The 72,089-nt window shown below is 35.3% G+C and overlaps 3 protein-coding genes, 3 long non-coding RNA genes and 1 other non-coding gene across 7 annotated transcripts; 2 read left to right on the top strand and 5 right to left on the bottom strand.

Moving 5' to 3' along the window:
• Positions 1-7,946: 7,946 nt before the first annotated feature.
• On the bottom strand, positions 7,947-9,082 carry LOC138901964 (uncharacterized). The gene is made up of 2 exons (XM_070189765.1): positions 8,924-9,082; positions 7,947-8,420 (listed from the first exon to the last, which is right to left on the bottom strand). The coding sequence occupies exons 1-2, from the start codon at positions 9,080-9,082 to the stop codon at positions 7,947-7,949; spliced, it is 633 nt and encodes a 210-aa protein (XP_070045866.1).
• A 12,217-nt stretch (positions 9,083-21,299) lies between these two features.
• LOC104098965 (uncharacterized) lies at positions 21,300-24,627 on the bottom strand. Its single transcript, XR_011411902.1, has 2 exons — positions 24,378-24,627; positions 21,300-21,901 (listed from the first exon to the last, which is right to left on the bottom strand). It is a non-coding gene; the product is annotated as an uncharacterized lncRNA (long non-coding RNA).
• A 4,475-nt stretch (positions 24,628-29,102) lies between these two features.
• Positions 29,103-29,231, bottom strand: LOC117277405 (small nucleolar RNA snoR86). Its single transcript, XR_004507702.1, has one exon. It is a non-coding gene; the product is annotated as a small nucleolar RNA snoR86 (small nucleolar RNA).
• A 67-nt stretch (positions 29,232-29,298) lies between these two features.
• Positions 29,299-31,700, bottom strand: LOC104098964 (large ribosomal subunit protein uL1z). Its single transcript, XM_009605820.4, has 6 exons — positions 31,590-31,700; positions 31,384-31,422; positions 31,027-31,246; positions 29,971-30,136; positions 29,665-29,870; positions 29,299-29,552 (listed from the first exon to the last, which is right to left on the bottom strand). The coding sequence occupies exons 2-6, from the start codon at positions 31,386-31,388 to the stop codon at positions 29,499-29,501; spliced, it is 651 nt and encodes a 216-aa protein (XP_009604115.1). The 5' UTR covers positions 31,389-31,422; positions 31,590-31,700; the 3' UTR covers positions 29,299-29,498.
• A 7,271-nt stretch (positions 31,701-38,971) lies between these two features.
• On the top strand, positions 38,972-48,124 carry LOC104098963 (cytochrome b-c1 complex subunit 9-like). The gene is made up of 3 exons (XM_009605819.4): positions 38,972-39,256; positions 39,413-39,460; positions 47,807-48,124. Exons 1-3 carry the CDS (start codon positions 39,134-39,136, stop codon positions 47,852-47,854), a joined length of 219 nt encoding a protein of 72 aa, XP_009604114.1. The 5' UTR covers positions 38,972-39,133; the 3' UTR covers positions 47,855-48,124.
• Positions 48,125-56,558: 8,434 nt separating this feature from the next.
• On the top strand, positions 56,559-59,009 carry LOC117277403 (uncharacterized). Its single transcript, XR_011412162.1, has 2 exons — positions 56,559-57,011; positions 58,106-59,009. It is a non-coding gene; the product is annotated as an uncharacterized lncRNA (long non-coding RNA).
• Positions 59,010-59,202: 193 nt separating this feature from the next.
• Positions 59,203-61,390, bottom strand: LOC108945624 (uncharacterized). Its single transcript, XR_001969813.3, has 2 exons — positions 60,573-61,390; positions 59,203-59,584 (listed from the first exon to the last, which is right to left on the bottom strand). It is a non-coding gene; the product is annotated as an uncharacterized lncRNA (long non-coding RNA).
• Positions 61,391-72,089: the final 10,699 nt, after the last annotated feature.

Here is a 72,089-nt window from a genome sequence, read left to right as displayed (position 1 = left end):
AAACTTCTCCGAAAATGTGACTAAATAATTAAGGAAAACGTTTCATATTTTGAGGTAGAAACAAGGATATTACTTCTAAATAGTACTTATGATAGTGGATAATGATGTACTTTTACCTCTTAGATAATGAAAAAGTAATTCTCCTAGTTTAGACCTAGTTTAGTCAACGGTCAATGGAATTTCAACAAAGTATCAGTTCTTTAGTAATTTCTTCAGATTTTGGGGTACAATGTGACATAAAATGTTAGGATTTGCTAACTAATGTTACACAACGCTGTTTTTTCTCTCTCTTAATTATCAGTAGGTGAGGGCAATTTTGGCAAATTTCAAGAAAAATTTAGGTCTTATGTATTTTCTTTTCTATAACATACATATGTACAATTATCGTATCGTATAAAATGAGATAACAGAGACTATAGTTTCTTTCGATACTCATTAATATAAACTTTAAAAGAGAATTCTTTTAGTTGGCCGTTATTTTGTTTTCTAATGGTAAATTTTTACTTTGTAAATTGGAAATTATAAAAAGATCGAGCAACTGGGAACAATGATACAATCATAAAAATAATCTTTAAAATTGAACGTGACTTTCGTATTGCTGCCTATAGCACTCTACTTAATCTAAGCGCGCATTTCTTTTTCTTTTGGAAATAAATGTATATATTTCAAGATTTGAAAACTAGAATAATGAACTTTTTAGGTAACCTTGTTATAATGTATAATTCAACTTCATCCCCTTCTATTTATTTTTTCTTACAAATAAAAAAGTGTTAACAGTGATATTGTGATAATGATTCTCTTCTCAAAATGAACCTACATTGCCATACTTTGACACTAATAATGATTCTCTTCCCAAATTTAATAATAATCCAAATTAAGAAGTTTAACATGTAATGGGATCACTTGTTACTTATACGCTACTCTTTCTCCCTAATAATTATAAAACTATTACTTTCATGCATGCCAATGATATATATATATCTTGAGGATTGAGGAAGATAATGTATGAACTTTTTAACTTTTAACCGCTAACGCAAAGGTTTAAATGCTGTAGTGAAAAACAAAACGTTGAAAACTGAAAAAATAAACCTGCTTGTTGAATCACAAACAAAATTAAGATTTTGCGGTTGTAACTTGTAAGTTTAGATTTAGAATTCATATCTTTATTGGGTCTTGGAATTGTAGTTATTCTATTATAATTTTTTTTAATCTCCCGCATACTGAGTTACTTGCAGATTTATAACTTAACTAAAAAATTAAAAAACATGATAATTTTGTAATTTTTATATGAAGTTCATGTTTTTAGGTATTTGATAAAAACTTTTTAGGTTGAATAGAACCTTGAATAGTCTTATGTAGGCAATGTATTGACTATTGAGATTATCCTACTTCTTCAATTAATCTGGAAATGCTTTTTACTTAATAATCACAAATAAATTGAAAATAATCTGAAATACTGAAAATAATCTCAAATATGTTATAAGAAAAATTAAATTATGGTGGATGTCTACTCTTCCTCCATGATTTTCTCAAATGCTTAATGACATATTCAATGACATATTTCTATGCTTAATGACATATTCAATGACATATTTTTCTTCACTTTTCATGCCTATATAAAGGTCTTGTAATAGATAGGAAAATACACACAATTAAAGAAGAAATAAGAATCTCTCATCTCTTTCTCTCTGTATCTCTTAGCTTGTTTTTTTTTGTTCTATATTGTTACTTTGAGCTATATTTTATAACACATTATCAGCACGAGTCTCTAACCTCAAGGTTGAATTCCACTTCTGGTAAGGTATATCTCGATGATCTATTATCAAAATTATTCAGATTTTATTCAGAAAGGTATGTAGTGTTACAAACACGTCTTTCTGCTACAGCAACAAGTCCAAGCTTTAAACGAGATAAGTTTGTATCACTATTTAGAATAAGCAATTGTCTGGTTATTAGAAAATTAGTATTTATGTGGCTGCTAAGGATGTCACCTTGTTAAATTTTCATGAACTAAATAATAGGTGGCATTCGGTATACTAAATAATCTACAAAATTAAAATTATACTTTATTATGTATGCTTATGGTTAATTTTACCTTATAATACGATTTTAGTATGCCTAGTATAATGATTATATATTAGTTTACTGTCAAATATAATAATAATATTATTAATAATAATATTATTATTATTAATAATAATAGTAATAATAATAATAATAATAATAATTATAACTATTTTATTTTGATAAGATAAAATATTAGTACAAGAAGTATGTACTACACCAAATTTTTCATTGATGATAGTTCTTATCAAATTAACATGTTGAATCATTTCTATATGGAAAGCATATAGTAGTAGATAGTAGACAGAGATTTGTCCACTATTTTTTTGATTCCCTGATTGACTTAAAGATTCTGTTATATCCTTTTATTTTTCTAGAGAGCATAATACTTAGTTTCCATAAAAGTGCATGGTAACTAGTAGTACTATTATTCTGTTTGATACATAATTTTTTCTTAATGTTCTGGTCATATCACTTTCATCTTGAAGTAAGCTTATTGCAGCAAAGACCGCATGTGAATTTTTAATATTATTTTGTATTTTCATATATCTGTTGGACACTAATTACTTAGCTGATTTGAGTAAACGAAAGTCTATTGTTGAGAAGTATATCCAAATGACATTATGAAGAGTTTAACTCAAGAGATAAGCATTTCCTTCGTATTTGAAATTATTTTTGTCCTTTACTATTAATGATATCAAGTTCAATGAGTTCAAGTCGCAATGCACCATGAGGGTAAGACATCAGGATCAAGTAATGATGCTCCATGATGTTAAGAGTTGGGTTTGAGTCCCAATTCATTATGGTCTAACATGCCTTTATATTGGTAAGACATTGGGTTTGAGTCCCACTATACCATATTGATGATATAATGATAACTAAAGAAAAATAATATATTTTTCATGAAAAAGCATGAATATTGTCCCACTTGATTTGCTCCATTCTTGAAGTGAATGTGGTAGCGGCGCATAATAAGTCTAAATGAAGACAAGTGGTTGAACAATGAACGTGGGCGTTCCAAAGATCAAAATAATAATATTCATCACTATGATTATAAAAGGAGAACAATAAGGGTTCTCAAAATAGTCCTTAAAAATGTGAAGGCAATGTTTACCATCAAATTGGTATGAAAAATAATAAAGCACGCCGCTGATTATGATCCATTCCTTGAAAAGAATGTGACTTGTGATAAGCATTGAGAATGCAGACCCGTTCCTCAAGGTGAATATGATAATATGTGATAAAAGTAATGAATAAAAACATGCAATGCATGATTAGATGAATACCACACAACTCACCTCTAAAGGAGGTTTGAGTGAAATAAAGAGAATAAATATTATTGTGTGGTTACATAAATATGTCATTGGTCGCGTACATGTGATACGCCAAAAAAATTTAGTGTACCTTATAAAAGGTTATTAAAGGCAAAATTAAAGTAAGGAATGATTTTGCTTATGATGATTTTGACTTTGACAATTTATTATGATATAATTTTCTTTGTGAAGGAGACATTTACCATATGAATGGTGTGACAAAAGTTCTTGTAGTACAAAAGTTATTAAGAGCTCCGAAAAAATTAATTTGTTACTATCCGGATGAATAAAATTATTCACGACATTGATATTGTAAAGTCTCAAAAAAAACTTTTTGAGTTTTCAATATATAAGTCAAAGTGGTTGGCATATTGAGACTATAAATGAAAGGAATATTGAATATCTTCATATTTCTTTAATCATAACGGGTAAATATGAAAGGTTACCCGATTTTCTTTCTATTTGTACTACACAAATATAAGCATGATGATGGAATCATAATGTCACAAGTAAACTAGAGGTTTACTGAAACAAATATTAGTTGGCATGACCGGTTGACCATCCCGGTTCAATTATGATGCGAAAAATTAATTGAGAATTATATTGGCATATATTGAAGAAATAAAAGATTCTTCAAGAATTCTCTTGTGCTGCTTAGTGCTTAGTCTCATGATATACCAGTTAAGGTTGAGATTAAATCCATTGATTTCTCAAACAAATAAAAGGTGATAAATATATGGACCCAGTCACCTGCCATGTGGATCGTTTATTATTATATGATTTTAATAGATGCATCTATTCTATGGTCATATGTACATTTGTTATCAACTTGCAGTTTGACTTTTGCAAGATTGATTGCTCAAATTATTAGAGCACAGTTCCAGAATATAAATTATGATGATTTATCTTGATAATACTGGTTTAAATCAATGTCGGTTTAGCAGAAATTATATGCCTCCAATTATATCTAAACCATTGGTTATGAGAATAAAACTACCAAAATAAAATTTGGTATGTGATGTATTATTTAATATACAACAGTACTTGTACACATCTAGCCAAGTTATGATAAGTTCTCCCTATCACAATTGGTTCAGGGTTAGGAACCAAATAATTTTCATCTAAAAATATGAATGTGCTATATGATTTAATTATTCCACCACAATGCACAAAGATGGATCCCCAAATAAGGCTAGGGATATGTATTGGTGATCTCAACAATAGGGGGAGAAAATGGGCAGCTGAAAAAGTAATGCATGTAATGAATTATTATGAGTGCATCTATATCCTCGTACGAGAAAAAGTGAACTTGAAATTCAAGTGATAATTCATTTGCAAAATATTGCCAGGCTTATTTATTAACCCAAAGCTAAATGTCATATTCGGCTGCTAATGCTCCAAATAAAATAAAGTTCATAATGAATAGAGTCTATGGCATGCATGAAGCGTAATAGACTAATCGGTTCCAAAGATAAAACTCCTTGAAGAAAGAGAAAAGCAAATGTTCAAGATGGTCATAATAAGGAGGCAAGTGCTCTAGAAGAGCACCACGACATAACACTTTATAAGACCTCATGGGAGAGGCTGAGGTACTTGAAAATAATAAGATAAAGAGATCTCAATAAGTTATGTCTTTATTGGGTAATAGTAGAACCGATTTAAATGATCGTCGACAATATTGTTTATATAATGTAGCGCTCAATATTATTAATATTGACGAGGATCTTGATCTCAAATCTGTCATGAAATTTGGACAGATAAATGATTGGCCAAATGAAAAATACGCAATGAAAATTGATTTCAACTGAAAAATATGAAGTTGGACGTATAGTCCCAACACCTGAAAGTATAAATCCAGTGGAGGTATAAATATGTTCTTGTATGGAAAAAAAAGGTCAAATCGATAGACATAAAGACGACTTGTGTCACAAGAAGATTTGTAAATATCCTGGCATTGATTATATAGAGACATGTTCTCCAGTGGTGATTGTCGTCATTTCAGGTTTTAATCTGCCAATACAAAAAAAAATGTGATATGCGTATAATGAAAATCATTGAAGGATTTAAATTGTTCTGAAGCATATTAAGGTTTCCAAAAAATATTATTAAATAAAGCTTCAAAAATTCTTATACGGATTGAAACAATCAGGACGCATGTGGTATAATCACCTGAGTGAGTACCTGTTAAAAGAATGGTACAAGAATGATTCAATTTGTCCTTGTATCGTTATAAAAAGATCTGGATCTAAATTTGTTATAATCGTTGATGATTTAAATATCATTGGAACTCCTAGGGAGCTTCCTAAAGTAGTAAACTATTTAAAGAAAGAATTTGAAATAAAAAATCTTGGAAAGACAAAATTTTGTCTTGGTCTACAAATTGAGTATATGAAAGATGAAATTTTCGTCCATCAATCAGCATACACTAAAAAGATTTTAAAGCGATTCTATATGGATAAAGCACATCCATTTACTATTCCGATAGTTGTTAGATCACTCGATATAAATAAAGATCCATTCCGACCTCATGAAAATAATGAAGAGCTTCTTGGTCCCGAAGTACCATATCTTAGTAAAATTAGTGCACTAATATATCTTTCTAACATTACAAGGTCTGACATAACTTTTTCAGTTAATGTCTTAACAAGATATAGCTTTGCTCCTATAAGGAGGATTTGGAATGGAATCAAACACATATTGCGGTATCTAAAAGGGACTATCGATATGAGATTATTTTATGGCAATAATTGCAGTCCCGATCTTGTTGGTTATATCGATGCTGGGTATTTATATGACCCACATAAGGCTCGATCTCAAACATGCTATGTGTTTACATATGGAGGCACTGTCATATCTTGGCGATCGACTAAACAATCAATTGTGGCTACTTCATCTAATCATGTTGAGATAATTTCTATTCATGAAGCAAGTCAAGAATCTGTATAGTTGAGGTCTATAATACACCTTATTCGAGACAAATGTGGTTTGAAGTGTGACAAACTACCCACAATTTTGTATGAAGACAATGCAGCATGCCCAATTGAAGGGAGGATTCATAAAAGGGGATAGGACAAAGCACATTTCACCAAAGTTATTTTTCACACATGATATTCAAAAGAATGGTGATATCAATGTGTAACAGATCCGTCCAAAAAATGGTGATATCATTGTTCACCAAATCTCTACCGACGTCAACCTTCAAGAAACTAGTGTACAAGATTGGGAGGCGAAGGCTTAAGGATGTGAATTGATGCTCTCATCAGGGGGAGTTAATACGCGTTGTACTCTTTTTTCCTTACAAGGTTTTGTCCCACTAGATTTTCCTTGCAAGCTTTTTAACGAGGCAACCAAAAGACGTATTTCTAAATATGTGTACTCTTTTTCCTTCACTAGGATTTTTTTCCCAAAGGATTTTTTCCTAATAAAGTTTTAACCAGGCATATTATCTATGGACATCCAAGGGGGAGTGTTATAAGAAAAATTAAATTATGGTGGATGTCTACTCTTCCTCCATGATCTTCTCAAATACTTAATGACATATTTCTATGCTTAATGATATATTCAATGACATATTTTTCTTCACTTTTCATGCCTATATAAAGGCCTTGTAATAGATAGGAAAATATACATAATTGAAGAAGAAATAAGAATCTCTCCTCTCTTTCTCTCTATATCTCTTAGCTTGTTTTTCCTTCTTCTATATTGTTACTTTGAGCTATATTTTATAACAAAATAATATTTATATTGTCTTGTTTTTTTCTTCTTTTAGCAAAACAATGAGTGTACAAGTAACACAGTAATACAGACATTCTTTTTTAGAAATACCATGTTCCAAATTCAGAATCTCTGTACAACAACAACAACAAACCCAGTGCAATTTCACATAGTGGGGTCTGGGGAGGGTAGTGTGCTGACCTTACCCCTACCTTATGAAGGAGGAGAGGTTGTTTCTGATACACTCTCGGCTCAAGAACAATGAAAAGGACGCAATAAACAAACATCAATAGCAAGTAAATAAGATAACAAAAACAAATAGCACAGCATGTAATAGCAAAGAAATTAGGAATAAGAAGCTACAAGAGAAGTGCGAAAACTACCGGCAATAGTGTCATATCGTCTAATAACAAGGAACTCGGAGTAAGAGAATACAGGATTAGTACCACTACTACTAGTACGAAGAGACTCTCGACTAACTTTCAACCCATAACCCTAATCCTCAACCTCCACACCTCTCTATCGAGGGTCATGTCCTCGGTAAGCTAAAGTAGTGCCATGTCCTGCCTAATCACCTCTCCCTAGTACTTTCTAGGCCTCCCTCTACCTCTCATCTTCCCCGCTATGGTCAACCTCTCGCATCTCCTCATTGGAGCATCGAAGTCTCTCCTTTTCACATGCCCCGAACTATCTCAGCGTCGATTCCCGTAACTTGTCTTCCACAGGGGCCACACCCACATTGTCCCTAATAACTTTATTCCTAATCCGGTATTTTCTGGTATGCCCACACATCCATCTAAATATCCTCATCTCTGTTACTTTCATCTTCTGGACATGAGATTTCTTGACTGGCTATCACTCGGCTCCGTACAACATAGTCGACCTCACTACCACTTTGTAGAACTTGCCCTTAAGTCTTCGTGGCACATTCCTATCATACAAAACACCAGACGCAAGCCTCCATTTCATCCACCCCGCTCCAACACGATGCGTAACATCCTCGTCAATCTCCTCGTTTCCCTGAATAACAGATCCAAGATATTTGAAACTATCTCTCTTGGGGATGACTTGTGTATCAAGTTTCACCTCCACTTCTGCTTCATGCGTCCCCACACTGAACTTGCACCCTAAGTAATCAGTTTTTGTCCTACTCAACTTAAAACCTTTAGACTCCAGGGTCTGCTTCCACAGCTCCAACCGATCGTTAACCCCGCAGCGCGTCTCATCGATAAACACTATGTCATCTGTAAATAATATACACCAGGACACCTCCCCTGAATGTGGCACGTCCATCGCCAGGGCAAATAAAAATGGGCTAAGAGATGAACCCTAATATAAGCCCATCATCACAGGAAAATAGTCCGAGTATCCTCTCACAGTCCTCACCCGAGTCTTTGCCCCATCGTAATCCTTAATCACCCTAATGTGCGTCTATCGGAACACCACTAACCTCCAGACATCTTCATAGAACCTCCCTTGGGACTTTATCATAATCCTTTTCTAAATCGATGAACACCATATGCAGGTCCCTCTTCCTCTCCGGGGACTGCTCCACCAACCTCCTCACAAATGGCTTATGTGGTCGAACTCCCCGGCATGAAACCAAATTGATTCTCCGAAATAGACACACTCTTCCTCACCCTCCTCTCTACTACCCTCTCCACATTTTCATAGTGTGACTCAGTAGCTTAATACACAAGTAGTTGTTACAATTTTGGATAATCAACCTTGTTCTTATACAACGGGACCATCAAACTCCACCTTCATTCTTCGGGCATCTTCTTAGTCCTAAAAATGACATTAAACAGTCCAGTAATCCATTCCAAACCTACCTGTCCCACAGCCTTCCATAATTCTACTAGTATCTCGTCTGGCCCAGTCGCACTGCCTCTACTCATCTTTCGCAATACCTCTTCAACCTCTGCAACCTTAATACGCTTATAAAACCTAAAATCACGTTGGTTCTCTAAGTTCTCCAACTCGCCAAGCATAATGTTCCTGTCCCCATCCTCGTTCAAGAGTTTGTGGAAGTATTACTGCCACATGTGCCTAATGCACGCCTTTTCCACCAATACCTTGTCATCCTCGTCTTTGATGCACCTCACTTGGTCCAGGTCCCGAGCCTTCCTTTCTCGAACCTTGGCTAATTTGAACAGTCTCTTGTCACTGCCTCTGCCCCCAAGTTCTGCCTACATGCATTCAAATATTGCGGTCTTAGTCGCTGGGACCGCCAACTTCGCCTCTTTTTTAGCCTTCTTGTAACACTCCCTAAGCGTCCTCCTCGTCGGCGTTCTCCACTAGCTTCATATACGCCGCTTTCTTGGCTTGTACTTTACCTTGGACCTCTCCATTCCACCACCAGTCACCGTTGAGGCCCTTGCCTTATGAAATCTCTGTGTGAGTTATTTATTAAAATCTCAAAATTAGTAGAAGTAATTAAGGAGGGTTTGCAAATTGTGAAAAGAGAATAGAAAAGAAAATTAAGGAATTTTTAAAATAAGAATCACGTGGAAAATCTCAACTTCTTGGGATCTCCTTTCATATTTGGTGCATTAGGTAACATTAACGGCGTTTTATTGCACGATGCAATAGCTTAATTTTGACTATTGAGATACGAAACTAACTAATTATAACAGATCACCTAGATTTTGACCTAATCCCGTCAAAGAATATTGGCTTAGCTTGTAATTAGTTAGCTAACCACAAGAGGAAAATGAAAGCCTAATCCACAATATTATAACCAATTAAAGTATACAATATTGACATGCAATACACGAGTAACGTCCTATCAATTTAGATAGAGATACCTTTTAGAAGGAAAACGAAACCAAAAATAAATAAATAAATAAATAAATAAATAAATAAGTTTCAGTTCAGATTATTGGCGCTTTACGTGAGCAAATATAATACTATGAATATGAACATTATTACGTTCTCCAACAAAACTCGATTTAAGGAGTTAGACAATAGTACAAGTCAATGTCAATTTAATAGTGCTAAGCACTATAGCTTGAAATGAACTAACTGAAAGCATATTTCTTTCTAAAATGATTAAGGTTTGAAACCCTTAATAGTTTAATAAATCAAAGAATAGTGTATAACTGTATACCGCTAAGGTTTATAGTGAGATGTGAATAATCATATTGTCATCCTTTTTTTCCGGAGGTGCCTTGATCAGAGTTTATGATTAGAGTCTTGAAAATGAAAAAAATCGTAATAAATAATACGTTCTCCTTTAACGTTTCTTATGCAGCACAAATTAGCTCGAAACTAGTCATGGCCCAATATAAAGACCGATCTCTAAATAGGAATATATATATATATATATATATATATATATATATATATATATATATATATATATATATGTATGTGTATATATAGAGAGAGAGAGAGAAAATGTGGACGAAGATTTCAAGTTTACATAATTAAAAAAGGAAAGTGGTTTTCCATCATTCAATATTCGGCAAATGCCCAAATATACTCCTCTACTTTCGAAAATGGTATAAGAATACCTCTCGTTATACTATTAGGTTATCTATACCCCTGCAGTCATACTTTGGGTTCAAATATACCCCTCATTTAAACGGAGGGACACGTGTCATCCTCTTGTTGGTCAATTCTAAATATCTCCTAATTAATTAAAAAGACTCATTACCCATACCCGAAAAGTAATGTTTAAAGCAATTATATTTTGTAAAAACTAGAAAAAACTGAAACTATTTTCACTAAAAACTGAAAAAAAACAAAAATATTTTTTTTTCAGTTTTTACAAAAAAACTGCTTTAGAAAAAACTGAAAAATATTTTCTAAAACAATGTTTTTGTAAAAACTGGAAAAAAAGTTGAAAATCAATTTTGTAAAGCAATATTTTTTGTAAAAACTGGAAAAAAAATTAATTTTGTTTTTACTAAAAATTGAAAAAAATGAATTTTTTTTTTCAGTTTTTACAAACAAAAAAAAACTGCTTTCAAAAAAGCTGAAAAATATTTTCTAAAATAATATTTTTGTAAAAACTGGAAAAAAAAAAAACTAAAAAGCAATTTTCTTAAGCAATATTTTTGTAAAAATTGAAAAAAAAATATTATTTTTTTTCAGTTTTTAGTTAAAAATATTTCAGTTTTTTTCCAGTTTTTAATATCTTTAGAAAATTGCTTTTCAGTTTTTTTTTCCAGTTTTTTCAAAAATATTATTTTAGAAAATATTTTTCAGTTTTTTTAAAGCTATTTTTTTGTAAAAACTGGAAAAAAAAAATTATTTTTTCAGTTTTTAGTAAAAATAATTTCAGTTTTTTCCAGTTTTTACAAAAAAAAATTATTTTTCGGGTATGGGTAATGTGTCTTTTTAATTAATTAGGAGATATTTAGAATTTACCAACAGGACGATGACACGTGTCCCTCCGTTTAAATGTGGGGTATATTTGAACCCAAAGTATGACTGCAGGGGTATAGATAACTCAGTAGTATAACGAGGGGTATTCTTAGACCATTTTCAAAAGTAGAGGGGTATATTTGACCCTTTGCCATTCAATCTTTATCATCTTATCTAAATATTATTTATGTACATGGGAATGCAAATATAATACTATCAAGAAAAACTTTACTCTCCAATAAAACTCGTTTTAAAGAGTTAGACAATAGTACAAGTCAATGTCAATGTCAATGTCAAGTCAATGAGTGGCTTCCTTATGTCCCTTGTTGTTGAAAGAATTTCGACCAATAGCCTGTTGCACTACATTATACAAGCTCATTGCTAAGATCCTTACAGCAAAATTAAAAGCAGTGGTGGATTTTATAGTTGGACCAGCACAATCAGCATTCATAGAAGGGAGAAGCAACTTAGACAATGTGAGTATTATCCATGAACTGGTGAAGGGTTACACTCAAAAAGGAGTATCTCCTAGGTGCATCATAAAAGTGGACATAAGAAAGGCATATGATTCAGTTGACTGGCCATTCTTACGTATGGTCTTACTGGAATATGGGATACCTAGCAAAATGGTTCAGTGGATAATGGAATGTGTGACTACTGTGAACTACTCTTTGATGATCAATGGTGGCCTCACTAGTAGATTCCAAGCAAGGAAGGGACTGGGACAAGGGGATCCAATGTCCTTTTACCTGTTTGTTCTAGTAATGGAGTATCTTAATAGAACCCTTAAGACTCTAAGGACATCCCTCACCTTACTTCTATCCAAGATGTGTAAAGCTGAATCTCACACATATCTGCTTTGCAGATGATTTGATAATGTGTTGTTGGGCTGACAAGACTTCCATCCAACTATTGCTTGATAAGTTTAATCATTTCTCGAAGGTATCTGGGCTCATGGCAAATCTGGACAAGAGATTTATTTATGTAGCTGGAGTGTAAGTGTTTAAAGATATGATCATCTCTGACAATCATTTCAAGCTCGAAGGACTGCCATTCAAATACTTGAGGGTACCCCTCTCATAAAAAAAGGTTGACAGTGCAGCAATGTATGTCATTAGTTGAGAAGATAATTAATAGAATCAAGTGCTGGACAACTAAATTTCTCTCATACAGTGGAAGGTTACAGTTGATAAAAAGTGTCCTATTTGAAATGCAAACATACTCAGGACAGATATTTCTGCTGCCAAAAAAGATCATTCAGTTAGTGACTACTGCATACAGGATCTTCTTATGGACAGGCAGTCATAACCCCTCAAAAAGGGCACTGATTGCATGAGACAAAATATGTATGCCTACTTCAGCTGGTGGCTTAAATGTCATCAACTTCTTATGGTGGAACAAAGCAACTCTTTACAAATTAATGTGGGTTGTACATCCAAATAAAGATGCACTTTGGATAAGGTGGATACACAACTTTTATATAAAGAAACATGATTTCGCTATAATTAATACTCCCAGGCAAGCATGTTGGCTCGTAAGGAAAGTGTTTGATACAAGACAATGGTACCTAAGTATCGATTCTTTTGCCAACATCAACAAATATTGCAGGCAGGGCAATTCAATATCAAGAAGACATATACATTAGCTACTCCTCAGTACCCAAAGGTCCATTGAAAAACTTTACTGATGGGTTCAAATGCCATACCTAGGCATACTTTTATTTTTTGGCTGGCACTTCACTAAAGGATTACCATTGTTGATAGGTTGGCATCTTGGTGTATACTTGTAGCAAGTGAATGTGTGCTTTGCAACAATAGAAAAGTAGAAACAATGTTCATCTCTACTTTGAATGTCAATACTCAAGAACCATCTGGACTACGCTACTTAAATGGATGGGAGAGAGACATCTCATTGGAAATTGGATAGAGGAAGTTGTATGGTCGACAAAAAGAAACAACAATGGCAAGCCTCAAGCTAGCATATTGGCATTCCTATTTACATCTATGGTTTATCATACATGGATAAAGAGAAATATGTGAAGATTTCAGGGGCAAAAAAATGATACTAACAAGAGAATTCGAGATATTGTCCTCCAGCTTCATATGAAAGGACAACAGAAAGCTAAGTGGAAGAAGTTCTTAGAAGGATTGAATAGCTTTCCTCTATGACTAGTTGTCAATAGATAGTAGAAGTAGTAGAGGGACTATTGAAATATACATAGTAGTTTTATTTTCTTGAGTCTAGCTCTATAGTCCACAAAAGCTAGAGGAGTTGTAATTAACTATACTGGTTGAATAAAATCTTTTGATATTTGACCCAAAGAAAAAGTTTGATAAATCAAAGAATAGTGTATAATTGTATAATACCACCAAGGTTTGTAGTGAGATATAAATGATCATATCCTTCTTTTTCGAAGGTTCTTTAATAAGAGTTCCGGGTTCGAGCTTTTAAAAATTAAAAAAAATCCTAATAAATAATACCGATCTCTAAATAGGAAATATATATATATATATATATATATATATATATATATATATATATATATATATATATATATATATATATATATAAGATAACCACAAGAGAAAAAATGTGGATAAAGATTTCAAGTTTTACATAATTTTAAAAAAAGAAAGTGATTTCCCATCATCCAATCTTTATCATTTTATCTACTCCATTATTTATGTACATGGGAATGCAAGGCAGCTTACAAAAAAGATCAAATCTTCATCCACATTTTTCCAGTTTCTCTTATTGGTTTTTTTATTTTATTTTTTCAACCCATTTTCTCTTATGTTATTAGTATTAATAATTATAGCAAAGATGAAAGAATAAAATAGTGGAGTATAAAATTTGAGGGGAAAAAGTTCATTTCCAAATAAAGAAAGAGAAAATAGGATGTGACGCGATTGGTAGGAGGGGGCACGTGTTATTCACCGTCCGCGATGGGATCCTCATCGAATTTCACGCCCCTTATCAAGGTCGGTGGAATTTCTTGATGTCCTCATCATTTTCCTTAATTTACACTTTTCCCCTTTTATAATTTTTCTTTTACATTCTTGTCCCCTTCTTTTTTGGTACTTGAGTTTTGTTTTTCTAGACACGGTTTGGGTAATTGAGTAAGGTAAATCTGCACCCTAGGCGAAGGTGCTTTTAACTGGTTATGTAACGTGGTCTCGTGTAAATATCATAGGTAAGTTTTTATTAGGATAAAAAATTATTCACATCAATATTTACATCTTCTTAATAAGAATAGCAACGTGTTTTCTGTATATATTTAATTAGAGTTAATTAATGTTCATTTTCACTTCAATTTAATACTTAATCATTGATTATAGAGTGTAGTTTGGTGTAAATTTAGGGTGTGGCTAAGTATTCTTTTATTTCTTTAATCACCGGAGGATGAAAATTATTGCCTTAACTAGTTTGAATTCAAATTATATAAAGTCCACTATAGAGTTTTTAGCATTCCGTATCAAAGAAGGTTCCATTCTCATCACTCGAATAGAATTTTCTATTTAAAGGTTAAATTTTTTTACCATTACATCGTACCATTAGTGATTGATTGGTCGTGACTAGGTTTGTTACTGTCCATTGTTTTAACATTTCCTATTCCACTTGAAAATTTGGTCAGCTTGACACTTTATGAACTGATCAAGACATACATTTTGATACAAATAAAATAAATGCCCATGCTGGATTTGTGTGGTGACATTTAACAAGGCATGAATCTACAAATGATAGGATTTTTAAATTATAAATTTGATGTGATGGCGAAAGTACCTTTAATACTAAGTAGTACTACTATTTTTGTATTCAGTAAGTCATTTCCATTACGAAAAGAACGTAAGAGTAAATAGTTTTAAAATAGATACGAATTATTTCACACAAATAGAAGTGTGTCAAAATTAGAACTAAATGTATGTGTGTGTAAGAAAGTTACACTTTAACCTTTTTTGAGAGGATCATTCTGAGCTCAACAAAAGTTGCCAATTGATGTTCGCAAATCAATTATCTTTGACAAAATAGACATTACGTTAACAAAATATTCCCTTAATCTCCTGCCCTCAACACTTGAATTACATGTTTTTAAGTTAATGGAGCTTTTAAACATAAACATTAATAATGAAATATCCCCCCCAAGGTTGGATCAACAAATAGTATTAAAAGAATCAATGAATCATATTCCTTAATAATTATACTACTAAAAAGGTCAAACTTTAGGTTTTAGTTATTCGGTGATATCACCTTTTTATGAAGAAAATGCATGTGTAGTTAGTCGTTGTATATATACTATGGCAATTCTTATTTTCAAAAAAGAAAAGAAAATGGCATTCATTTATTAAAACAACGTGTTGCACCTTAAAATTGTTTTTGTCATTTTAAAGTATTTTTATCCAAATATCATTAATACGTATCCTTATTTTATATTTTACCTTGCATAAAATAAAAATATTTATGCATAATTAAGCAAGTGTTAGTTATGACGAAAACAAAAATTGTAAGCAAATACTCTCTCCGTTCACTTTTACTTGGCATGTATACTAAAAATAGATTTTTATTTTTACTTGTCACTTTACGCATATCAGGAGAAGATAAATTTTTTTCCTGTTATACCCACAGTATTTATTACTCATTTTAAATTATTTTCTCAAATCTAATAAAATATGCATCAATTAATGTGGGTATCATGGTAAATTATGCACTTCATTTATTATTTCTTAAGGGGCGTGAAAAGTTAAAACGTGCCAAATAAAAGTGAACGGATGGAGTATTTAATAGTAATATAGAGTTTTATATTAAATATCAAACATTGTATTCATAATGCGAAATGAAATACAAAATTTTAGTGTCATTTAAGTCTTGATATAGTCAATAAAGGTTAGCGCAAAAAATGATGGTAACAAATTAATATCCAAATTCCTTGATGTATTTGACATATAAAGTTCTTGGAAAAATTGTCACATAGAAATTAACAAGCAGCCACTTGTGATTCACTGTAACTAGCTTTTGATCTTTGTATGATTCCCTTTTAACCTTACCCGTTGAAATTGAATAACAGATCCATTATTATTCTCCATAAATGTCAATTATGAGATGATGTTTTTGGCTTTGCCATTTGGTTTCAAACATAAGCTAAGTGACATACTAATAATTCTTTGTATTCATTTGACTTTCTAATTAATTCTTATCTCCAAAGCAACCAAGTGAGCACTAAATAGTCCTTCTCATTCTTGTGAATGTTTATACCTAATTAATGTTTATCCGCATTGAATGTTTATACCTAATTAATTAAATAATTAACCTTAAGAACTAATAAGCTAAAGTGAACAAAAGTATATCATTTAATTATGGTTAAGTGTTCAAGGGTGCGTATATAAATATATATCTTACATTCATTCATTTGGTATAAATATTCAATGAGTTATTTCTTACATAGTAATATATTTTAATCATCAAAATCTGTTTCATGAAAACCAAATGGCCTTATTAGATGCTCTCTTCAAGCATCACATGAATAAAAACCTTTGAAAAATGTGTTGTGTACTTAGTTTCAAATAATATTAAATATTCTTTCCATTATCTTTGAAGCCTGTACAACAAGAATCCTCTCCTTTCCAGTCACTAACTTCCACTTTTTATCAAACTTTTATAAGGTCTGGTCTTCTTAAGTGGCCCCATGAAGATGCCACAACTCAGAATTTAATATTACAACATAGTCCTAAATTATTCGAAAACAATCTTTTTACACAATTAACTAAGTAGATTTCTCCCAAACAAAAGGTCCTTTCTCAAAGTATTCTCTTCCTCTAGTCATTATGGAAATCTTTGTCTCCCTATTGCCTCTCTTTCTATCTGAAACTTTAGGATCAGATTGAACTTTATTCTTATTCTAGTTAGCTCCAATTTCTCCTTTATTTCTTAATTTCTTTCAAGACAATACAATCTTAAAGTCTTTGGGAGCCTCTAGCATGTGTGCTTCTTGTTTTCCATGCTTAAAAATATACCCTTTAGCTTTTATGAAAAGGCAAGGAGTTGAAGATATAATCACCATTTTATGTACCACAATTTTGAGTTCTGCTCTCGCGCAGACATATATATATTCCATCTCACTTAGGGCAACCCGATACACAAAATATTCTGCGTTCACGTAGGTTCCGTGGAAGGGTCGCAACTCAAGGGCTATGATGTAGACAGCCTTCCTGATCAATGTTGATTCTACGGCTTCAGCCCGCGATCTATAGGTCATACAAAGACAACTTTACAGTTGTTCCAAAGCCCCCCTTCTCCAAGTCACTTACTTCCTCTTATTTGTTGGGAAGAAAACTTTTGCTAGCTCTAAGGTACTCTAATAGACTACAAGTTTAAGTTATACTATCTAGGTTAGCTTTAAATGTTGTAGCACATAATTTTGTCTTAATTTTAAGATTACAAATTTCACTCTTTATGAAAGGTTACCCGTAAATATCTTTTGAATAGGCTAATAATGTAAAATTTTCTTCACAAAGTTAAACTTAGTGGCAGAGCCATATTGAAGCAAGGGTTCATATGATACCCTTGCTCAAAAAAATTACTTATTGAACATGTATATTGCAAGCAAAAAAATAATAATAATGCATGATAAATTCAAGGGTTGAATTCCTTTGACTTTGAAACAGAAGCTTGATATAACCTATTTTTATAAGAGTTACGTAAATAAAATCTCTGGCTCGTCACTAGTTAAACTCATAAACTATATATTTTTGCATAGGGATTTACGTTGTTGTCAAAATTAAGAAGTAATTTACATTAGGCAAAAGTAAGCAAGCCAAGTGAGGAAGCAAGTCTAATTTCTATTGGTCTGTTGGGGTAGTCAAGATTGGACCCTGAAAAGTTGGGGGTTTTGCGTCTATACCCGGTTTTTGGGTCACAATTGAATATATACCCACTTTGCAAAAAAAAAATTGCAAGCGTACCCACTTTACGATCAACTTCAGACTTATTGGGTCTGAAGTTAAAAAAAATTACTTTGAAGTAAAAAAATTACACTTCAAATACACTTAAGGCCAAATAAGTCTAAAATGCAACCAATTGTTTAATGCACTTAAGGCTAATAAGCCTAAAGTGAAAAAATTGCACTTCAGATACACTTAAGGCCAATAAGTCTGAATTAAAAAATTGCACTTCATATGCACTTAAGGCCAAAAAGTCTCAAGTGCAACAAACGTTTTCATTCACTTAAGGCTAATAAGTCTGAAGTGAAAATTTACACTTCAGATGCACTTAAGGCCAAATTGGTTTGAAGTGCAACAAACGTTTTGCTACACTTAAGGCCAATAAGTCTGAAGTGAAAAATCCCACTTTAGATGCACTTAAGGCCAAAAGGTCTGAAGTGCAACAAACGTGTTGCTACACTTAAGGCCAATAAGTCTGAAGTGAAAAATTGCACTTCAGATGCACTTAAGGCTAAAAGGTCTGAAGTGCAATAAACGTTTTGCTACACTTAAGACCAATAAGTCTGAAATGAAAAATTGCACTTCAGATGCACTTAAGGCCAAAAGGTTAGAAGTACAACCAACGTTTTTATGCACTTAAGGCCAAATAGGCCTGAAATGCAAATTACCTAGGAACATAAATTTATTCTTCGAATTATAATAATCAAATATACGATTTAATACCTAAAGCTACTCCAATTGAGCTCAAATTTGAAACATAACCTCCAAATATCATCAGGAACAAACCTCAATCATCAATTTGTCAAAATAACAATAAATCTAATGAATCCATTTTGCAATTAAGAAAAAGAAGAAGAAGAAACCTTAAGCAATAGTAAAAAATAAAGAGTCATAACAGCTCCCCATTGTAAAACATCATAAACTACATTAAAATATGTTCACAATCACCATATAAAATCATTGTCACCCGAAGAAGAAGAAGGAGGAGAAGAAGAAAACGAAGGAGGAGGAGAAAGATGTTTGAAGTTGTTTAAAAAATGGGTACAAATTAAAATATTTTTAAAAAGTGAGTATAGGTTAAATGGGGCGACCAAATAGGACGCCCTGTGCACTTTTTACTGAAAAGTTCAAAATTGATTTTAAGATATGGGCCAGTCTCAAAAAAACCAAGTAAACATCATCAGGCCCTAACTTAATCAAGTAGTGGCCCATAATCAAGATCCAAACCACCTGGGAAAAGTACTAGACCCAACTGTCATACAGAGTGGACCTATAGGACATTATAGGCCCATAAGAATGAGAAAAGTACGTAGATAAATACAAAAATGTTTATGGGATGAATGTTTAAAGAGCAAAATTCATTTATAGCCCATCGGCCCAAATATATATCATTCGATAGCCCAAAATTACAATATACATTTGATAGCCCAAAAGTAATTCTAGTGGCTAGACACAAGATCTGTTTCGTCGGCAGCAGAATAGTCCAAATTGAATCTGAGTTTTCTTTCATTTCTCAAACTCTAATCTCTTCTCTCTCCTCCTCTCCCTCTCTCGCCGCCCTCTCTCCCCACGGCAGCATCGCCTTAGCTCCATCACCCGCTTCCATCGACCACCGCCAAACCCCACAAAATTTATGTCACCGTTCTCATTTCCTCCTCCTCTTTCCATATCTACGATTCAAATCTTTCAAATCCTCACCAATCTCTCAAAATCCCAAATCCGAAACCTTAGGCCTTTTTATTTCTTTTGAACTTCACGGAGTTTCAGCCATCACCACCATTCAATATCCACATGAATCGATAGATCTTGACGATAGCCTCGACCCTATACGCCGATGGCCGGAATCCGACAGAGTCGCCAGTGACCACAGAAGAAGCAACTCCGCCAACCACGACTCTCATGACCTTGTCTTCTTTCTCTGATTTTCTCTTATAGTTTCTGTGAATATGAAGTTAATATTTTGAAGATCTTTGGCTGAAAATTTAAAACTCCTCCGATCTTGTTACTATTTTCCGCGACTGTGAGGCCATAGACCCCGGTGGCTGGTCTCTCAATGAGAGGAAGATAAGAGGAGATAACTATGCATAAAGTTAAAATATATACAAAATAGACCGTAACTATACAAAAATTATACAAAATAGAGTGTCACTATACAATTTATATACAATAAAGTGTCATTATACAAAATACATACAAAAATAGAATGTCATTATACAAAAAATATACTACATAGACTGTCAGTATACGAAATATATACAAAATAGATTGTCACTATACAAAAATATACTACTAAATAGACTGTCACTATACAATTTATATACAATAGACTGTTACTATACAAAATAGATTGTCACTATACAAAATAGATTGTTACTATACAAAAAAAAATATACAAAAAAAATATCACTATACAAAAAATATACAAAATAGACTGTCACTATACAAAAAATATACAAAATAGACATTTCGGGCTACTAGATGCAATATGTTTGGGCTGAAGGGCCATTTCGTATCAATGATAAAAAATATAGGCTATTAAAATTTTGAGGGACTATAGAGGGTAGTTTTCTCGTGTTTAAACTGGGTTAAGGTTTCCTTTGTCATGTACTAAATACAATTTTATGTTGGATGATTTCGACCGGGAATTTAAATAGCTATACCCTAGTCTTTTATTATCTTTACGTTGACGAAGTAACATATGTATCTGACTGCATATACAAATTGCACCACAACAAAATATTTCAAGAATAACATATGGATCTGATTGCATCCAGAAATTGCAGCACAATAAAATATTTCAAAACGGGAAGAGTTACGCTTATTAAGCATAAACTTTACTGGTGAACAAACAATCTATTACTAGCAAGGTGTAAGGGGATGATTGGGATAAACACAGAACCAGTAGGCACTTAGAAGAAGGCTGCATTACATAAGCATTTTATGAAACAAGACATGTTTTTGATTTAACCATAGTTCTGACAACAGCATTATATAGCTGCTTTACCTTTAGACCAAGATCATCAGCATAACTTAAACTCGGATACCTAGTAAAGATCACCCTCCTTGTGAGTGTGGATCACACAATCAGAGGTTGGGTAAGAAACACACGTAAGCAGATAACCCTCTTTCATTTGATTGTCGTCCAGAAAAGATCCGTCAGATTGATCGACAGAGCCCGACTCTATCTTACCAGCACAAGTCGAGCAAGCACCGGCCCTGCACGAATAAGGGAGTTCGACTCCAGCTTCCTCAGCAGCATCGAGAATGTATGTATCAGATGGTGCTTCAAACTCATGTTCTGTACCATCTGGACAAACCAGCTTGACCTTGTACACGTTTGCTGATGCTCTAAAACCAGAGTCAGCTTTCAAGCCAAAGGATTTCGAGATGCTCCGCACAGAACCCAGAGAAGATGGGATTTTAACAAATGCGCTCTTTTTCTGAGTTTGAGGAGCAGCTTTGAACATGCAGGTGGGAGGAAGTCTCACGGTCGACATGTTTTACCTGATCAAATTTACAAGCAATCATGAAATAAACAAGTGATCATAGACCAATGCTGACCACCCGCAGAATAACAGTATATATAGGAAGCATTGAAGTTTGAAGTGCCAAATGTAAAACGAATCGAGCTCAAAACTTTCATTTACCTATCCCGGACAGATTCTAACAAGTCCATTTCAGTTGTTCTGATTAATTAAAATTTCTTTTCTAAGACAGTACTGGGAGGAAAAGTTCATTATCTATATTCAGAAATGTTTATATATGTTGCTACTTAAAGCTATGTATTAAACCACATCTACATAAAACTTTTGGTGTAAGAATAGCAGCAAAGGAGGACTTGCTACAAGCCAAACAGGGTAAGGAATGAATTTGACATTTGAACGATATATGCCCTGCCGTAGATGGAAAAAAGAAATGAAAATTTGATAGTCCATTTCTTAAAAGACAAGGCTTTGAATATCTGGAGCATTATGAGAAGAAACAAGCGAGTGGCTTCATGCTCTTCACTCGAAGCTCCATGTTGTGGAGATAAAATTTACTAGCATAGTAATCTACGATTCTACACTAAGTGTTAAACCTAATTCCCTTTACAATGTCAAGGTTATGACTATGGATCTAAGGAATAAGATGCACATTACACATAAATGAATGAATAAACAACACCTTTGCTTAGTCACCATATTAATATCCTTCTAAACACTTCGGCGAGGTTAACCAGTGTAAAGCATGTGTTTTTTTTTTTTTCATTTTTTTGTTCAATTCTAAATCTAGATGTTCCCAACTTCAGGCTGCTTCTCTCAAAATTAGACTTGGACGCGATTAGTAAATTCCTATATATCATAAAGCTATCTACTCTCTACAGGAATAGTCGTTCTCTATGAATTATCCGACACAAAAGAGTACCCTTCTATCTCCATCCACTAAATCAAATTTGATATAAGAGAATCTCAAATACTATCCTGAAGTCAAGTTTCATGTATTTAGTCTCCTCCCATGTCCAGAAGATGAAGGTGGCAAAAATGAGTATGTTGAGATGGATGTGCATACCCGCATAGATAAGATTAGGAATGAAGATATACAAGACAAGGTGGGCATGGCATCAATGGAGGACAAGATGCAGGAAGCGAAGCTTAGACGGTTCGGCCATGTGAAGAGGAGAGACATTGATGCTCCAGTAAGGAGGTATGAGAAGTTGGCCTTGGTGGGTCAAAGAAGAGGTAGAGGTAAGACAAAAAAGTATTATGGAGAGGTGATTAGGCAGGACATGGCGTTGTTTCAGCTTACCGAAGACATGACGTTTGATAGGAGGGTGTGTAGGTCGAGTAGTAGGGTACACAGTTAGTATATAGTCGTGAGTTTTCCTAGTCCGTTCCAATAGTATTAGTGTTAGTTTTGTACTTTCTTAATTTTAGATTTCTATTACTACCTGCTATTTCTTTCATTTCGGTTTTCTTGCTATCTTGTTGTTATTACAACCTATTAATACTACTCTTTTTCCATCTTTCCTTGAGCCGATGGTCTATCAAAAACAGTCTCTCTACCTTCTCAAGGTATGGTTAAGGTATACGTACACACTACCTTATGGGATTACACTGGGTTTATTATTGTTGGTGTAGTCCTAATTTCAAGCTTTAACTAAAAATACAATCAAAAGCACCAAATCTGTAATACCAAGTATAGAGCTAAGCTTTTCCAATAAGTAACATATAATTAGCTAGAATCCACACTTGTGATTCACAACCAGAGTATTCACATAACTCAGTTTTCACCAAGATGTTCCTGCATTTATATTTTGACAAAGCAGAACAAACCAAAGAGAAAAAAGAGAATACAAAACAGAGAATTGCAATAAAGAAAAAACAATCTCTTTCACTAATTTAGTTACATAATTATGCATAGCAACAACATATACACCAACAAAAAGAGGTTCAAAAGTCATTTTCCATCTGCATGTCAAACGGCTACAAGTTATGCTGTTTGACCTTGAATCAAGCTCACAAGAAAGCAAAAGCAAAATAAAAATCAAAGAATCCCAAAAGGTTTCAAATACCCAAAATCCAACCTTTCTTAAAGATTCAATCTTTAAACAGATATCATTGAATTTCACAAGATGATGGAACAAAAATAGGAGATCTCAACAAGCAGTAACAAAAACAGGAAAAATCCAATTCCTAAAAACTCAAACACATACGTGAAAAAACATGCACATGACGAATCAAATAAGTAAATTCTCACAACAAAAACCCACGAATCTTTTTTAAGAAGTTCAAAAGGCTTCAAATACCCAAATCCAATTTTTTCTTAAAGTTTCAACCTTTAACCAAATACCACAAGGATTTCGCCAAATAATGGACCAAAAAGAAAGAGAAACAGACATCTCAAACAGAGGAAAATCACATGCACATGGGAAAAAAAGTAGATTCTTAGAACAAAAACACAAGAATCTTTTAAAAGGTAAGGAGAGATGAGTAAATTTTACCGATAGAAGATGTGGGGGTTGGCTCCTGATCTGGGGGTGAAACAAGTAAACGAAAGTAAGCGGAGTTCTCGAGGGAGAAAAAGCAGAAAAAAGTAAAGGGCTTTTGAGATTTGTTGAGAGCCGAAGAGTGACAGTATTTGGCAAAGTTGGTATCAAATAGGAGTATATAACATATAACATAAAAAAGGATACGCACCCTAAAAACCTATCGCCCATTGGTTTCTCTTTTTTCTTTTTCGTTGCCAAACCCAAAATGAACTATTTGACCCTGATGCATTTTGAACCTTTTCATTATGCACGAAAATAATACTTTAAGTGGTCGTTTGTTACGAGGTATAAGAAGGTATAGTGCTGGTATAAAAATTTAATATCATCTTAATATTTTGTTTGGTTAGCCAATATGTTATAAGTTATTTCGAGATTAAAATTAGTGTCGGAATAATTTATACCTTGCAGAGAGTGGGATAATTAGTGCCGGAATAACTTATACATTCTTCTCAGAAATTATGCAATTGTCATTTTTAATATAACATACCAAACAGTGGATAAAAAAATAATACCAGAATAACTAATCTCAGCATAACGTATCCCGTCATAAGCCGTATTCAAACTAAACGACCCCTATGGGAGCGTTCGGTAGAGTGTATAAGAGTAGTATTGAATAAGATATTAGTAATGTTAAGACTAGTAATATTGGACTTTGTTATGTGGGAATTATTTCCTATACTGTTAATAATATTCATTGCATATTATTTTTAAATATTATTTGTTTGCAAAAATACCTTCCACATTTTTTAGAAAGGATTTGAATTGCTTTTTTGAAAGGGCAATTCTGTATTTATACATGCTTATTCATGTATTAAAATTATGATATTGTTGACTCGCTTTAGGACAACTTGGCTTCGGTATGTTTTTCTGTAGAAATTTTTTCCTACCCAATATTCGATTTCCGCATTTGGATCTGATTAATGCGAATTCCCGTCGAAAAGTCCACTTTAGAGGTAAAAGCACCCTATCAACGACTTAATATCCAAAGCTCATAGTCGAAACATTTGATTAAGAATGAAAGAGTATTTATTACTTCACCACAACTTTTAATAATTAATAATTTACAAAGGTTGCAAAGAATTATACTATGCAATAAACATAATACTTTGCATTGTTATCTCTATGCTCCAACTATCCAACATATCAAACTCCAGATATTTAAGAAAATACCGCACTTAAAGAAATAGGTTAGAAATGGCATAATGATCAATGAAGTTAAAATAGACTATGAGAGGTTATTGTTCAAATTTAGTACAGAGAAAAAAATTTATGCAATATTTCTTAAAAAAGAAAAGGATGTTGATTTTAGTTCTATTTTCACCTTGTAATTCCTTTCTGTATTTGCCTTTTTCCTACCCTACCTCCTATGAATTATAAAATTAAAACAGAAAATAAGGAAGAATTGTACATGCTATAAATGCTACCGAGCTGTAATATTTTTATTTTTGTACAGAAGGGAAATAAAATGTTAGCTATTGGAAATCTTAAGGGATGGTTTGGGTCAAAGGATTAGGTGAGTTATCCCAATATAAATTTTGGGATTAAATTTATCTCATATTTTATTAGAGGTATAGCTAAATCTAATATTATTGTTATACCAGAATCTTGGTATTAATTATTTTATATTAAAAGTGAATTTATTATTCAAATTATAATCCCAAAATTATAATTCGAGAATATCCTAACTTTAAGCCAAACGACCCCAAATATTAGCCACTTTCACTTTTACAGTTTTACTGGCCGGCATGGCTGAATTGTAAGTGTTTACTCTCGTATATGCACTATTTTTTTCTAAAAAAAGAATTAGGTACACCAACAAATCATTATTTTCTTTCGAACAACTTTTTATATTGTCATTTTTGTATGCTTCACTTAAAGCAACGTAACGAATTAAATTAGATTTCCATACTGAAAACAAATTGAGGGAAAAAAGGAAAATAAATGAGGAAAAGAAAAAAAACTTACATAGTTCAAGGCTTCAAGCTATATAAACTAATGTTTTACTAGTAACACAAAAGCGTCTTCTTTTTTTTTTTATTTCTAACTTATTGCTCTAATTATTTTTTCTCCTTTGAACTTTGGATCATTGGACTCAAGAAGTTAAAATCTTGAAATACATGATTGCGAGCTTTTGACAATATAATTTTGATACAGAGAAAGGGCAGAAAATTTTAAATAAACTAAGTTAAGTCCAAGTCAAATCTCACGGATCAAGTTAATATTGCTATTACAAACCAAAAAAAAATTAATAAAAAAAATAGAGAATATGGCTTTTGCAATGAGTCCTGTTGAGGAATATGCCCAGAAAGTAACAAAAATTTTTAGTAAAAAGAATCTCTCCCAAAGGCTCATGAAAAAAACATGCACAATCACAAACAAAAGAGAGTACAAAGAGGTACCAACAACTCAGTGTTTGAGTAACGTGAAAATCACATGATTTTCCCTTGTATTTTTAAGAGTTAGACTTTTACATATTGTCGTGTAAAAATATTTATACAATCATGCTACATATAAAAATTAGAAGAAATCTTTTATGATAAATATAAATTAATAACATGATAAAAACGGTATATGATCATGCTATAATAGGTTAAATTGCACCTGGGGGCAAATATAAAATTTGAATTTAATAGATTCGACCTTAAAAATATTATCATTAAACTTGTTGCACTTCTAGAATAATGAGTTTAAACTTAATATTTTTTAAAAATTTAATAGTATGTTGTTACATAAGTACATACTCTGTATTCCTTGTTTAAAATGGAAAGAACAAATTATCATAATTAGATAATGTTGTTGGGACTGAGTTAGTTTTGGCAATCAAAACAAGTGTGCTGCTTGAGTTCACCTTAAGCCAATAATAAAAAATAAGCAGTTGCCAATAATAAAAAATAAGCAGTTGAACTTCAATTACTATTAAACCCAATTAGTGACTAATGGTAGGGTCATGTGTTCTTTCATACCCACTAGGAGCTGCCTAACTTCTCTATTGCCTAAGCTTAAGGGCCAAATTCTGGCGCACCTAAAACAAGAACAATTTTGCCATTTTTACTCTTGGAGAATTAAAAAGTAATTGGTTCATTTTTGCAATCGAACATGTCAATTTATGCTTAAAATTATTATTGAAATGGGTTACATCTCTTTGATTATTTTCATATATCACTACTTCTGTAAAAGTTACCCAATCTTTGGCTTAGGGGTATAAATATTTGACCGTAGGATTAATTTATTCAATCAAGATTTAGATTTATGCCACCTGAACATACTTAAAGATGAAAGGGATTACCTCGCATTTCTTCTTCTTCTTTTTTTCCCTTTTTCTTGGAGGGAGGAGGTGCTAATATGGGGTGCAAATGGAGAACCAGCAATCCCAAACGAGGAAATTTGCTGGTTAAAAAACATTTATTGGAAAAGTTTGCAGTTTTAGTTTTCAGTAACCAGGACAAAAGAGCTCTAACATAGCAGCTGAGAAGTATACTTCTCTCCTATTCTTCTAACTATAAATGTCTTTTATTTTGTCGACACATCCCTGCTGTATAATGTATGTACCCAAAAGTTCAAGTGCATCATTGATGTCTAGACTAACAAGAAACATCCTTAATTTTTTGAAATTTTTGCACATTTGGCCAAACGCTAAAAATGAACAGCAAATCATACACTAGCCTCCTCCTCCTGAAAAATTAAAGAGTGAAAAAAAGCAAAAACCGCAAAGAGTCCTAGTTTAAGCAAAAAACTACTGCAGACTTAGCTGTTGAACCAAACTGCACAACCAGAAAACTATTGAGCTGTGATTTGTGCACATTCTGAAAATTAGCTGAATCGAAAATAATACAGTTTCACATAACTTTGGGAAGAAAAAGGCCAGCAGTTTGAATAGAAGTTTCGTATGATTTGTTAAGTTGCTACGTCGGGCGAAATTCAAAAATAGTCAGATTTACAAGTGGTAATTGAAAAATAGCTACAGTTTCAAAAGTAATCAAAATTTAGCCACTTTTCATGTAAAAATAAATCTGAACGAAAACACTGTTCAAAATCCGAAAAATATTCCAGCATAATATACTGGAATTCGAATTTTTTACATGTGAACTTCCTGCATAATATACTGATCCAGTATAATATGTTGGAAATCAATACACATATGCTCCAATCTACAGTATATTATGCTGAAACTTTTCGTGTGCTGGAGTTCCAACATAATATGTTGGAAATTCATACACAGGTGCACCAATCTCCAGTATATTATGCTGGAATTTTCAGTGTTGCAACAAAATAATGACTATTTTTCAATGACTTTGCAAATAGAGGCTATTTTTCCATGACCAATCCAAAATCTGGCTAGCTCGTGCTATTTACATGAACTCCGTGTTTCGTGTTAGATAAGAAAAAATGAGGATGCACTTCTAGTTTCGACTACACAACACGGGTGTTTTCAATCACAAATTCACTTCCTAAACAGATGGACCTCAGCTTGATGAAAAAAATACAATATTATAAAAATCTAGCACCACGAACAATAGTCTTACCATTGGCACAACTTTCATAGGAAGTTTAGGAGGCTCCAGCAATAAGCCTAGTTGGTAAACTTCTTTATCACTGGAAAAGAGGAACTATTTTTTTCTAATACTGATTAGTTATAGTAATTGCAGCAAAAATAAGACAAGTATGAGACGTGGAAGAAATGTAGCGACTTGTTCGAGGCCATAGTCAACACAAGATGATTTTGAAAGGCACGGAGAATCGCTAATTCGTAAAAATTGCCAACCTTCAATGCAAGTATGCGTCATTGTTTGTGAGACGCTCTTGCTCTGCTAATTGGCTTTCTCAGGAATAAACCAAAAGAAATACTACTAAACATAGTGAATAGAGATCATCATGCAAAAGAAATCCTCGTTCATAAAAATAAGAGAAAAATTAACATTACTAACATCTCTTAAAAAGGAAATGTCTGGCAAAACAATCCCTATAATGATATTACATTAAAACCATTATCCAGGATGATAGACTATTCAAAATTTTCATCAGTAACTCTTACAAGCAAAATGCCCAAAAAGTTGCAACATTTAGACAACCATCTTAAAAGACGCGCTGTGTCTTCCCCATTGTGCTCTTCAAGTACAAGCACCTCACCTGTTGTGAAAAACAATTAAACCGGTCAATAAAAGAAAACACAGCAATCTGCATCAGACAATAATTCAAAGGTAAATGCAGATGTCTAAACTGAGTTGTGAAATGGACTTACATTTTGCCAATTCTTCTTTAGCAATGAGACAAGGAAGTTCACACTCATTTGCACATTCTGGAATATTTGTTTCTCCTCCATATCAAGATTTCCAACAGCAACACCCATGCAAAGCACCTTCTTCAATTGGAACTTAATTGTAGCCTTGGTTTCATTAACCTTAGACTCAAGTGACTCCTGGTGGGAAACAAGGCTAGGAAATTTACCTGCATTCACAAGGAACCAGGTAAGAGATCTTAAACAGGGGCTTGATCAATAGCAAACCACCTCAAGAAAGAACAAAATTTAGAGAGTTAAAGTACTTGCCAGCCTTGTTCAGACCGGGACCCAAGAGACGAGGAATCTGCTTGATGACAGATTCCGAGGCCAAGAAAGCATGGTACTTCTTGGCAAGCTTCTTAACTAGCTTCTTGTTCTTATTAAGCTTCTTGAGGCTTTCCACATCCATGTACTCCAACCCGATCTTTTCGGCCTGCAAACAAGTGTGGAAAGTTGAGATTATCTCCCTAAAAAAACTAACAGTTCAAGTACAATTCATCTAACAGTAGCATTTATAATTTTCTATAATTAGTACTCACAGAATTTACCATCAAATCCAAAAATACAAAATCAACATCATAAGGCTAAAAATTGACATCCTACTAATCAGCAGTCTCACAAAACTTGCAGAAGCAACAAGCAGATTTACCCTTGCAACTAATGGGACTTCAGATGCCATTGCATTTTAAGTTGTGATGCAATCATGCAATTACATTTCTACACCAGCAAATGTATCACAGACTAGAAGAGAACACGCAGAAACCAAGTTAGAAAGACAAGCTAACAAACAAAGCTAGAGAAAAACATCCAACCCTGTGAAAGCCACATTTTGACTGTGATTCCACTCTTTTTAACTGCTCTTGAACTGTTAGGCAATCATGACTGATGATAACATCACCATGACCATCACAAATACAGAACCATGCATGAAATTTTAAATTTTCACCTCATACTACAAAATATGAAGACCCAATTGGCAATAATACAATCAACGCATTCTCAAAATAATTTTTCCAAGTAATAACAATATGAACAGCTTGATAAGTAATTGACACAGAAACTCATCAGTCTATATATGAATCTCATCTTGTATGCTAAAAAGAAATGATGATATCAAGGGCATCAAGGGAAACCCACTCAGAAGTAGCATAAACACCACTCAAATACTTTATTTTTATAACTGAGAACTCAATGGATAATGTGCCCACCACCCTACCCTTTTCCACTTAAATACCAAGCTTTTGCTACCAAATACTTACGAGGTAAAAAAGAATCAAATCAAGCTTAGATGTAGCCATTAATTAACGCGAAAAGGAGGATTACCTCCTCCACATGTTGAGCATCTCCGAGCATGCAAATCTTCATCTTAGGACGAGGAATGTGAGGCAGTTTCACAGATCCACTGAAACGCTTGTCCTTTTGGGGATCATAGTTCTTAAGCCCAATCTGGAGCTCAATTGTCTCTGTGAACTTCCTCTTCTTTTCATTGCAATCATTCTTAATTACAGAGATTGCTTCTCTTAGGGCATCACTCTGAAGCTTACTGTAGCAAAATTAAAATTCAACTAATTTAACGCAAAATACTCAACAAGACATAACAATAAAAACAAAAATCAACTACTTCATTAACGTTCTTAGCAATAATTTATTAAGTAGCCAGCAAATAAGATTAAAAATTACCTCATGTCTCAAGCACTTCTCTTTTACCTTCTAAATTCACTGGTGCCAATCAAATAAGATTAAAAAATCAGTATTCCAGCTAGAAATTAGCGATATTTTCAATGTATTTTAGGCAGCCAAACAAAACACTTGCAACATTAATCTTTAGATTAAAGTTTAAGACCGTACAAATGGTGAATGCGTTTGTGAGAGGGAGGAAGAGGTACCTGTAGGAGAAAACCCTAATTAGGGTTTGTGAGCGCCGTTCGAGTGACGAATGGTGAGTTAGTTCAGTGCTATATAACTGAAAATTTTATGGGCTATATACAAAGTATGTTGGGCTTGGTAAGATGGATTAGAGAACCTGGGCTATTAAATGACGCTACAACCCAATTATCAGCAGGCCCATATAAACTTTGCATCAAATAGACACCTGTAGTTGCAGAAAATTCTATTCCTGACCCCTACTCTACTATGAATTTTCATCTACACACTTCTAATTGTTCAAACAAACTACTTTAAGAGATTTATAGCTCGTTTGACTAAGCTGCAAAAATCAGCTTATTTTGATAAGTATTTTTTTCCCAAAAATACTTTTTGGTGAAAGCAATTTGTGTTTGACTAATTAATTTGGAAAACACTTTTGAGCTGCAATTAGTGTTTGGCCGAGTTTTGAAAAACTGCTTCTAAGTTATTTTTCTCAAAAATGTTTTTCAAAAAAATGCTTTTGGAAAGAAGCTGTTTTTTTCTTTTCTCCAAAACTGCTTCTGTTTCTCCTCAAAATCACTTTTTTTCCTTTCAAAATCTTGGTCAAACACCTTAATTTTAGAAGAAAAAAACACGTTTGACCAAAAGAAAAATATTTTTGCCTCAAAAGAAGCTTGGTCAAATAGGCTATTAGTCTTGGTGATCATGGAGTGTGTTTGTCAATCGCAAATATGATACCACCATGTTGGAAAATAATAGAATTTTTCCAAGTAATATCGGAGTCAAAACTACTAAAATCCCTTGTCACGTTTTATTATTTATCCATTTTTTCTATAAAGATGTTTACCCTCTCTTCTCTCTTCCTCTTCATCTTTCTCTCCACATCTCTCTATTGTCGTTTCTCTCTTTTATCTCGTTATCATCTTAATTATTTATTTTTATTGGGAGTTTTTTGCAAGTAATTTTCCCTTCTTGAGTTTGTTGGCTTTGGTTTAAAAAATAAGATTGCGTCGCTACAATTGTTGAAAAATGATCAACTGAACGCCCTTCAAAAATCGGATATATAATTTAAATATAATATTTAGAAAATTCCTTACTTTCCAATTGCATGTACTAGAGTCTAACATTCACTTGGGTATGTCATGAACGTCGAGTTAAACTATCAACTTATGTATATTCTCATATGGTACTATATAGGTCAAAATCTGTCTCAAGGAAATTCGACATGAAGTGGTATTACGAAAAGTAAATTGGCTGAGATCGATTAGTAAACGGCAAGGCTCAAAGTCGAGCAGTCAATAACGGCCGAGGTCAAGTATTAGGGGCAGTAGCAACAGCTAGTTTTGCAATAGGATCTTTAGGAGAATATCCCACTGAATATTCTATGTACTTATACTTTTAGGGTTAACTAGGGATATGTCTCATATAAATAGAAAATGAGATAAGGTGAAAGACATGCAATATTCTCTTATAAGAACACTCTTTGAAAAGAAGACTTTCTCCCTAAATAAAATACAAACACTATATCTCTAAAGAGATTCGATTGTCTATTATTCCACACTTTTCCATCAGATCCGAGAATAGTTTCAATATCCTAGTATTTATCTATCACTCATCATTGTCAGAAGGAGGAATCATCCACCCCATTTAATATTGGGTAAATTATTTTTCTTATTTACTTTAATGTCATTTATTGTTATTTATTGCTCAATATTCTCTTGTCATTAATCATCTTGAAACATTTAATGTATACCGCATTTAATCTCCTACCAACATTGTTCTACGTTATTTGTGTTAACCGATTATAGATCTGAAATTATTATTACTAACTAAGTTTAACCCCTCGTTACATAAAATTAATTAGTTTAATCAAGAGTTTACGCTTTTTGGTCAAACAGGTACACCACCATCTCTTCCACTCATCTGGTGTATATCCGGTGAAGCTATTATTTACCTTGCATATAATACTCTTGAAAAAACATTCATGAGGATGCTTCTTAAGGTATTAACCATGCTTATTTCATGGCCAAAAAAAAAAGGCATCAAATATCAAATTTTGGGGACTATAAAATTAGAGTGGCTTGATAATATTTTCATGAGTATTAATATACTGGTAGTTTATTACTTGCCAGATGTCGATGCATTACTTGGTATTAGGGCGGAAAAATGTGGTATTTTTGTTTCGTAGCATTACTTATACCAAACCGATAACATGTGTGTTATAATCTATGTTATAAAATAATTTATGCAAAATAAAACAGAAACAGAAATATAAATATCATAATTAAAAGTTCTGTGCCCAACAGAAAACTGTGTTTTCTTAAATAATTTAATCTTCTTACTGAACATCTATTATGTAATGTCGGCAATGGAAATAACAGAATTTCGTCGAACCCAACAAACGACAGTAAATCACACTAATGCTTTGAAAAAATAATGCAGAAGTGAAAGGGGAGGATTTTCAGAATTTTGGTAGGTGAAAAGGAGGCTATTCCTCAGTATTTATAGCCAACAATGTGGGGTTCAACAAGTGCCAAGATACATGTTCGTTTGAGAAGGTGTCTATTCGCCATAAATTAATTTTTTGTTAGGCGCAAATCTGACCGTTGAGAAAATTACCGCCGCAAATTTTGAATTAAAATATTCTGAAATATCAGAAAAGAAAACAAATAACTGAAAAACGGGAAATAAATTTGGTCCAAAAAATTTATCAATCAATTCCAAAGCCAAGCCGAGCAAGCGTCGACGACGGCGCGAGACACCACTTCTTCTCAACTCTTTAAGAGCTAGAAGATGTGCGATGAGTGATAAAGTGCATTAGCAAAAGGAATTCTTCAAACTTTTCATTTTTCTCCAAATCTTTTTCCATTCACACCTCTTTATTTAAATTAGATTAAAAAAACCCAACAATTTGTAGCTACATTTAGGGTGTATCAGGAGCTATCATAATTTTTTAGGAATTACTTGTGTTAAATCATAAACTGTAGATAAGATTATATACATTCTAGGGAGGTACAATAAATTTGTTAGGGGCATTATACGTGCTATTGTATTATCCTTAGAAGAAATAATAAAGTCACATGTCCGCATAGCTACATAGTATTTGCAAAGTATTTATATGTTTAGTAATTAGTCTAAGAACCTATATATTTTTGTCCAATCATCTAATTTTCTGAATTTACTTGCTCATTTAAGTTAGCTCATTTTGATCTATGTGAGATTTACCAGTGTTGTTACTATTGGTCACTAAAGTGGTAATAGAACCATAAGGTTTCAAATTTAAAATCTAGTAGAGGCAAGAAACTTTAGGTGATTTCTTTTTATTTGGTGGTGGTGGTGAGAATTACAAGATACCATATGAAATAGTCAATATGCATACTTGACTCGAACACAACTGACTCTTTAAAAATATTGTTGTTAGTATTGAGAAATTGCCGAAAGATTGAACTATACCTTGCTTATTGCGGCAAGCTTGTAACTCAATACTGTGAGCTCCAGACGATCAAAAAGTGATCGATATGCTCGAAAATTGATCTAGGACTATACACACAAGGAAGTCGGAAGGAAGAGCATAGTAGGAGGTCGAGACTTAAAAATAAGCAGTCACCCAATCCTTTTCAAAATTAAGAGTATATCAAGAGCAAAGTTTTAACATGTTATTTGAAACCCTTTCTACATGTATTACATGGCACAATTATAATCGTTTCCACATGTCAGAAATAGCTTTTTTAACGTCAAGCAATAAATTCACAAGCATGAGACTGTGTATTTGGACGCTTGTTACTTTCATAAGAGGGTTACTGCCAATATAAAGATTGCCCCGAGGTGATCAACTCGGAGCAGGAACACGGCGATGGAACGATATATACAACAAATAGAATGTCGTGAGCTTCCTCAATTTACATTATAAACAGTATGTGCATATCTTTAATGTATTCTATGCGTTAATTATCTTTTATGTATATTGCTTACTTAAGAATTTAAGTGGATATCATAGTTCTTATCAGTGTTTTAAAAGGCGTAGACGTAAGGCGAGACGTTTTACATATGTCTTAACGGGGCGTAAATCTCGAGACACGGGGAGTAAGCTCCATAGGTTTTCAATTTTTAATATTTTATAAAATAATATAATGGCAGTAAATATTTATAAACAAGTAAAATTACATAAAAATTGAAGAAAACTATATATATGTGTGTGTTTCATCCCCACACAAAATTAATCAAAACAATCTAGTATACGCTACTTACAAGCACAAGTAATTTGAGTCTAAAAGAATAAAGTTTCCTATATGAAGAAAATAAAAAGGATGATTAACCCCCAATTTGAACTTTGAATTTGCTGATATGAATGAGAATATAGTTCTCTTTGTATTTGTAAAAAAATTAAATATTCGTTGCTTTTGGGAGATATTAGCAGACTAACGGACAAGATAAAAAATTGGAAAAGACCATGAATTAGGGCTTAAATCAATAAAAAAAGATTTTAACTTTTAAATTTAATACGTTTGAGTAATTACCAAACCGACTTTTGAGAATTTAGGTATTATATGAAGGTCTTATTCAACAAATTTTGTTTTAATTTGAAAAGGTCTCTAGGGCTTACTCCTCACTAAAAAAACGCGTCTCGAACGCCCGGGCATACGTCCCGAACGTCTGGGCGTACGCCCCAAATTGCTGGTTGTACGCCTCTTGAGACTTTCGCCTCACACCATCGCCCCAGGGCATTTTTGGTACGCCTCGTCCCGGGGCTCACCCCAAAAACTCTTTTTAAAACAATAGTTCTTATTATTAGCTCATTATTGATGATTTCTTTTGTTTTGTGATGAGCCCAACCAAATATTTGATATGCTGGACGTGAATATTTGAAGGCTATGGCAAAATCAATCACCAAGCTAAAATTATATCACAAACTCAGTTCCAATCCACTTTTCGAACCATCAATTTCGGCAATTCAAGCGCTAACAAGAGGATATGACGTAACTTTTTCTTTTGATAAAGCAATATGCTTGCACATTAAATGTCTACTTTACTGTCCACTTCATTTGAAATAATTTAGTTCAGTGAATATAATAATTACTACTCGTAAGTGACTAATTTCCCTTGACTTGTTCAAACAATATAGTAGTATAGGGAGAGGAAGAGGGACTTGCAATCGACTTAGAAAAGACGTACGATAAAGTCCCGAAGGAGGTTTTGTGGAGATGTTTGGAGGTTAGAGGTGTACCTGTTGCCTACATTAGGATGATTAAGGACATGTATGATGGAGGGAAAACCCGAGTGAGGACGGTGGGAGGGGACTCAGACCATTTTTCGGTCATGATGGGGTTGCACTAGGGGACGACACTCAGCCCTTTTTTGTTTGCCATGGCGATGGACGTTGTGACGCGCCACATCAAAGGGACGTGCCATGGTGCATATTATTTGCAGATAATATTGTATTGATTGACGAGACGCGATGCGGTGTGAACGTGAGGTTAGAGGTGTGGAGGCAGACCCTGGAGTCTAAAGATTTCAAGCTGAGCAGGACCAAGACAGAATATTTGGAGTATAAGTTCAGTGGTGTGACTCTAGAAGGGGAAGATGAGGTAAGGCTGGATTCGCAAGTCATTTGTAGGAGAGGAATTTTTAAGTACCTTGGGTCTATTATTCAGGGGGATGGGGAGATTGATGAAGATGTCACACATCGTATTGGGGCATGATGGATGAAACGAAGACTCACTTCTGGTGTTTGTGTGACAAGAAAGGCCCACCAAAACTTAAAGGTAAGTTCTACAGAATAGTGGTCATACCGAATATGTTGTATGGGGTTGAGTGTTGGCCTTTGAAGATCGCACATGTCTAGAAGACGAAAGTAGCAGAGATGGATGTGCGGGCACACCAAGTTATAGGATTAATAATGAGGTTATTCGCGACAAGGTGAGTGTGGCCCCTATTGAGGACAATATACGGGAAACGATGCTTATGTGTTTTGGACATGTGATGAGGGGGAGTACAGATGTCCCGGTGAGGAGGTGTGAGAGGTTGAATTAGAGGGCCTACGGAGAGGTAGAGGTAGGTCGAAGAATAAGTGGGGAGAGGTGATTAGGCAAGACATGGCGCAACTTTAGCTGACCGAGGACATGACCCTCGATAAGAAGGTGTGGAGGTCGAGGATTAGGGTAGCAGGGTAGGTGGTCTAGATTGTTCATACCGATAGTATTAGTACGCACTCTCGCATTCTGTTGGTGGTAGGTTTCTTTGACTACCGTCGTTTTCTTTCATTTTGATCATCTCATTATCATATTATTCTTATGTTGCTTTTACATGTCTTTTTGGTGTTGTCCCTCCTTGTATATCTTTTAATTAATATTGTGCTTATGTTTTCCTGAGCCAAGTATCTATTGGAAACAACCTCTTTACCTTTACAAATGTAAGGATAAGGTATGCGTACACACTACCCTCCCGATCCCATAATGTGGGATAATAATGGATATGTTATTTTTGTTGTTGTTCAAATTAGGGGTGGGCAAAAAATCCGAATTTCGAATTCCGAACAGAACCGAACCGAACAAAATTAATTGGTATTTCGGTTTCGATTTTTTCGGTATATTTCGGTACAAAAATTACAGTATTTCGATATTTCGCTACGATATATGGTATTGAGTTTTTGATATTTCAGTATACCAAAATATCGAAATACTGTAATTTTTAAGTTCAAGCCCAACTATATTTTTATTTTCCAGCCCAATAACCAGCCTAAGCCCAACACCCCTTTTTATGTGAAGAATACTAGTTTTGTCGGTTATAACTGGATGATAAAGATTCAAGTGGGGTAAGATTCAGTACAAGATTCAAGTGGGGTAAGATTCAGTGAAAGCATGGTTTTGAGTCTGTGTTGCACTAGTGAACTTCGTGCTTATCGTTGCTTTATTATGATATACTTCTTTCAATTTGAGGCTTTTCTGGCGAATTGGCCAAAGAAAGTGGCTCCTAAAATATTTTATCACTGTATGTTCTGATGCCTCCACGGTAAATATATTTACCAAAGTAATATGTGGGATATTATCTATATAAAATTAGCACATCGAAACCGTTATCCAGTTATTCCAGTCCACTGTTCACTTTATTTATATCATTTATTTCGTTAATGTATCAAATCGAAACTGTACCGAAACCAAAATAAGAAATACCGAACCGTATCAAACCGAATATCAAATTAAAATTTTTAAATACCGAATCGAAGTAACGAACACCCACCACAAACTTCAAAAAATAATATTGCAACAACCAACAGAATAAAGAGGCAAAATAAGGGTGACAAAATAGCCCCAAAAAAAGGAAATACTAAGACTTTTCTTAAAAGAGAAACAGCGGTCCAAAAGTCTATCCGTCTAAAGTAAACACAGCCACAAACCGGCCGGGTCGAATGAAAACCCCAAACCGACCGGGTCGAGCTAGGTTAATATACAGGGGTAAAAAAGCTTTGTTTTCAGAACAAAGTCCATGCTATTATCCCATTTCTCCACATTTCTTAAAAAAGTAGCAGATCTAAGCAAACCCCAGAAAGAGATTTACTATTAGGAAAATGGAGGGGACATCAGCTAGAAGAAGCGGTGGTGGCGTTATGGAAGGATTTTACAGACTTATTATGCGCCGTAACTCTGTCTATGTTACCTTTGTCATCGCCGGCGCTTTACTCGGCGAACGGGTCTGTCTTTTCTCTTGTGTTTTTTTACATTTTTGTGTAGATTTCGGTTTATTTCAATCGGATCTGAAAAATTTGGATCAGTTTAACGGATTTAATAACCCAGATGGGTGTGGCTCAGTTTGATGTGTTTCTTAATCTCTATCTTGTTGGTTGCAGGCGGTGGATTATGGGGTTCATAAGCTCTGGGAGATGAACAATGTTGGGGTATGAACAATTTCCTTTTTTTTAATTGTCTTTTTTGACATTCTTCTGTGTATCTTGTTTATTGAATTTTATTGTGTTTAATTTTTTGCGTATTTTTACTGTGGTATTGTGGTAGGGGCCATTTTATTTCATTTGAGAATGGTGTCTTAATAGGTTGCAGCTAATCTTGCATATTATGTGTAGGGCATGCCCATTTTCTAATTATATGGATAGGCTGTTTCTTGATTATTTTGAAGTTGTTGTGCCTCACCGTACTTTATTGTTCTTATGATGCATCTTTTCCATAGACTAGATTTTGTGAAACAAAGGAAGATGGTAGTAATGAATGAATTTTCCCAAAGCCATAGGCCAATAGCCTTAGGGGTCGTTTAGTTTGAAGCCAAATTATGCTGAAATTAGTTATGATGTGATTAGTTATACTGGGATTAGTTATACCAGGATTAGTTATCCTGGTATTATTTCTTATTGATTGTTTGCTATGTTATATTAGTCCTAGGCTAAGTTGCTCGGACACGGCAATTTGGATGCCTTACCCGTGTCGACACTGACACGGTAAGGGTGTGGGATCTGTGTCGGATTCGGTCAGACAAGATCGGGTGCGTTGACCAAACAGAGAAGGAAAAGGTTTTATGCTTAAAAAAAACAGAGACGTGGAAAAGAATTTGTTGGGGAAGAAGACTAAGGAAAGAAGAAGAGGCGAGTGCAGATAGACGAAGAAGACAGAGACAAATTAGGATATGCTTTTTGAAAAGTGATATGCTTTCTTCTTGAAAAGTGATATGCTTTTTTGGAGAATGATATGCTTTCTAGCTGTCATGGCCGTGTGCAAACCTTTTTGTCTCGTGCCCACCACTATCTAACTTTTTATATTTGATTTACTCTTATTTATTTATCTCGGGCCCACCACTATCTAACTTTTTATATTTGATTTAGTCTTATTTATACATTTCAATTGACCATAAAAGGACACGTTTTTCTTTATCCCAAAAAACTATACGTGGAGTTTGCTTTGAAATCTTTAAGCTTTTGATTCTTTTGACTATGTAAAATAAGAGAATAGTAGCAAAAACACGAATAAAGAAGAAATTCACATTTAACAAGTTATAGGTAAGTACTCCACATAATTTAGAGATATTTATTTTTAGCCGGATCCCCGCACCCGTGTCTGTTCTAGGATCCGTATCCCCGAATCTTAAAATTTCCATCTTAAAGGATCCGACCTCTAGATCCGCACCTGTGTCGGACACCCGTACCTGTGTCAGAGCAACTTAGATCCTAGGATTGTCAATTTTACTGCTTTATCTCGGGATAACTTATCCCGGGATTACTATTTCACCTCCTGGCATGTATAAGTTATTCTGTACTATTTTTTATTCTGGGATAACTTATCCCACGATAGTAACCAAACAAGGGATGAGGCGGTACTAAATTTTTATCCCAGAATTATTTTTGCTTATACATCATACCAATCGACCCCTTAAAATATACCATCATACAATTCTATAAATTGATTAAGAATCTCAAAGAACAATCTTGAGTTCTTTTGGGTGAGTTGTGATTATGTCTCAAGTTTAAATGATGTATTGGTTAAGTGCTATAAATGGATTAGTTCCCTTTTCAACGATGAAAGGTGGTTCTACCGTAGGTGTCTGGTACAATTTTTGCAGCTTGCATTAGGTGCTTTCACCTCCTTTGAGGTGATTGTTAGGTGGCTCAAGTGTTTGAGCAGTTAGAAGCTTGTATTCCCTCTATCCCATGTGATAGAAACGATTACCCACTTCACAAGACTAATTAAGAATTTTAATCTACCACACTATATACCTTAGTCACAAAATGATGCTTCTGGTTTTCAGTGTCAAATCATATCTCACTCACGCGCGCGCGCACACACACACACACACTATAACCATTACTTAATCTCTAACCTTATCTGAAGAAATGTGTGTCAAATTAAGGGTGTGGCCTTGCGGGTCAATGTGGTGGAATGAAAACCATGAGAGACTAGAGTCTAAATCTTAGCGAAGATGAAAATGTGGGGTATTCCTTCCAATTTGCTTAAGCTTTGTGGGAAGAGTTATCCGATACCTTTGTTGGTGGGAGGTAGCAGGAACCCGGAGAAATAGTTGTGGTGCATGCAAGTTGGCCGGGCACCATCGTTATACAAGGATACTTGTCTCACATAGAAACAAGATAAGTAGACTATTTTTCGGGTCACATTTTTGAAAGATTCAATAAGGGCGGTTGCTTGATTTAGGCTTCCGTAACTGGGGCATGCATCAACAAATGTTCTCTCTCATTCTCTGTTGAGCATCGTTTTTGGCTTGGTTGTATGCACGAATGTCACTGATATTGTGTTGTCAATGAATATCCTAAAAGCGCCTAAATATATGCCAGCTTTCTTGTTTTACGATGTTACTTTGTCTATTAATATACTGAAAAGAAAAGGCAATTCAAGTCTTAGTTGGATGTGATCAGACGCAACGTGTCTTTATCTTGTCCTTGTTCAGTTAGCAATTTTTTTTGGGGTGAATTGATGTAGATTGCCAATTGAACTAACGAAACTTTCAAATGCATGTGAGGCCTTTCAACCTAAGTTGCTCTGACACGGGTACGAGTGTCCGACACGGGAAAAATTTTAAGATTCGGGGATACGGATCCTAGAACAGACACGGGTGCGGGGATCCGGCTAAAAATAATTCAAAAATAAAAATAAAAATATCTCTAAATCATGTGGAGTACTTACCTATAATTTGTTAAATGTGAATTTCTTCTTTATTCGTATTTTTGCTACTGGTCTCTTATTTTACATTGTCAAAAGAATCAAAAGCTTAAAGATTTCAAAGCAAGCTCCACGTATAGTTTTTTGGGATAAAGAAAAACTTATCCTTTTATGGTCAATTGAAATGTATAAATAAGAGTAAATCAAATATAAAAAGTTAGATAGTGGTGGACCCGAGACAAATAAATAAGACTAAATCAAATATAAAAAGTTAGATAGTGGTGGGCACGAGACAAAAAGGTCTGCACACGGTCATGACAACTAGAAAGCATATCACTCTTCAAGAAATCATATCACTTTTCAAGAAGAAAGCATATCACTTTTCAAAAAACATATCCTAATTTGTCTTTGTCTTCTTCATCTCTCTGCACTCGCCTCTTCTTCTTTCCTTAGTCTTCTTCCCCAACAAAACTTTTTCCATGTCTCTGTTTTTTTAAGTATAAAACCTTTTCCTTTTCTGTTTGGTCAACGCACCCGATCTTGTCTGACCGAATCCGACACAGATCCAATACCCTTACCAGTGTCAGTGTCGTGTCGACACAGTACGGCGCCCAAATTGCCGTGTCCGAGCAACTTAGCTTTCATCCCTTCTTTTAAAGTTATAAAGTTTCTAATGCACTTTTTATTTTTTATTCTATGAGCAATCTTACTTTTAAAATTTATCAGGTAATATTATAGGGCTTGCATAATTCCAATAGTTGCTCAGAAAGGGGTATTTTAGCTGTTTTGTTCGTTGGGCTCATGTGGGTCAAACATGTACTTGACCTACTGTTTGACTATTGAGAGTTCACAAATTTTGAAAAAAGATCATTGGTAGCCTATTTTTTGAAATTAGCTTTAAGTTACCTTAGTTCTCACAAAGTGACTCATGATCACTATTAAATCACAACCCAAAATAAAGCCGGTTCATTATCAGTCTCTTGGCATATCCTTATATGAGGAATCTGGAGATGATTTTTAGCTAGCACCAGCTTTGACTTTTTGACCCTATATATGTTTGGTCATTATAAATACTTTACCTCAAGGGTGCAGAACCTGCCCTTATGATGTTAATCTCTCAACTCACGAATCCTGGTATAATGTCTTAAATATTAATGAAAAAACATGCAAGTTAAATTTGTTATAGAGAAAAGGTCAACAATTTATGTAATTGCTTAACTTGTCAAAATGAGGTGATACAACATAGGTTTAGCACAGTCGTTGACAAGTATTTACGAGTTATCATTAGATAAGATGTCGTTTATGCATGGAATTCGGAGGCGGATCCAGAATTTGAAGTTTATGGGTTCCTATAACGACCTCAAGTTAATATATAATAATAATAATTGGGTTCATAATCAAATATTTATAAATATGTAGTGATTTTTTAATGTGTGTGTGTATATATATGCAAAAGCTATTGGTTCCCATGAACCCGTAAGTGACACTTTGGATCTGCCATTGATGGAATTTACTTTGTCAACTTTATCGGGTTTGAAGTATTCATTGTGGTCTTTGACATTTTAACCTAAAACCTATTTATCCCTTTGTTATTTCTTGTCTATTTTAGTGTGCCTCTCCCGAGTAGAAGGGGTATTTTATTAACTCCTTTTTTTTTGGATAACTCAAAGCTCCATTTACTTTACACCAGAATGTGTCAAAAAATGTACATACAAAGTGAATGCATAGCCCCACCATGGTCCACGGCTAAGTTAGCCTAACTATCCATGCACATTGGTATTTTCTCTTTACACCGAAAGTTCAAATGAAACAAAAAGATTCTCTATACTTGTTATATTGTTCTTGCTTTCTGCAATGCTCTTCTATTTCTTTCATTCCAATTTGCCAAAGGGCACAGTGGTAGTATTGTCCAAGCTATGTTTCTCCCTTTGCCTTAGTTACCCTGTTCAACATCCCTCATATCATGGGATTGCCTCGATCACCCTCTTCAACATCCTCGTGCCATGTTGAAAAGTAATAATGCACGGCTCCAAAATTTGCAAAACATGTTATTATCTCCTTGCTCTTTTCATAAATGACACCAACTTACCATGATCCATCTTTGTAATTATCTGGCATTATAATGGCATCCTTAAGGGTCAAACCTTCTAATTTTCAGTGTTAATTCGGCCATTGATGTTTTTACTCTTTTGAAGCCTGCTTTACATAGTTAAGAAACTACATTAGATCACAAACAGTTATATAATTTTAAAATTTGTAAAAGAAGTGTTTGGAAAAATTGTAGTCAAAGAAATAACTCTTTGATTCCCCATATAGTAATAGTTCATAATAAAATGCGACGGATGGAGTAGCTACTATAGTGCTTTGATGTCCCATACATTCTACACCATTCTCTTATCACACCAATAGATAACTTTGTGTAGTAAGATTTTACTGTAGAAGACTTCGTTGCCCTCCCCGTTCATACCATCCTGTCCCTCCTCATACTCTATTGGGCAATTTTATTATTTAGGTGAGAATGTTTTGACCTCCTCAAATTTCTGATCCTAGATGGTCCTTCCGAAAATTTATATTCCAAGTGAGTAAGTGATCCATCCACTGGCTACCTCTCTCCAAATAGTCAACCACCTTATTTTTCCAGTCATTCACCACAACATGATACACCTCTGAAAATGCCTCCTCTAAAGTTTTTCCTTTACGTTGCATGTCTTTCCAAAAACAGATGAGCTTGCCATTACCAACTGTGTATCCGGAAAATCGACTTCTTTCCTTTGTGATATAACCTCCACTGAGAAGTGAGAGCCATCTATTACTAACTACATATTTGGCACCTGTTATTCTTCTTGTTAAAGCATTCGCCTCCTCCTTCCCCTCTCCCCTCCCGTTCTTCTCTATCCTTCAAACCTGATTCTGTTATTCTCCTTTTATCTTCATCAAAAATTATTCTCTTTTTATCGAAAATCAATTATTTCGCCAGTATCTACTTTGTCCGTTCTCCTTGTTCTTCCAATGTTTAGCTCCTACTCGTCTTCTACTGTCTCGTACTTATTTAAACATCTCCTCCATCTTTAGTATTTCTATTTTTCCATTTCATTTCTGATTTTGCCCTTTTAATCTATTACTCCAGTCACTACCTTCTTTCTTTTCCCTCCCCTCTGTGTGTGTGTGTATCTATATTATAGTGGGAGAGATTGATAGATAGATGGATAAATATTCACGTACTCCTTTGGTTCTTCTTCTTCATTTGTTTCTTTTATTATTCATTAGCTTACAAGTTTCTTTCTCTTCTCTTTTACCTTTTTTTGATTTCTCCCCTTTTCCTATATTCCGGGTTACTTCTTTTTTCTTTTTCTTCTTTTTGTGCATAAGAGTGGTGTCTGGACACTGCTTTTATATGGCTTTTTGGTACTTGTAGACGTAATTTTTGAGCCTCCCCGAAATTTTACACATTTTTAGCGCTTAGATGTTTCTTTTAGTTATAATATTTTGACTTTGCCTATTTTTGACCTTTTTGCTTTATTTTCTCTTAAAATAAAAATTACAAAAATATTTTCTTTTATTTTAGCTAATATGTATTTTATATAGTTACTTTTAATTTATCTTACTTTCCATGAAATTGAAAAATACTAATATAGTTTTGACATTTTGTTTTACAAAAGATAGTAAGAAAAGTTTCACAAAAATAGTTTTACTTAGTTTATTGTGATTTTCAAGTTGTAGGTCTTTAAGGAATACTAAGTAGAATTTAGATTTTTCTAATATGATTATTTTCTTTCTATTTTGATATTACCTATTTTCCTAGATAATTAGTAATTTATGTAACTATGTTTTAAGTTAGTCCTTAAAAGAAAAAGAAAGAATAAAAAGACAAACAAAAACAAAAGAAGAAAAAGGAAAAACGGAAAAGAAAGGAACGGGAAAAGGCAAAACCAAATTCCACTCAATTTTTGCTCACTTGCCTCACGTGAGTAGCACTCCACACACATCCCCATTTTTCATCATATACCATTTTAATTCACAAATACATACAATGCACAATTCACCTGCACATGACGAGGGGGTCCAAACGGTCTCTCAACATCGTTTCTTTCTCCCCAAGACATAATTCTAGATAGAGGATTCAATCTCATTAATTTAGGGAGAGAGGGGCAACGAACAAAGGGATATAGAGTAGAAAAGAGGGGGGAAATAACCTAGCAGTTTTAGATTCCTAGTGCCGCCGCCTCATTCTCAAGAATTCCATCTTCACAACTTTCCTTCTCCATTAAAACACCATTGGACACCACCATTTCTAGCCATGTAAGGAATACTAAAAGCTGCTGCTCCTTGTCACTGGAAAAGAAGGAAAAAAACCCATATGTTCCGTCAAACAAAAGCAAAGAACCGACCTCAACAACTTCCTCTTCGTGTCTCCATTTTGTGTAAATAGTACTGTCCCTTCTTGTCTATATTTTCATTAATGTGGTGGTTATGCTTTCCTGAGCCGAGGGTCTATTGGAAACAGCCTCCCTATCCTCACAAGGTAGGGGTAAGGTCTGCGTACACACTATCCTCCCAAGACCCCATGGTGTGGGATAATACTGGGTATGTTGTTATTGTTGTTGTAGTGGTGGTGTCTGGACAAGCTTGTACGCATCTCTACTCTTTCACTTTGATCTTGCTATCTCCTACCATTACAAGTACCTGTTACTTTGCCTTTTAATGTTATGTCAGATGTGAAAAGTTCACCAGTGTCCTCTGTTGGAATTTGAACCTTGTTTCTAAGTTTGACATTCTAACTTCGACCACAGAGGCCATCACCTTGGTGCCTCTCTATATTCCAGTAGTTTGTTTACAATTTCTTTCTTTTTTTTCCTTTTCTCTACTCCAAATTTCTCCATCGTAAAAATGACATCAGTTTTAGGGCACATTTTGCATCATCAGGGATCTTTGACAAAATAAGAATTTACTAGTGGCTTGTGGTAATTAGGGACTTGAAGAGTTGGTATCTGACTTCATGGCTAGTTGTCAAAGCTAATGAGAAGTCTCGAAGAGCTATGAGTTTCAGATTTTGTTCCTTGTGGCAGAAATGATAAATGATGTACAGAAGTATTAGCAATAAGCAGACTAGTAGGAAGAAACAGGAAAGCCTTGCTAACCTTTCCAAGAAGGCAGGAAGTTGCTTGTGAAGTCGTTGAATGCTGAATGTCTGTTCCTATTTCAGCTTAATCAGTTAGTAATTGCATTAGGTCTCTACATAAAGAACTTTTCTCGATATAGTGGAAGACTAATTAATGGAATTTTGACCTAAGGTGAAAATATCAAATCAACGTCGCCTTCAGAAAAGTTAAAACGATCTTTAGCTCTGAGAAAGCATGATGATAGTAAACCAATTCTTATCTAAAGTAAGTCTCTCTTAGATAAGCATCTTCGTATCTAAGAAGTAGTTGCCATGTCTCACTATGACAGTCTTGATATTTCTGGTTCTGTTTTCATATTTAGTTCGGAGTAGTAACTATCTCTAATCTTTTGGTCTGTTCCCATGCTAAATTTCCCTCTTGCTCCTGCTGTTCAAGAAGGTCCCATTTTAATTCAGTGTCACTGGGATTTCATCCATTTCTAACTTGTGTTCCTATTATGGAATGCAGAAGCGTTATGAGGATATTTCAGTTTTGGGACAGCGACCTGCTGAATAAAATTTCAGTCATGGAGCTTATTTGAGCCAGAGCCAGAGCCAGAATCGATTTTTCAATAATTGTTTTGCAACTTGGCTATGGTGTGGCCTTCTTTTAAATATTTGCTGTAGTGTACTTAAAATTCCCGTCATAAGGGCTTATGTGTGACACTATGGAGTGATAGGAAATAATAATTGTTATTGTAAAAGTACTTTCTTGCATTTTATATGAGAGTATGTTGACGAATTTTGAGATGTTAACTTGGGTTATAAAGTGATGATGTTAAAGTAATGGTTGAAAAGTTAATTTGATACATCACATAGTAGTTAGAGGTTTGTATAGTTTAATGAATTTGAATTCTTGAAAGCCGTAAGAGTTATATTGTATAAAGAGAATGATCTCAACATGTTGGAGTTTCTTTAATAATTGTCATCTAAATTGTAACGGAAAGAGTATAATTTGTGAAATTACAAGATCATTATCATAGAAAATGGAGAACACACCAAAGTGTAACTTCAATTTCAGAAAACAAGTAAAACCAGTCTCCAAATAGCTTCCACCATAATGTTAGTCCCTTTTCAAAATCCTTTTGGCACTTGTTCTCTCTTTCATCAGTTTGGATTCTCTTCCTTTGCTCTTTCTACAAGCTTTGGGTTTTTTAACATTTTAGCTTGAGACAGACTCACTTTAAAAGAAGCCAATCTTAACCAATTTTTTCAATTGGTGATACAAAATCATGGAGAAATGCAGAGGGACAAAGAAGAGATATCTCAAGAACGCGAGGGTGTGGCCTAGTAGTCAATGAAGTGGGTTGAGAACCATGAGGTCTCAGGTTCAAATTCCGGCTGAGGCAAAAAATATTAGGTGATTTCTTCCCATCTTTCCACCCCAAATCTTGATAGACAGAGTTACTTTATAACTGTTGCTGGTCGGAGTTACCAGCATCACCAAATCTTGTGAAAAATGAAGATTTACATTTTTAATTCCTCCAATTTTTCTATCCCAATGTTGCAAAATTATTTCAAGTATTTCAGCTGGAATAACTATGCATATTCTCGATTTTCTATTAACTCATCATCTTGTCTAATCACCTTCTAAAGCGCCAGATCTTAAATCCGTTTAAATTTTTCTACTTTGTTTTATATCAGACATTTTTCACCTCTAGCTTCCTTTGATTCGGCCAAAGATGTAATTGGTTCCAACAAGTTAGTTTCTCCAGCATACATTTGGAATAACTATACAATGGCAATTTGGCACCAATGTACAGTTTCGTGATAGATAAACCTGATTTTCTGCCAACTTGGGGACGGACTTGGCTTTTCTTAGCGCTGCTTTTACCTACAATTGCTGATTATTGTGTTTAATTAGAGTCTAAAACTTAAATGAAATTCGGTATGAGAAAACAACTCTAAGAATATATAGTAGAAGTTAGGGGCTGAAAAACCTGAATTTTGACCTTAAGGCCTGTTAAGAATTTAAACAACTTACTTTATATACATTACATCTCTGAGAACCAGTTCAGATTTATGCCGGGGCGATCAACTACAAAAGCCATTCACCTTGTAGACGATTGGTGGAGCAGTATAGGGAGAGGAAAAAAGACTTGCACATGGTGTTCATTGACCTTAAGAAGGCTTATGACAAAGTCCTGAGGGAGATGCTATGAAGATGTTTGGAGGCTAGCGGAGTCTTGGTAGCGTACATTAGGGTGATTAAGAACATGTACGAAGGTGCTAAGACTTGAGTGAGCACTGCGGGAGGAGACTACATTTCCCTGTGGAGATGGGGTTGCACCAGGGATCGACCCTTAGCCCGTTTTTGTTTGCCTTAGCGTTGGAGGTGTTGACACGACACATACAAGAGAAGGTGCCATGGTGTATGTTATTTGCAGATGACATAGTGATTGACGAGACACGATGAGGTGTTAACGTTAGGTTAAAAGTTTGGAGACAGGCACTGGAGTCCAAAGGTTTCAAGTTGAGTAGGTCGAAAACTGAATACTTGGAGTGCAGGTTCAGTGATGAGAAGCATGAAGAAGAAATGGAAGTAAAGATTGATACTCAAGTCATTCCCAAAAGAGATAGTTTCAAGTATCTTGGGTCTATAATCCAAGGCAACGGGGAGATTGACGAGTATGTTACTCACCGTATTGGAGCGGGGTAGATGAGATGGAGGCTAGCTTCAGGGGTTTTATGCTATAAGAATGTGCCGCCTAGACTTAAGGGCAAATTCTACAGGGTGGTGGCTAGACCGACTATGTTGTATGGAGCTGAGTGTTGGCCCGTCAAGAGGTCCCATGTCCAGAAGATGAAAGTAACTGAAATGAGGATGTTGAGATGGATGTGTAGACAAAGCACGAAAGGCAAGATTAAGAATGAAGTTATTAGGGACAAGGTGAGAGTGGCATACGTGGAAGACAAGTTACGAGAATCGAGGCTACGATGGTTTGGACATGTGAAGAGGAGAGACATAGATGCCCCGGTCAAGAGGTGTGAGAGGTTGATCATGACGAGCTTGAGGAAGGGCAGGGTAGGCCAAAGAAGTATTGAAAAAATGTGATTAGGCTGGAGATGTAAGTATTTCACCTAACATACTCTCATAATTTTATATGAGAGTATGTTGACAAATTTTGAGATGTTAATTTGGGATGTAAATTATATTAGTTGTTAATACAATGTAGGATATGCTTTAACAAATTAACTTTCAATCATTACTTTACTATTTTTTTTTTCCTTATAAAAAAATGAATGTCAAAGTAATGATTGAAAAGTTAATTTGATACAACATCACATAAAAGTTATGAGTTTGTATAGTTTCATAAATTGGAATTCTTGAAAGCCGTAAAAGTTACATATTGTAAAGAGAATGATCTCAAGCATGTTGGAGTATTTTCAAATAAAAGAGTGTCTTGTAAGGAGAGAGTCTAATTCGTGAAATTACAAGATCATTATCATAGAAAATGGAGAGCACAGTCAACACACCGTAGTATTCTCTTCCTTTGCTCTTCTACAAACTTTGTTTTTTTTTTAAACATTTTAGCTTGAGACAGACTCACTCTAAAAGAAGCCAATAAATAATAACAACATACCCAGTATAGTCTCACAAGTGGGGTTTGGGGAGGGTAGTGTATACGCAGACCTTATCCCTACCTGGCGAGGTAGAAAAACGGTTTTCGATAGACCCTCGACTCAAGAAAAGGTGAAAGAAGAGGGAGACAAAGGACGATAAGGAAAAGAGAGAAAAAGACAACAAGTAAAAGAAAAAGTAACATCAAATAGTAACAAACAGAAAAATACGATATACGGAGCGAACGAAATAATAGGCAAATTCTAGAGGTCAAAGAATACGAAAAAAACAAGAGCGCTACTAATACTACTAGAAAAGAACGGGTAACTTTCGACTAGCTACTAGCCTTCTACTGTAATTTTCGACCTCTACACCCTTCTATCCTGGGTCATGTCCTCAATAAGCTGAAGTAGCGCCATGTCCTGCCTAATCACCTCTCCCCAATACTTTTTTGGCCTCCTCTACCTCTTCTCAAACCCGCCATGGCCATCCTCTCACAACTCCTAACAAGAGCACCTGTACTCCTCCTCTGCACGTGTCCGAACCATCTCAGCTTAAACTCCCGCATCTTGTCCTCACTCCCACTTTGTCCCGGATAACTTCGTTCCTAATCTTATCTCTCTTGTATGCTCACACATCTATCTCAGCATCCTCATTTCTGCTGCTTTCATCCTCTGAACATGGGAATTCTTGATTGGCCAACACTAAACCCCATACGACATAGTAGGTCTAACCACCACTCTGTAGAACTTACCCTCAAGTCTTGGTGGCACCTTCTTATCACACAAAACAACGGATGCAAGCCTCCATTTGATCCACCCCGTAACAATAGGGTGAGAGACCTCATCATCAATCTCCCCGTTACCTTGGATTATAGACCCGGGATACTTGAAACTACCCCTCCTCGTGATGACTTGAGTATCAAGCTTCACATCCACGCCTGTTTCATGAGTCTTGTCACTGAACTTACACACCAAGTATTCCGTTTTGGTCCTGCTAAACTTGAAACTTTTAAGACTCTAGGGTCTGTCTCCAGACCTCCAGCTTCGAGTTAACCCCGCCTCTTGTCTCGTCAATCAACACTATATCATCGGCAAATAACATGCACCATAGCACCTCTTCTTGAATGTGCCGCGTCAGCACATCCATCGCCAAAGCAAATAGGAACGGGCTAAGAGCCGATCCCTGGTGCAACCCCATTACTACTAGAAAGTGATCCGAGTCACCTCCCATTGTCCACCATTATACATGTCCTTGATCACCCTAGTGTATGTTACCGGAACGCCGGTAACCTCCAAACATATCCACAGAACCTCCCTCGGGACTTTATCGTACGCCTTTTCTAGGTCTAAGAGAAGCCAATCTCAACAAATTTTCTTAATTGATGATACAAAATCATGGAGAGCTGCAGAGGGACAACAAACAGATAGGCGGGCAGAACAAGAAACATGCAAGGGAATATCTCAAGCACCCGAGGGTGTGGCCTGGCTTAGTGGTAAATGAAGTGGGTTGAGAACCACGAGGTCTCAACTTCAAATTCTAACGAAGGTAAATAAAAATAGTAGGTGATTTTTCCCATCTCCAAATCTGGGTAGGCTGAGTTATCTGATAATTGTTGCGGTCGAAGGTTGAGACATCAGCAACTTTGGACAAAAGAAGAGTTGGAATGTAGTGTTTCGGCTGAAATGTTGAATTAGTCTACATGATGTTCAGTTCAAATGGCCCCAATGTATTGGGAAATGAAGATTTACATTAATTCCTCCAATTTTTCTATCCCTAAGTTGCATAATTATTTCAAGTATTTCAGCTGGAATAACTATTCATATTCTCGATTTTCTATTAACTCATGATCTTGTCTAATCACCTTCTAAAGCGCCAGATCTCAAATCCGTTTAAATTTTTCTACTTAGTTTTATATCAGGCATCTTTCACCTCTAGCTTCCTTTGATTCGGCCAAAGATGTAATTGGTTCCAACTAATTAGTTTCTCCAGCATACAGTTGGAATAACTAAACATTGGCACTTTGGCACAAATGTACAGTTTCGTGATAGATAAACCTGATTTTCTGCCAACTTGGGAACGTGACTTTGCTTTTCTTAGCGCTGCTTTTACCTGTAATTGCTGATTACTGTGTTTAATTTGAGTCTAAAACTTGAATGAAATTCGGTATGAGTAAACAACTCTAAGAATACAGGTTAGGGGCTGAAAAACCTGAATTTTTACCTTAAGGCCAGTTAAGAATTTAAACAACTTACTCTATTAGTATATACAATACGAGAAGCTAGTTAGTAAATTTAAGACAGAAGAGAAGAAGAGTTGATTAAAGTTTTGCTCTTTCTAGCCTAAGATTTTGATGCAATACTGAAGGTAGTTTAACAAATTAAAGGGAACTAAGTTTGCATCTATTTCTAACAAAGTACGTACTTCTTGTTTTAGGCATATGGTGTCCAAACCTTACTGGCCAATTAGTTTAAATTTGCTCCGATTAGACTTGTTAACGGAAAAACGCTTCATACCAAGAATTTTTTCATTCCCACGTTCGTACTCGAGATATTTGGTTTAAATTGGAGAAATCTCAGTCATCCCCATCGATATGATTCGTGTGAAAAACATATACTGATTAAATTCTAGTCTTTTATTGCAATTTGCAAAGCCTAAGTCATATTGGCCTGTTTTATCCCAAAGTAAGGCCTGATTTAACAAATTCGGCAAAATCAAACAAAACTTCACGAAATGAAAAAGAAATTTCAAACTAAGATCTAAAAGTACCTTAAGCATTTATTCTTGAAATAGCCTAGTTGTATACTTTTTTCTCACTACCTACTTCTGATTCCTAGCATTCTTGAACTTGAACTTGAACCTGAACGTGCTCTTTTTCCTTGAGATATCAACGCTTCACGAGCTGAATTCAATCCTTTTGGAGCTAGTAGTGTATCAAATGAAGAATAATCCATCCATTCCCTCAAATTACCCTCATGTCCCCATTTTTCAGGCACAAAAACCCTACCTCCAACTTTAGTCCAATGCCTCTTCAACTTCTCACGTCCTGATAACAATGGACCTTCTTCTTGCCCTCTTGCCAATTTCTCCGTTTCGACGGAAAAATCGCCTATTTTATCTCCATCATCCACCATTGTCAAAGATCCAAAGTTCTTGATTGAATCTTGATATTCAACTAGTTTATTATGAGAAAGTTCATCACCTTTTTTCATTGTGGAGTCGCAGTTGGTCGACATGTTTTTTGGCGAACTAATCAATCAAGACTCGATCACAGCCTTTCTAACCTCACAAGCTTAATCAAGATATGTTTTCAGATATCACTATACAATTACAACTCGTTTGTGCTGCATGCAATTGTTAGAAGTCTTGAATATATATACAATTTAATAAAGAGGACTTGTTTGGAGGGAGGAGAATGGCCAATGGGTGGTGAATTGTTATACACGTCTAAGACTTTCAAATTTGGACAATTCTTTATTATTATCCACGAATTGTGGGGTTATATGTTTGGTATTTTCCTGTATGTGTTAGGGAGAGTTAGGGAGTTAGTAGGGTTCACTTATTTCCTAGCAGTTCTCTTGTGGTTGAACCAAGTATAACGTGTTCTTTTTCTATGTTAGATATAGAGACACATGATTAACAAAAAGTGAAGGACAAACTAGAAGAATGTTCATAGATATTTTTCCGAACAGTGGCGGATACATGCACCTTGTCACGAATGGTGTCACGTCGTATTGTTTCGTTAAATATTGTTGTTAAATATGTATATATAGATAATAAAGGAAATGAAATATTGACTAATAAATATAAACACATGATACCGTTTGTTGTTAAAATAATTTATTTATTTGTTTTTTTATTTTTCAAATATTGACCCTGTTTACGAGAAATCTTGTGTGCGTCAGTAGCGAAGCTAGGAATTTCGCGAAGGAGGTTCAAATTTATTATTCACATACAAAAAATAATTTTTGACCTATATACACAATATAAGTTTCTATATGCACTGTATAATTTTTTGACGAAGGGTGTTCAGTTGACCACCCTTTAATGTATGTGGCTACACCACTGGTGTACGCTACCAGGGCCGGAGCTAGCTTTTCTGTTGAAGGTTCGGCTGAACACAATAGCTTTGATCCAAACTCTTTATTTATTTTAAGAAATTCATTAATTATATACAAATTATTTAATTAAACTAAAATTCCGAATTTATAAACTTCAAATACCAAAATGATTGAGAACTACGACGGGGTCGAAATGAATTTTGTTCTTTGTATTCAATAAGTATTGCATGACCGAATAATTAAAGGAAGGCTGACTGCGGGGAGGGTCCTTTTAAGTAGATGACTCGTCGGGCAATTGGAGCGGCACTTTTTTTTGGGAAAAAGAGCTTCTGATGGGAGTCGTCATTCTCACTGTAGCCACTGTATCGAAAAGATGATTGAGTTACGACGGTCCATCCGTTTGGTTTACATTGCACCGTACGTGCTATTGCCCATCATAAAGTTAAGAGAGCCTAAATTTAGACCGTCAAATTTAAAAAGCCAAAGTAATAGGGTACTTGAGTTTATGTGTACGATCATGTATCACTCGTGGAAAGACTCATATGTGACAATAATGTACTTTTATATTTCATTGGTTATGATAATAAACGGAGTATAATTTGAATAATCTAGGGATATTTACACAAATTGTCAGTCAGACTAATATAATTGAACTTTCTAATTTTCGAATAATTTTTATAATTTGTTGGCGTAGTAGCTCGAAATAAAGTTATAAGATGTAAAGCATAATTTGTATTACAAACCAAGACGGAATGAGAGTCCTTGAGCCAATTATATGAATCAAGCTCAGTAGTTATTGGTTCTTCTTATACATGTAGTTAATAAATACAAGAACTAGCTACTTAATTCTTAATTAATCGCTTCTGAAGGACTTCTATCCATTCAATTTTAAACTAAGTGGTGAATATAGTTTTGTCCGGTTTACAGCCCTCAATTAGTAAGGAATATTAAAAATAAACTAGCAAGTTTATTACTCAATGTTAAGGCGGTAGTAATTAATGAGCCTCAAAGCCAATATAAGAAACATCTGTATTTTGTTCCTCTAATTTATTTGGAAAAAGAATTACTCACTCATTATATATGTACTAAACCAAATGATTTAGCTCAAAAAGACGCACCAGTCACAAACTGAGATGTGTGGATATTGTACAATTACTGAGTACAAGTAATATTTTCTATTTACATGGTCGTTTTTCTTTATCTTGTTCTGGAAAATGGCAACTGCGACTAGCTCATATTTGCAAGAAATTTCCCCCAAAAAGAAGCTGGCACAAAAAAATTAGAAAAATAAAAGTCTTTCTGCAGGAAAATATATATCTTATAAAATGATAATTGATTTGACTCAACCATTAGTCAACGAGAGAGTGACAAGATCCCGTGGATCCAATCAACCCCCATGTCACATTTCTATACAATATATATATATATATATAAGAAGGAACGAAAAAAATATACTTAGATTTCTTGCTGTTACGTAAAGAAAAAGAGACAAAAAAGAATAATATTTCAAGATTCACATAGCCTTATGCTCCATAATATGTACCAGTTATACTAACAAACTGTTACCAAAACACCGCACATGCATCACAAATGTAAGGGTCACCTAACTGTCAACTTATCATTCAACACCCCTCTTTAAGTTAGGTGGTGAGAAAATATTCAGCATCCCTAGCTTGGAGAACAAATGATAATGTTGAGTGCTTCCAAGCCCTTTTGTCAACAAGTCTCTTCCTGCTCATTAGTGGTACATACTTTGGTTATATCATATATTATTGGACCTTTTCCCTTATAAAGTGACAATCAATCTCTATGTGCTTAGTCCTTTTATGAAACACAAGATTACTAGCTATCTTAATTGGTGCTTTACTATCTGTAAACACCTGAATTGGAGTAGGAACCTTGACCTCCGGCTCTTTGAACAATCCCATCAACCAGACAAGCTCTGTTACAATTAGTGCCATGCTCATGTATTCCGATACGACTGAGCTCCTTGCCACTGCATTTTGTTTCTTTGTTTTCCAACATATCAATGAACCACCAAGTTTTACTAGGTAACCAGTTATTGATCTCCTTGAATTTGGGCAACTTACCCAATCTGCATCACAATATGCCTTCAAAGTAGTATCTCATTCTGAACTCATTAATATGCTGAGTCCTGGATCATTCTTTATATATCTCACTATTTTGTAGGCTGCTTCCAAGTGTGACGTCTTGGATGATTGCATGAATTGACTTAAGAGCATGTACATTGTATGAAATGTCTGGCCTAGTTAATGTCAAATATAACAACTTTCCAACCAATCTCTGTTACCCCCCTCACATCTGTTAATGTTACATCATCATGAAGGTTGCGATGCAGATCATATTCAATAGTTATTAGACCCATGTTATGTTCCATGGGTGTTAATGCAAGTTTAGAACCTTCCAAGCCTAACTGAGATATGAGCTCTAAGGCTTATTTTCTTTGACATTGCAATATTCCCTTTTGAGATCTACGTACTTCAATTCCTAGAAAGTATTTCAGAATTCCCAAATCCTTCATTTTAAAAGCTTGTTCTAGAATGTCTTTAGCTTCCTGGATCAAGCTAACATAATCACGTGTAATAAGAAGATCATTAATATATACAAGTATTATAACTTGTCTGTTGTGTTTCTTCAGAATGAATAACGAGTTATCATGTGGACTTTGTATAAAATCAGCCTTCAGAAGAGCGGTAGTGAGGTTTAGATTCCATTGCCTAGATTCTTGTTTGAGCCCATACAATGATTTGAGTAGTCTGCAGCATTTATTCCCCCCTTTACTACCAAATCCAGGAGGTAATTGCATATAGGCCTCATCTTCAAGATCACCCTGAAGAAACGCATTATAAACATCTATTTTGAAATAAACTCCACCGATTCATAGCTGCCAGGGCAATAACAACCATGATGGTTACCATATTTACTACCAGAGAAAAGATTTTTTGATAATCTAGGCCTTCTTGTTGACTGTATCATTTGGCAACTAGTCTGGCTTTATATCATTCAACTGTGCCATCAGATTTATGTTTGATTTTGTAAATCCATTTACACCTGACATGAGCCTTTCTTTTTGGAATAGTAACAACCTCCCAAGTGTGATTACTAACCAATGCCTTAACTTCAGCATACATGGCTTCAATCCATGTTGGATCCTTCATGGCTTTAGTATAAGACTTTGGCTCAATTTGTGAGGAAGTTGCAGCCAGGTAAGACTGATATCTGTTAGAAAGAATCTATAACTCATGTGGTTTGACATGGGATGTATGCATGTTGAGGAGGATGCTTTCATAGTTGGACAAATGTAGTATTTTGACTAAATTGGTAGATTTGAGCCTCTACAAGACCTCCTCAATTGTGAACCTGCAGGCTCCTTATCAACATAGTCAATTTGCTGTTGCTCTAGCCCATCAACAACATCAACTGGTTGCTCTATTTCTTCAACAATATCAACTGGTTCCTCTAAATGTTGAAGCTGTTCAAGAACAACTTGCACTTAGTCCTTATCATTAACATCATCAGGCAAATTTTTTTGGTGATTGGGACTTGGATATATTGCTTCACTGGATCCAAAAACAAAGGAGGATCTCTTCCCTTTTTCAATAACTGGAAAGGGAATATGTCCTCTCTAAATATTACATCCCTGCTAACAAATAACTTTTTGTCCTTGAGATTATATAGTCTATAACCCTTTTGGGATGTTGAATATCTCATATGGACTGCTGCTATAGCCCTGAGAGAGAACTTATCAGGATTGTCAGTAGCTGTGACAAAGCAAAGGCATCCCATAGTCCTTAAGTGATATAGTGAAGGAGCTGAATTATGAAAAATCTCATACGGTGACCTCCCTCGTAGAACTGAAGAAGGAAATCTATTTATCATGTATACCGCTGCCATACACAGTCTCCCCAAAAGTGTAATGGAATACTGCCTCGAAACCTCAAAGCTCTAACCACTTCTAGAATGTGCCTATGTATCCTTTCTACTACTCCATTTTGTTATGGAGTATGTGTGCAACTACTTTCATGCAATATCCTATTCTTTGACAGAAACGTTTTACATTCTAAACTAAATAACTCAGTACCATTATATATCCTGAATATTTTAATAGCTTTGTCAAACTGTACATACACCATTTTAATAAAAGCCTTTAAGAGAATTAGCATATCACTTTTCAACTTCATCAAGAAAACCCAAATCATCTTAGAATGATCATCATCAAGTGTTAGGAAATTTCTGTCTCCATTATTAGTAGGCATTTTATATAGCTCCCAAATATCTACATGTACTAATTAAAAAATAGATTCTGCTCTACTATTGCTAAGTGGGAAAGGTCTTCTAGTTTATCTTGCTAAAGGATAAACAATACAATTATTGAAATTGCAATTAGCAGATATCTTGTCTTTCAAGGGGGCTATCTGCTTCATGACTCTATCTGGCATATGCCTAAGTCTCCTGTGTCATACATGACTGTCTTCAACTGTATTCTTTGCCAAACAACTGTTGATTTGCTGTGTGACTTTGTTCCTATCTGAACCATCTGGGAGGAAGAGGTAGAGACCACATTTTTCTTACCAATTCCCTTCATTTTCCCATTGCATAGGTCCTGGAACAAACAGAATGATGAAAAAAAAATACTAAGCAATGTAACTCCTTAGTTAACTTCGAGACTGATAATAAGTCGTACTTGAAATCAGGCACATACATAACATTCTGAATTAAATCACCACCACTTATAGTGCATTTTCCTTGAAAAGCAACTGAAGTTGATTTATCATTTGGAATATGAACATTACCCTTCTTAAAATCAGGTAAACTAGTTACATTAGTCAGCAAATTAACATAAAAGGTCTTGTGATTTTTTGCCCCGGTGTCAATGATCCAGGAAGTTTTATGATTTTGCAATAAATGTGTATTAGCATTAATTTCCAACAATTGTGAATCAACATTACCTGCCATATTTATGGCAAAATCCTCTCCTTTATCCTGATTCAGCAACCTTAATATCTGATTGTATTACTCATTAGTGAAATAGTTATGCATACCCTGATTTGGTCCACTATTATTAGCATTTGCGATAACTCGAACTGCATCATCCTTCACAGAGAAGTTATCATTCATGGTTGCATTTGCTAGTCGATATTCATGCTTCTTCTTTACATTATAACTAGGTGGATAACCTACCATCTTATAGCAAACATCCTTTGCATCAACTTTATTTTTACAGTACTCATAATACAAATTGTTGTACATCTTGAATTTTTGTGAATTGTCACTAGAACTCATCAATACAGTAGACTCATTTATTTCATTCATAGATGCTCCAGATATACAAACTTTCCTCTGACTCTCTTTATGTATTAGCATAGCATAGGCACAACTCACATTAAGTGATGGAGACATGAGTAAAATTTGACTCCTTATGGCGTTATAGCTTTCATTTAAGCCCATTAAAAATTGAAACAACTTCTGTTATTCTAAATGATCTATGAAATCTCTCATCTCAAGTGTTATAGGAAGAGAAGGAATAAGAACACCATATTCATCCCATAACAATTTGAGTCTCGAATGATAGGCATATATATTAGAAGTACCTTGAGTAATTGTGGCTATTTCTCGATGACGATTGTAAATTTTTGATCCATTGATTTTTTCAAAACGATCCTGAAGTTCTGTCCACACCTCATGAGTGTTATTAGTATAGACTATCCCATTGACCAATTTCGGCGATACCATATTCATAATCCAAGTGAGAATGGTGGCATTAACACGTTCCTATTCCTCGCCCAAATCAACATTAAATTGTGTTTTAGTGCATGTACCATTGATAAACCCTAATTTGTGCTTGGCTTGCAGTGCAATCTTCATTGCTCTGCTCCACGCGAAATAATTTTCAGTTCCTGTCAATCGAACCTAGATTATCACATTTCCTAGAGCATCAGATGGTTGAAGATACAAAGGATATCGAGGATTATCGATATTTAAGTTCGCCATTGGAAAATCTTCTCAGAATCAGAAAATCTCAGAAGATGAAGATCGATTTGAGAAATTGCAGCGGCACCTTCTAGTTACCAAATCAAAACCAAAACTCTAGCTCCGATCGATTCACTCTAGCTATGATACCATGTTAAATTCTACCATTTTTAGGTGAGAATTGAGCTTGGTTGATAGATCAAAGGAAGGAGTTTTAGAGAGAAAATTTTCTGGAAGCTTTATTCAACTGGAAGTTGGAATTGAAAAATACAATTCTCTAAACAACACTGTACACGTGTGTATATATAACTAACTCAACTACTTAATTAACTGCTACTAACTCTTTAATATATACCAGCTATACTAACAGACTGTTACCAAAACACTGCACATAGATCACAGATGTAGGGGTCACCTAACTGTCAACTTATTATTTCAACATTGCACAAATTTTAAACCCTAAAGATATAAAAAGACCTAGCTACCAAGTGATAAATGCCCATTAAAGCGGTACGTGAGCTGAGTTCAAAACGTCGTGAGACAGTTCGCTCTAAAAATATTTACTATAAGTTTGAAAAGAAAGATAACGATTATTACAATTAGTAGTAGAACTACTGAACTAGTGCTTTGGGCTTTGCCATAATGATGGTTATTAGTTTTTTTTTGTAACTTCAATGTAGTAGCTGGAGGAAGCTGCAATGGTGCAACTCTAAGACTCTAACTCACTGCCATTATTTTTTTTAAAAAAGAATACTGCTGCCACGCACTGAATGCTGCTACTGGAATTTATTATTTGGATAATATTTTTATCACTGGTTTCGGGGATTAGGCATAGTTAAGTGTGTAGATACCCTTCAACAAGGGTGGTATTCAACACAATAAATATATTCAATACCCTTTCAGTCCTTCTGCCTATATTTATGTGGCACGATTCCGATTTTGAGAGTAAATTTTTTAAATTTTGACTGTGAATTCGGATATATAATCTCTAAGTCTTTTGAAATAAAAATTACATATTAGTAAACTACGTAAAAAATACTATAAGTGATAGTAATAGTTAATAATTTAAATATTTAAAAGGTATATAAAAAATTCACGATTAAAGATAAATTCATTTAACTCTTAAAATCTGAACGGTTCCATATGAATTGGGACAAACGAAGTAATATACAATAAACAACCACCATTTGAAAATAATATAAAACAAACATCAATTGTAATTTTAAAAACTCTATACTCCTAGATAAACCTACATTGCCTAAGTGGTGAATTACACTGGTACTGATTTTACAAAATTCTGCTTACGACTAAATAAATAACAAAGAGGAAAGTTTTTTAATTCATATACATCCACAATCTAATTTTTATTAATACTATTTGTAATGACCCGATCGATTGTTTTGAGCTCTTACGTTGTTCGACGACCTTGAGCAGCTACACTTCATATATTATGACATGTACATGTGGTCGGTTTCGATTTTCGGGAAGTTCAGGGTTGATTGGAAGAATAATTCTCATTTCGGAAGCTTTAAGTTGGAAGAGTTGATCAACATTTGACTTTTGAGTAAAGGATCTCGGAATCGGAATTTGGAGGTTCCAATAGGTTCGTATGATGATTTCGAACTTGTGCGTAGGTTCGGGTTAGGTATTGGGTGGCGCGGGAGCATTTCAACGCGTATTGTGAAAAGTTGACACTTAAATGTTTGAAATTTTTCTAAGTTTGACCATGATTTGACTTTAAGGCTATCGGACTCGGATTTTAGTTTCGGGACTTGGAATAGATCTATTTCATCATTTGAAATTTGTCTGCAAAATTTGGTTTCATTTGGAGTTAATTTGATGTGGTTCAGACGCTTGGTTTCGATTCTAGAAATTCTTGAAGTTCATTGCGATTTTCATGCATTTTGGTGTCCGATTCGTGATTCTAGATTTTGGTATTTTGATCACGCGAGTGAGTTTGTGTTATATTTTTAGACTGGTTTGTGTGATTGGATAAGGTCTCGGGGCCTAGGGTGTGTTTCGGATGTGTTTGGGTTGTGTCGCACTCTTATTTGATATTTCAACGTCGTTTTTTGGGGTATAAAGGATACTATATTGAGAAAATGACCTTTGATTTATGATTTGATTGAACCATTAGATCCGTATCGTAATTACATAGTCATAGCGACAAGATCATCGAATTCCGATGTCGTATGAGAGAGTAATTCCCATTTCTATGTCGGGAAAGATTGTCGGTATTGCTGGTGCTCACGCATCGCAATTGTGAAATTCCCTTCACAATTGCGAAGATTGTAGATTTTTTCCTTTGTTCAAAATTGCGAACATTTGTTCGCAATTGCAAAGCCTGTAGATTTTTGCCTGGGTTCGCAATTGCGAACATGTATTCGCAATTGCGAAGTTTGTAGATTTTGCCTTAGTTCGCAATTGCAAACACTTGTTCGCAATTGTGAGGGTTCGTAAATATGAACCTTATGTCGTAAATGCGACATCTGCACCTGATAAAAGAGTTGGGAGACAGGATTTTGGAGACATTCTCTCATTTTTGGAACCCTACGCTCAGTAGGGGAGATTTTGAAGAGGGATTGTCATCTACAATCTTTGGGTAAGTGATTTTGTTCAATTTCTAACTATTCTACATGATTATACATGGGATTTAACGTAAAATTAATAGAATCAAAATGAAATTTTAAGAAACTTTAGCTATGTTTTGAGAAATGAGAATTTGAGTATTGAGAGTCGATTTGAAATCGAATTGTTTTAACAAAATGCATGTATGGACTCGTGAGGTTATGGGTAACATTTATTTACAAAAATTTTTGGAATTCGGGCACGTGAGATCAAGGGCTGAATTTGTTGACTTTTCGAGCGGAGATGGGGATTTTTACCAATCGTTAAATCATAAGTATTGGGGTATATTTTGATTTATTTGCATGTTATTTGACTAGTTTCGGGTCGATGGGCACCCGTTTGAGGTGTTAGAGAGGCGTTGGAGTCGGTTATGGAACTTCGGATAGGAGCAAGGTAAGTCTCTTGTCTAACCGTATAAGGAAAAAATTATCCCGTAGATATTATTCCTGTTATATGCTTCATGTTGTGGGAGCTACGCACGTATGAGGTCCGTGCGTATGCTAGAATTCCTGGTTATGTCAGCGTAGACTTAGATTCACGCTATGCTTTAACTGTACTATTTGAGTTATCCTGGCCTGTTTGATTACTTTATTTCGCATTATTACCCGAGACTAGACTTGTGTAGAGTAATGGACTCACTATTTTAGATATTCGATGAGCTACTTGATTAGCCGCAGAAAATTATGCTTCCCTTACGAATTTCTCTCGTGTTGTGCGTATTCATCGAAAAGTTTCCTTAAATTTCATAACTCACACGTATATTCGTGAGTGGGGTCAAGGACCCGTTAAAGTTTCTTATTCTAATGGGATCAGGCCGTTCGCCTCGGCAGGATTATGTATCACACACTTATGGGATCAGGCCGTTCGTCTCGGCAGGATTATGTATCACACTCTTATGGGATCAAGTCGTTCGCCTCGGTAGGATTATATACCATACTCTTATGGGATCGGGTTGTTCGCCTCGGTAGGATATTATTGTAACATACTCTCATGGGATCAGACCATTCGCCTCGGTAGTATCATGTAACACACTCTTATGAGATCGGACCGTTCGCCTCGGTAGTATCATGTATCACACTCCTATGGGATCGGGCCGTTGGCCTCTACAACTTCATGAAATACTCTTATGGGATCGGGCCATTCGCCTCAGCAGAATCGTGCATAATATTTGACAAAAAGCAGTGTATCCGTAAGTTTTCCTGACTTGAGTTGTGATGACCTATTTGATGGGGGCCATATTATATAATCCATTTGAGGAGGTAATCGATATTTGAGGACTTGTGTTTACTGTTTAGATGATGATCGTATCATGTACCTATATTTGTTTTCACTGTTTAATTACCATGCTTCATGCTTGTTTACTTTCTACTGTACTTGATTTATTGGACCGCTAGTAAGTGCCGATGTCGACCCCTCATCACTACTTCTCCGGGATTAGTCTAGATACTTATTGGGTACGCATTGATTTATGTACTCATGCTATACTTCTACACTTATTGTGCAGGTATATATTTCTGGTGGTCTTTTGGGCGCAAAGGCGCAACTATTGCGGGGAATTTACGATGAGTTGCATCCCATGTTATGATCCGCAACATATGGAGTCTCCATCATAATTATTTACATTATCCTCTCTATCTTATATTCCAAATAAATGTTGTATTATTATTGTACTTCCTAGTAGATGTTCATGCACGTGTGACATCGGATTTTGGGGTGTTCTAGAATTTGTTTATGATTTTGCTTACCATTGAGACATTTTTACTTTATATTTTACTTAAATCATACATATCTATGATTTTTAATGCATTGAACTCTCTATCTAATTAGATTCATGATTTCAAAAATAATAAAATGATCAACTAAGTGGTAGTTCATAGTTGGCTTGCCTAACGGCGACGTTAGATGCCGTCACGTCCTATAGTGAGTTTTGGGTCATGACATCTTGGTCTCAGAGCACTAGGTTTACTTAGGTGTTCACTTAGGTCTCACGAGTCTTGAGCGAGTCTAGTAGAGTCTTGCGTATCGGTACGAAGACGTTTGTACTTATCTTCGAGAGGCTACAGGGCTGTTAGGAGCACTTCCCTTCTTGATTCCTCGTCATGCGATTTGATTCCGTTGAAGCTTATGCTTTCATTTTCTTCCTACTCATTCTTATACGATGTTGAGTGCTTGTTATCCATTAGGCATCGATGAGTTGTAATGGTACTGTAGATGTGGTGCAGGATGTCTCTCCCTACATATTCGAGTGGGCTATTATCGTCGCTTTGTGGATGGGTGTTCTATCATTTCAGCACAATGTTGGTGTTTCCTACGACCGAAATTTGATATATTCCGAATTTGGTGGAATTCCTGTTAACATTGTGGCGTCACCATCTTTGATTGAACGCATTGAGGCTCAACAACATGTTGGTATTCATTTGTTTGCCTCTCGGCATGGTGTTGTGAGATAGAACCTATGAGGAAGTTATCAGAGATGTCGGTATGTCGTGACTTCAGGATCGAATCGACATTTTTAGTGTTGATGGTTCGAGGGAGATGATCCCTGAGGTGGTATATGTTCTTAGGAATTTTGGACGTGACGTTGAGGGCTTGATTGGAATGTAGGAAAATGTGAGTATTCGATTATTGTTTTGGGTGCAATACAACTTCGAGTTTCAACTATATTGTTGGACCTTCGGGTGATGTTAATGAATGAAAGGTTCTTACGGCCGACGGATCAGTATGGACCCGGGGAGATTAATTGATTTCATCATGGATGCAACTATAGCAATAACATTGGAGGAGGTCGATAGGAGGTTACACAGTGGAGGCTATCTCCTATGAGAAGTTTAGCGATTGCATGACTCCTAATGAAGTCCTATAAAGAGTCATGCCTTCTATCCAATAGGATGCATATATTGTGATGTCATCTTGGGTCGCTTAAAGAAGATGGTACGACTGTTAGGAGGTTGAGCGTGCGATAGTGGCTGATAATTCGGGATGTGTTATGATTGGTGCAACAAGAGCTTGCGAGAAGTTGGCAGAGTAATGGCGTGGGATCATGGTAACTGGGAAGAAGAAATTGTTATCGGGTCTGGATCTATGTGATTGCAGTGTAAAGCTAAGTCGGGGAGCCATCGCCTACAATTGGGTCACGTGGTTGTGTGCCTGTACAGTTGCTGGTTGTCGGTGCTTTGGTAGATTAATTATGACTAAGAAAAGGAAATATCAGGGGTAATTCAGATCGAGGACTTGAGGAATGCGTGCTACATCTCGCTTTATCGATTCATGTGTAGGTGTTGGGATGACTCATAGTTTATGCTTATGGTAAATGTGATGTACAAAGAAAAGAATTCATCTGGTTACTTCTTTGGAAGTGTTCATATGCTAACGGAGCATCAGTGTTTGGTTATGTACTTGGGACCAGGTCAGAGTGGGTGACTCTTAACTAGGGATGTTGAAAACCGAACCGAAATCGTTAACCGAACCGAACTAATGGCTTATTGGTATCGGATTATCGGGGTAATGGATGATGAACGGATTGAGATTTTATAATAACGTCTTAACAGTTTGGGGGCAGATTACTCAATTTTCTTATCGGGTAAACCGTTAACCGTTAAGAATTTTTATGTTTACACTTTTACCTCCATGTATATAAAGTACTATTGAAACCCTAAATGGCTAAATTCCTAATTTCTATTTTTTAATTCTTAATTGTCTCCAGCCACCAGAGGCAGAGAAGTCGTCAGTATCGTCTCTTTCTTGCACTGAGAATTGAGAAGTCAAAAAATCAAAATGTCAATGATTAATACATGTATGTTAGTATGAGTGGTCTTGATGGTATTAAAAATTTGGTTAATACATGTATGGCGATATGAGTAGTCTTGAAGACTCTTCAATTAAAAAATATTGTTTGGTTAGATCTTAGATGGTATTAAAAATTTGGTATTGATTTGAAACTGTTTGGTATTGATTGAATGATTGTTCAAAAAATTTCTATTTGGTTTAGCCGATAAGCCGCCCGATAATTGTTAATCTGATACCAATCAGCCCGTTATCTTATTGGATGGCTAGCAGATTACTACATTTATAATCCGATAACTATTAAGCATAATTATTCACCCAATAAGCACCCCTACTGTTAACAATGGTTCTAGTGGGTTCAAGAAGTAAAGTGCGGTGCCTAAGGATTTTCAAGTTCGTCGTGTGGCTAAGGAATTAGTTTTGGAGCAAAGTGTGAAAGGGATTATGGATTATTTCTATGAATGTCACAGGTCTGCGGTGCGATGTTCGAGAGATGGAGGAAACAACTTCGGATTCGCAGAAGATCTAATCAGCGCAGATGTATCAGTTGGAGTTAATATAGACTGCATGAGGAGGGTATGAAATGGCTTATGGGTATTGAAACGACGTGGTCTTGCGATTTGTGTCACTTGGGATGAGTGTTGATTAGGATTCGTTATGTGATTGAATACATGTATTGATTCTGAAGGCAGGTCAAGAACAAATTGGGAGGAGAGGAGTCAGCCTAGTAGTGGATTGGATTGGCATGGTTAAATGAATGATCAGTTTCTTCGGTGTGGTAAGGCAATACAAGTGTTTCATGGCTGTACGTGCGGCTTTGACGACCTCCGTAATGTGATTGAATTGGAGGTATTTTATTCTGATGGTTTTGATTATGTGTAAATGGGTCCTGGAAATATGGCGGATTAGGGCACGACTTGAGTTCTATATTTTTCGCAGTTATAGGAATTCGGTTGCGTGTTGCAATTATTCTTATGAAATAAGTGGAGTGAGAGGGTTCTAGCCGATGAAGTGTTTATTCTACTGATGGTTCAAGATTTATGATGAAATCCTTGGACTCTCGCATAGCGGCATGATAGATGCAGTAAGCGGTATGAAAATTGGAAGTTGAGAATCAAGGTTGCGGTTCAGTTTGATAAGAGTGTCACGATCTTGGAGGAGAAAGGGAGGATTTCAGATGTTCAGAGTATGCTGGCAGTATTTTTAAACAACCTGAGGATGATTTGTTATGTGGAAGAAATGTTGGGTATTGGAATGCGGATGCTTGACTAGCACTATGGAAATAGCATGGCCGATGGCCATTAATGTTCAGATTTTACTACTTGCTATGGAAGGTTGAGGGAGTAAATCCTACGTGAAGACCGTACAAGTGTGACATGTTAGTCATTCGATTGTTAGAGATTGAAATCAGGTATGGAGAAATTGGTGTTGTCGCCAATGGGAGAGGTTATGACTGAGAGGCGCTCTATTCCTTTAGTGGTGGACGGTGGAAGTTGTTCCCGATCTGACGATTGATCATATGTGTCATGAAAAGGTCATTGTAGATCTTTGGATGGTTATTGACATATTTTGGGATGATTAGAATCAGCTTGAGATACGATAGTAGATCTACATCAGGTTGTATGTGTTCTTTCAACATAGAATTGCTTATAGAGGAGTCTTCGGGTGTAGGATGTTATTCCGGTCGTCAGCAATTCTCTATAATACTCTATTATGCCATGTGGGTGGTAAGACGACTTGATTATTCGCACGTGTGTTCTGATCCTGCGTAGCTTGTCGTTTATTGCACCTTAGTCGAGCTCGAGCTTTGTAGTACATGGCGCTATCCGTCTCCCCAGGGTTGTATTTTTGCACTTGACGTGCTTGTGGTCGATATTCGGGCATTTCGTGGGTTTGGGCACTATGGCTTGGTGGGTATTTTCCCTATTAATGTTATCCATGGATCAGGTGACACGCCACCACGTGTATCATGTTTGGATCGGGTTGCATACCACAACAGTATTATGTGTGGATTCCTTATACCTATTTTGTGTGCCTCATTTCTTATCTCTAAGATAGGTTCATAACATCTGTTCGGCCGTTTTATTCACTGCACAGGCAGGGTAGTTCTTTTCCAGAGTTCGTTCTTCCTTATGTATTATATTCGAGTTGTAGCTTATTGGCGCATTGATGGCATCATATGAGATTTTAGTCAATATTTGAGGTCGTTTATTGCCTAAGCAGCTTGTACTGGGTGAGACGAGGTTATTGGACCTGAAATCAGTACGACCGGATTTATGTAAGGTATATTAAATAGAAAACGTCACTATTCAGTTCAGAATGAGGTAATATTTTTTGTCAAGCGGAGAAACTCCAAGAGTTATTAATTTGACGGGTGGTTATGAGTTCCTGGACATCTCTTTCATCGTTGCAGTATTGTGAGGGTTGAGACTGGGCTTATAGTGTTATGAGGTATACTACGAGTATCAGGTTAGTGAATCTGCAACTTCTATTGTTGGAGGATGCTATTACGGGCATACGTATTTTGCGGTGTATGGTGTGGTTTTAGCATGGGTGCATGATCATATTTGGTTCAACGGGTTAAGATTGATACGGTGTTTATATGTTAGAATCAGATCTCATTGGGAATTTCGGATGTTGGAATTTGGTTCTAAGTCTTGTGGGCCAAGGAAAAAGGAAGGATCCTCAGTCCGGCTCGAGATAATGTGCTCACATCAGTCGTGGTGGCACAGGTAGGTGCACGAGATGTAAAATAATGGGTTGGGACAATTCCGGAGCGATTCTTGGCACGTTCGAGGATGAACGTATGTTTAAGTGTGGGAGAATGTAACGACCCGACAGGTCGTTTTAAGCTCTAGTGCGTTGTTCGACGGTTTGAGGCCTTGAGTAACTTCATTTCATGTATTATGACTTGTACGTGTGGCCGGTTTCGATTTTGGAGAAGTTCGGGGTTGATTGGAAGAATAATTCTCAATTGAGAAGCTTTAAGTCCGGGAGCATTTCGACGCTTATTGTGGAAAGTTAGCATTTAAAGGTTTGAAATTTTCCTAACTTTGACCATGGTTTGACTTTAAGGCTATCAGGCTCGGATTTTGGTTTCGGAACATGGAATAGGTCTGTTTGTCTGCAAAATTTAGTTTCATTTGGAGTTGATTTGATCTGGTTCAGACGTTTGGTTGCAATTCTAGAAATTCTTGAAGTTCATTGCAATTTTCATGCGTTTTGGCATCCGATTCGTGATTCAAGAGGTTATTTTGGTGTTTTGATCGCGCAAACGAGTTTGTGTTATGTTTTAGACTGGTTTATGTGATTGGACAGGGTCTCAGAGCCCTTGGGAGTGTTTTAGATGTGTTTGGGTTGTGACACTGTCACAACCCAAAACTAACCCCCTGTCGTGATGGCACCTATAGTGGAACTAGGCAAGCCGACTCATTTCAAAAACAAAACGATATTTTCATTTCAAAGATAATTTCAAGGTTATTTAACATAAAAACCTCCATTTAAAGAGTTCAAATAAAAGAAAAACAGAAGTGCAGAAAAGAAAAGCCCGACATCGGGGTGTCACTAGTCATGAGCATCTACTATAATCTGTCTAACAATATCAAGGCTAACTCAGCCTGGAAAATAGCTAAATACTACTAGAGGAAGATAAGAGGGAGAAGAGCAGGGGCTGCGATCGCCAAACAACTACCTTGCTATCTCCAAGAAAATCTGCAACCAGAACACTCAATAACCGCTACCGTGTCCAGCCACACCTGGATTTGCACACAAGGTGCAGGGAGTAACGTGAGTATGCCAACTCAGTAAGTAACAACAATAAATAAAGACTGAGTAGTAGTGACGAGCAATAAAGCATATAACGTTCATATCAGGAAATCTCAGTAAAATACCACATGCTCTTAAAAATCAGGATTTGAATCAAACATCTCGTTTAAACCCAATTCCAGTAAAAATTATTTAAAGACATTTTTCCAACAGTTTTTCAAACAAAGGCTCAATGCAAGGTTGAGCAAAATGATGAAATCATAAACAGCCCCTCGGGCAAACCTCACAGTCACTCTTGCCACTCGGGCATACCTCACAATCACTCTTGCCACTCGGGCATACCTCACAGTCACTCGTGCCTCCCAGTCACTCAGCACTCGGCACTCTCAATCAGTAGGTACCTGCGCTCACTGGGGGTGTGTACAGATTCCGGAGGGGCTCCTTCAGCCCAAGCGCTATAATTTGCACGGATAACTCACGTGCGATAATAATAAAGTATGCTGCAGGCGGGCAACCCCGATCCACACTCATCCTCACAAATCAAGCCCTCGGCCTCACTCAGTCATAAGTATGCTGCAGGCGGGCAGCCCCGATCCACACTCATCCTCACAAATCAAGCCACTCAGGCATTTCAGTAAAACAGGGCATTCGGCCCAAAATATTTATATGCATCAAAATAGAGTCATAAAACAGAGTTATGCGGTAAACAAGTGTAACCATGACTGAGTATAGATTTTCAATCGAAAATAATGAGAGGATGGTAAGAGACAGCCCCTAAGGGTCCAAACAGCATTGGCGCAAGGCCCAAACATGACATTCAGCCCAATTTACATAAAATCTTTCTAAATCATATAAGTATCAATGGTTTCAACAAAGTATGCAACTTTACAGTTGCTACGGGGCGGACCAAGTCACAAATCCCCAACAGTGCTCGCCCACACGCCCGTCACCTAGCATGCGCG

This window comes from Nicotiana tomentosiformis, chromosome 11, assembly GCF_000390325.3.
Source record: "Nicotiana tomentosiformis chromosome 11, ASM39032v3, whole genome shotgun sequence".
Taxonomy (NCBI): domain Eukaryota; kingdom Viridiplantae; phylum Streptophyta; class Magnoliopsida; order Solanales; family Solanaceae; genus Nicotiana; species Nicotiana tomentosiformis.
Note: the sequence above shows the minus strand (reverse complement) of the source record. Positions and strands in the feature narration are given on the sequence as shown.

What these genes read in the sequence shown, in the direction of transcription:
- LOC104098963 (XM_009605819.4), top strand. Translation starts at nt 39,134, where the DNA reads ATGGAGGGGACATCAGCTAGAAGAAGCGGTGGTGGCGTTATGGAAGGA. An exon ending in GCGCTTTACTCGGCGAACGG is followed by an intron (nt 39,257 to 39,412) that starts GTCTGTCTTTTC and finishes TGTTGGTTGCAG; the next exon opens with GCGGTGGATTATGGGGTTCA. An exon ending in GGGAGATGAACAATGTTGGG is followed by an intron (nt 39,461 to 47,806) that starts GTATGAACAATT and finishes TATGGAATGCAG; the next exon opens with AAGCGTTATGAGGATATTTC.
- LOC138901964 (XM_070189765.1), bottom strand. Translation starts at nt 9,082, where the DNA reads ATGCTTGGCGAGTTGGAGAACTTAGAGAACCAACGTGATTTTAGGTTT. An exon ending in TATGGAAGGCTGTGGGACAG is followed by an intron (nt 8,421 to 8,923) that starts GTAGGTTTGGAA and finishes GGCTTATATTAG; the next exon opens with GGTTCATCTCTTAGCCCATT.
- LOC104098964 (XM_009605820.4), bottom strand. An exon ending in ATGCTCAACATGTGGAGGAG is followed by an intron (nt 30,137 to 31,026) that starts GTAATCCTCCTT and finishes ACTTGTTTGCAG; the next exon opens with GCCGAAAAGATCGGGTTGGA. An exon ending in TAAAGAAGAATTGGCAAAAT is followed by an intron (nt 29,553 to 29,664) that starts GTAAGTCCATTT and finishes TTTTCACAACAG; the next exon opens with GTGAGGTGCTTGTACTTGAA.